The following is a 71866-nucleotide window of genomic DNA, read 5'->3' as shown; positions in this document are numbered from 1 at the left end:
ATATGATACAGTGAAACGAGTTCACAGAATCATCAAGTTTGACAGTTGGAAGGGACCTCCAAAGCCATCCAGCTCAACCTCTATACAAAAGGAATCTTCAAGACAATATACTCAAATGATCATCCAGCCTAATGAACAAGGAGTTCTGGATTTGAAGCCTACTTCCTCCATTTAGATTTGTAACCATGTGACTTCATCAAAGACTGTTCAGTTTCCCTATTTGTAAAAGGAGGATAACTATACCAAAGAAACCAGGTAGTAAAGTGTCAGGGTAAAGGACTGGGAGCAGTTAGATGGCACAGTGGAAAGGGTGCCAGGACCTGGAGTTGGGAGGATCTGGGTTCAAACATGGCCTCAGACACTTCCTAGATCTCTGGTCCTGGGCAAGCCACTTAATCCCATGTGCCTAGCCCTTGCCCTTCTGTTTTAGGGTTGTTATTGAGGCAGAAAGTAGGAGTAAAAAAACAAACAAACTGTGAGGAGTCAAGGGACTGAAGTCAGAAGAACTGAGTTCAGGTCCCAATTCCACCAGAAGCTGGCTGTCCAGCTGAGGACAAGTCATGTCACTGTTCTGCTCTTACTTCCCAGCTATAAGATAAAAGAGGTACTACTCACACACCCTACACTAAACCACAAGATCATGAGAAAAACATTTAGTCAACCTTAAATGTTAATATGGAAACTAAGTTATTCTCATTTAGTTCCCTGAAGCTCTGTACTCTATTATAATAGAAGAATGGGTCCCACAGTTACCTCGGATGCCTACTACCTGTGCGCCATTGGGCATGCCAAGTGTTCAATATTATTGTGAATTTGAGTGTTATAGCCTTGGGGCAGCTAGCCCTTACGATCTTCTGCCTTGGAACCAATACACAGAAATGATTCTAAGATGGAAGGTAAGATTTGTTGGTTTGTTTTTAAGAAAAGAAAGTAGCTTTGACCTGGAGACCCGAAGGGGTGTGCTCTCTCGACCACCCTCTGAGAACTACTAGATTGGATGATTTCTAAGATCCAGCTCTAAATCTATAACGTCAGGCAAGTCGCTTTCTCTCTGTGGCCTCAGTGTCCTCGTCTGTAGAATGGGAGGAGTTGGACAAGATGACTTATAGTGTTCCTTCCAGTTCTGAATGTCCACACCCCCACAGAGCAGGGGTTCTGCTTCACCCTCTCCCTCACCCCATCCTGCCCCGCCGAGAGTCTTGGTGGAAGGGGGGCCCGAGTGCCTGGCGCCCAAGGGAGAGAGGGAGGGAAGGACCAGCACCCGGGCCAGCTCCCCGGGGTTGGGGGTTGGGGGAGGGGGGGCACGCACAGCGCTGGGAGTCGAAGCCGTCCCCGGTGATGGTGAGCAGTTCCAGCTCCTTGATGCGGATCTCCAGCTCGCACAGCTCGTCCGGCTGTGAGGCGGCGGCGGCGGCGGCTGCAGGGAGTAGCCGAGGAGCCGGGGGCCCTGGGGCTGGGGACTGCTGCTGTGGTTGCTGCGGGGGCTGCTGCGGCTGGGGCGGGGGCTGCTGTGGCTGTGGCGGCGGCGGTGGGGGCTGCGGCGGGGGTGGTGGGGGCTGTGGCGGCGGAGCGGCGCCTTCGGGGCCCGGCGGCGGTGAGTAGAAGAAGCGCAGTGGCTCGTAGGGGATCGGGGCCAGGCCGGCCGGCCAGGGCTGGGGACACGGGCGCTCGCTCAGGGGACCCAGGCCAGGAGGAGGCGGCGGCGGCGGCGGCGGAGGGGGCGGGGGTGCGCTGGGCTGGGGCTGCTGGGCTGCCAGACTGCGGCCCCCGGCCCCGCCGCCGCCGCCGCCGCCGCCCCCCAACCCGGCCCCGGCGCCCGCCGCCCCCGCCGCCGCCGCCCCCGCCTTGAGGGGCACGAAGAGCTTCTTCCAGATGTTGAAGTCGTTGAGGGGGGAGGACGAGATGCCGCGGTCGTAGAGGGATGGGAAGTAGAGGGGCGGGGCGGGCCGCTTGCTCATCGTGGGGCTCGGGCAGCCGCGCCGCCCCTTCGGCATCGTTTGAATGGGGGTGGGGGGCTGAAGCCGTAGGGCCGCCACGTGGCCGGCCGCAGGGCCTCAGACCCTCCCTGGCTCGCTCCACGGGCCACGCCCCGGGACTCGCGGCTCGGCCCCGGCTTGGACCCCGCCATCCCCTCCCCACGCGCGGGCAGCGCTAGCACTGAATAGGGCACCGGACCACGTCCCGGACCTATCGAAATAGGCGGGCCCTTTCCAATTGGGGAGACCCTAAGAAAACGACGTCCAGAGAAGTTATTATATGTACGGTGGGCATTGAAGGACATCGCCAGTCCACTGGCTCGGGGCTAGGCTAAGGCTCGAAAGACCACAGGAAAAGGAAGCTCTCATCCTGCCTTTCCATCGCCTGAGGAGACTTCCTTCCCAGCCGCTTCGAAGAGCCCACACAGGAAGGAAACTGCCTCAAAAGTGCCTACTTGCCTTCATGATAGAGAAGCACCGTGTCCCATCTCAGCGCCCGAGCTGAGTCTCAGGCTGTACTCCATGCCTGGAGCGCACACCCTCTTCAGCTCCCCCACCCTCCCAGAATCCCCAGCTTCCACGAGAGGACTTTATACAATGACAACATTATAGAGAAAAATATCTTCCAAAGACTTTAGAATAATGATCAGCCCTGTGGCCCGAGACACTTCCTAGCTGTGTGACTTTGGGTACTTAAGACACAAGATGAGGCTTTAAAAAAAAAAAAAAAAGCTTAATCATGAGTTTATAGGACTGAAAATGAAGCAGGACTGTTATCTCCTGCCAGAGAGGTGACATGATTTTTTTTTTTTAATACAACCCTCACCTGCAGTCTTTGAATATTGTGTATTGGTTCCAAGGCAGAAAAGTGGTAAGGTTTGGCAGTGAGGGTTAAGTGACTTGCCAAGGGTCAAAAAGCTAGGAACTGTCCAAGGCCACATTTGAACCCAGGACCTCCCATCTCTAGGACAGATGATGTGAATTTAATGTGCAGACCAAGAGCTGTATTTTCAGGTATGACCAATGGGAGAATTTGTTTTTCTGAACTATACATATTTATGAAGGAGCTTTTATTTTTCCTATCTCTATAGGAGATTCAGATCATAAATGTATGTATAAATAAAAGTATCTATTTCTTGATTTGTCCCTTCCAACCCCACCGCCCACAGACCCACATTGGGCTTTTCTGAAATGGATAATCATGTCCTGACTTCTAATATCAAATGCCAGAATTTGATTTGGAAGGGGCTGAGTGCTGGGGAAGAGAGTGGCTTAAAAGCACTGGGGACATGAGAGAGAACTCTTATAGGGGAAGCTATCCCATCTATGCTGGTCAAGGAGGAGGGTTTTGCTCTGGGAAATCAGAAGGAATCGTGATTAGAGGCCATAAAGCAAATGGTTAACATTTCTCCCAAAGAATTGGAATGTTGGGAGCATCGAGGTGGCTCAGATGATTGAGAGTCAGGCTTAAAATGGGAGGTTCTAGTTTCAAAACTGGCCTCAAATTCTTCCCAGTTGTGTGACCCTGGGCAACTCACTTAACCCCTTTGCCTAACCCTTACTGCTCTTCTGCCTTGGAACCAATACACAGTACTGATTCCAAGATAGAAGGTAAAGGTTTTATTTTTTTTTTTTAATTAAACCACCAAGGCAAGTGATTACACAAGGTTTAAGAAAAGAAAGGAGGGAAAAGGGCAAAGTCTTAGGGTTGAAATGCCCAAATTAGGAGGAGAACCAGAAGAGTGGTGTCACAAATGCCAACAGGAACCATTGTATCTAGGAGAAGAGGGAGGGGGAAGTGTGAGATGCTGTAGAGAAGTCATGGGAGATGAAAACTGAAAAGGCCATTGGACTGGATAATTAATATCCAAGTAAATGAAACAAGAGAGTTAGGAGAGAAGATGAAGAAAGTTTAAAAGTAACCTAAAAAATGGCTACAATACTGTCATGGTTCAGTTGTCTCATTGGTGTGGGAGCTCCCTTCAGAGACACAGGTCTTTCCTTATCAATGCCTGACAGGTCTGAGTGGCCTTTGTCCATGTGTTCCCTTAAATCCACCAAGAGGGGCTCATCCAACATAATAGGAAATTTTCTAGTGTTCTCTTGATTCTGTGCACATCTGGAGAATATTAAAGTTGCCTGAGATGCCTGGTTTGGGAAAGATTGTGGGAGCAAAGATTAGGAAGATAGGCTAGATGTCGTTTGATCCAGCAATACCACTACTAGGTTTTTATCCCTGAGATTAAAAAAAAATGGGAAAGGATCTGTTTGTACAAAAATATTTATAGCTGTGCTTTTTGTGGTGGCAAAAAAAAATTGGAAACTGAGGGGGGTGTCCCTTAGTTGGAAAATGACTGAACAAATTATGATATGTGAATACTATTGTGTTGAAAGGAGTGGTGAATTGATGGATTTCTATAAGAGTTGGAATGACCTACATGAACTGATGCAAAGTGAAATAAACAGAACCAGGAGGACAATGTACACAGTAACTAAAACATTGTCAGATGATCAAATATAATTGACTTTACTACTAGCAGCAATGCAATGATTCAGGACAATTCTGAGGGACTTATGAGAATGAACACTATTCATAATGAGAGAAAGAACTGTAAGAATAGAAATCTAGAAGAAAACATGATTTATCACTTGTTTATATGGGTGTATGATTTGGGGGCTTGGTTTTAAAAAAGATGATTCTATTAGGAAAATGAATAATATGGAAATAGGTATTTATTGAAGGATAATCCACGCATAACCCAGTGGAATTGATTGTCCACTCTGGGAGGGAGGAGGGAAGAAGGGAGGGAGATAACAAGAATCATGACCATGGAAAAAATTAAAAAATAAAATAAAATATAAACTACCAAAAAAAAAAGGTAGGTGAGGATCATCAGACTGAAGCAATCTTCAGACACCAAGGCAAATTATTTCAAATTTAATCGCGTAGGCTTCTGAAGAGGGAGGTAATGTAAAAAAAATGATTATCGAAAATTAATCTGGCTGCTAAAGGAAGGAGGATGGGTGAGGGGAGAGGCTAGAAGACAATCAGAATAGCATCTCATATGAATATGTTTTGCATATTTGGTATGCCTATACTTTTTTATCACTATAAAGGCAGAATTTGAACCTGAGTCTCTCCTGTCTTTCTCCCCAGCTCTCTTTCCATTACTATTTGCACAATAAAAGAGTAAAAAACAAACAAAAAGCCTTATCATTTCTGATTATTTAAAGAAATGATATAGATAGGTAACCTCCATGAAATACATTTAGTTACTGGAATGTAGAGTTATCAACTTGGTAGAACTTGAGACTAGGTTAATTAAAATACACTCATTCCTTGGAAGGAAGGCTATGGCGAATCCGGCCAGCACACTAACAAACAGAGATAGCATCTTGCTAACAAAGTCCAACATAGAGTCTAAACTATAGTTTTTCCTGTAGCAATGTATGGCTTCAAGAGTCGGACTATAAGAAAAGTTGAGCACCCTGTAATTGACACTTTCGAATTGTGGTGCTAGAGAAGACTTTTAAGAGTTCCTTTGGCAGCAAGTAGATCAAATCAATCCAGAAAAGAAATTAATTCAGGCTATTCACTGGAAGGTCAGATACCCAAGCCAAAGCTCAAGGACTTTGGTTGCATAATGAGAAGATAGAACTCACTGGAAATTGGGAAAGATTGAAGGCAAAAGGAGAAGGGGGTGGCAGAGGATGAGATGGAGAAATGGTGTCATGGAAACCACAAACTAGGAGAGATAGTAGAGGAGAGAAGGACCTGGTGTGCCATGGTCCACAGAGTCACAAAGAATTGGACATGACTAAACAATGATATATTGGTCACAAGAAAGATACCAGATGGACCAGATTGGCTTCAATAGACTTTAGTGTATAGTCTCATTTATAAAATAACCACAAAAATGCCAGAATATGTGTGGGCTCAGAGCAATACCAAAGGACAGAAATAAAAACAGCCCAGTTTTCCAACTCATTCCTAATTAGTCATGGGGACGTAATGCCACTGCTAGGTCTATATCCTAAAGAGATCAAAGATAAGGTAAAAGGACCTACTTGTACAAACATATTTATAGGAGCTCTTTTTGTGATGGCCAACTGGAAACTGAAGGGATGTCCATCAGTTGGGATATGGTTGAACATATGTGATTTCTCATTGCGAGGGAATACTACTGAGCCACAAGAAATCACAAAGATGATCACGAAAACCCCCAGAAAGACTTAGAAGTAAAAAAAGAAAGTGAAGTCAGCAGACTAGGAGAATGTCATATTGTGACAGAGGCTGGCACTAGAGAAAAGTGCTAGGCTGAAGAGTATGTGAAATTGATTTTTTTTAAAGACAGTATATAGTAACACTAATAATGTACAGTAATCAACTGCGATTGACAACTATTATCAGCAATGCAAGGATCCAAGACAACCCCAAGGGACTCATGATGACAAAGGCTGATCGCTGCTATGGAAGGAACTGATGGAGTCTGAATGTAGATTGAAGCATGCCATTCTTCATTTGATTTCCTCCCTCCATGAATCTTTCTCTAGTGTACGTGATATGTGTCTTCTTATATGACATGATGAATGTGGAAATATATATTGTATAATAACACATGCACAACTCCTACCATAATACCTGACTTTTTGAGGAGGGAAAGTGGGTGCAAGAGAGGGAGAGAACACGGATCACAAAATGTCAGAAAATGATCATTATTTTTTTTTAAATCCTTATCTTCTGTCTTAGAATCAAGGTAGAAGAATTGTAAGGACTGGCAATGGGAGTTAAGTGACTTACCCAGGGTCACACAGCTGGGAAGTGTCTGAGGCCAGATTTGAACCCAGGACCTCTAGTCTCTGGGCTTGACTTTCAATCCACTGAACCACCTAACTGCCCCCTAGAAAATAATTATTGAAAAATTAATAACATATAATCTGGGAAAGAAATAAAACTTAAAATTTGAAATGAAAAAATATTAAGCAAGGGAACTATTCTTCATTTTGTACTTAATTTTATCAGTGCCAATGCTCAATTCATTCTCTAACTGCAAACAGGAAATGCTCCATTCTGTTATGCTTCTTTCTGTTCTCCTCCTCTCTCATTTAAATCCATAAATCTCCCTTTTGTTCATTTTCATTTTGATGACGTATCCAAATTACAGATAGCCTAAAAGGCCAAAGACTGTGAAAAGCCCACCCTGGCTATGGAAGGTGCTCAGAGTTATTTATCAACTACATTGGATAATCCAGTGGTGTCAAACTCCAATAGAAGGAGCCACTAATCTGTACAGAAAGATCCCCGTGGCTGCATATTAAACTCATTTTTAAGAGTAATGTTACCAATTCTTAGTTTGTTTCATATTTCCCATTTACATTTTTATACTCTTACCTTATGCCATTGAATGAGTTCTAAGACAGAAGAACAGTAAGAGATAGGCAATGGGGTTAAGTGACTTGCCCAGGGTCACACAGCTAGGAAGTGTGTCTGAGGCCACATTTGAACCCAGGATCTCCCATTTCTGAGCCTGGCTTTCAATCCACTGAGCCACCTAGCTGTACTCCACCCCCACACACCCATTACATTTTTAGGAAAAAAACCTTACCTTACATCTTAGAATTATTATAGTGTATTGTTCCAAAGCAGAAAAGCAGCAAGGGCTAGGCAATGGGGGTCAAGTGACTTGCCCAGGTTCACACAGCTAGGAAGTATCTGAAGCCAAATTTGAACCCAAGAACTCCGATTCCCAAGTCTGGCTCTCAATCCACTGAGCCACCTAGCTACTCCCTTCTCCCCCCCCTTGCAAACTCCCATTATATTTTAATCTGGTTCTACCACACTGGGGCCGCTTGTGTGACATCTACATCATTTCTTGTTTGACGTCTCTGGAACTCATCAAAGTCAGCCATAAACAATATTTCAGAACTTTAAAAAGGGGGCGCTAGAGACCATCTAGTCCAAGTGCTTAGCCCATATTATAAATGAGGAAACTAAATCATAGAGTGGCTAAGCGGTTTAGGGCAACTAAAGCAGTAGTCAGCAGAGCTGAGGTCTGAACCCAGGTTCTTGGAATCCAAATCCAGAGCACTTTCTATTGTTGCCTCATTGCTGCAACCTCTTTGTCTCTTTGGGTTTGATTTGCATGAGGTATCCCAGAGCCTCATGAAAGTAAACAAAGCTTTCCTGAGATGGGCTAGTGGCCCAGGGAAACCTTGGCATGACAAGGTATAGTGGAACATCTCACCTTCCTGCTGGGGTAGATGGAAAGGCTATGAGATTGCAGTGATAGAGTTCTTCGTGACTCTGAATGGGGTCAGAGCTTAAAAAAGGGAGGAGGGACCCTAGAGACCATCTAGTCCAAGTCTTCCACCACTTGCCACACCATTAGATCACTGCCCATCACCACCCACCACCACCCGTCCTGAAAGATAAGAGTAGACAAGGGAAGATCTGGAGAAAAGAATTCTTACCACTAGGCTCTAGCTGATAGAAATGACTCCATGTTTGACCCTTGATAGACTTATGTACTGGGGAATTCCTATGGATTAGTGGGCTGCATGGAGTGTTCTGGGAGGACTAGCACCTCTGGTGTGAGGGCTTGTCAAAGCCACCTTTGGTGTCCACCTGCCACCCAACTCTCATCTGTGGCTCCAAGAAGCTGTAGCATGGGCAGTAGCCATATCCTAGTAGATGGGCTAAACCAGGTTGTCACAAACCTATCGGTGGGTTTGGGGAGTGTCTACCTCAAGTATGGAAAGACTTCCCTCAGGGGGATGGGTAGATGTAAACAATTTGGTAAAAGAGCCATGAAGGGGGCTGAAACAAGCTCTGTCAAGCACTTAGGGTTTGGTTGGACATCCAAGACCCTGAGGTCATCCACTGCATCCCAGGCTAGCAACAGCCATCCTGGCTTGTCTTGCCACTGGACTTGGATGACTCTGGAAGAGAGAGGGGAGGCTGATGACTTTGTGCAACTCTGCCTTCCTTAAATCCAACCCACTGGCATGTCCAGACATCACCCCATGACGTCATTGGTCCTCTCAGAAAACAAAGGATGAACAACAACCTGGCCCTAGTAACTAGCTTGGTTGCCATACTTAGGCAATGTCCAAAGGTTAGCACATTTCCCAATGCAGATATTCATAGCAAACTTTCCTAATCATAGTTCTGTTGTGGGGATAAGGAGAGGGCTATAGTTTAGATTCTGTGCTGATTGACTCTCGGGTTCTCCTCCCACTCAGTCCCCGTGAATCGATGGTGATCATATATAAGGGCAGAGTTCTGAAGATCTGGCCCTGGATTAGGGTGTGCATCCCACAGTACACCCAAGGCACCACTTGTGTGTCTATGGGACATATAAGCAAGCTGTATGGATGCCTCCAGGGTGGGTCATCAACTCCCTGACTCCTCTAAGCAATTCTGTTCCTTCTCAGGGTCCCCTCACCCAGTCTTCTCACAGGAAATCATAGGAGTCTGGTTCTCAGAGTTAGAGGCGACTTCCAGATCATCTATTCCAACCCTGACTCGTCGGGGATCCCCTCTGCCATGTCAAAGGGCATATGCTAGTTGTCTTCAAGCAATGGAAGCAACCTCACACGGAGGAGAGATTGGACATGTTCTAGCTGGCCCCAAGACGCAGAACCAGGAACAATGGGGTAATGGGGCACCAAGACTCATTTAGGCTAGATGTCAGTCAGGGAGAACTTCCTAACAATCAAAGCTGTCTCCAAATGCCTCAAGAGGCGATCTTTCCCCTTCTTGGAAGTCTTCAAGCAGCAGATGGAACCACCACTTGTCATCTATGTTATAACAAGGGTTCCTATGCAGTACGGATTGGGCTATTGTTGTTGTTCAGTCATTTTAGGCATGTCTGACTCCTCATGACCTCATTTGGGGTTTTCTTCACAAAGACATTGGAGTGGTGTATCATTTCCTTCTCCAATTCATTTTCCAGCTAAGGAAACTGAGGCAAGCAGTGTTAAGTGACTTCCCCAAGGCCATACAGCTATTTGAACTCAGGTCATCCTTGCTCCAGGCCCAGCACTCTATCTGCTGTGCCACCTACCTTCTTCCTTCCCTTTATGAATTAGAGGGAATGACCGCTGGAATACCCAATAAAGCTCCAACAGCCTGGTTATCCTGACTTTTTATTGACATCCTCAAAAGAGGTGCAACCCCTTCAACTAGGTAGCCCAGATTGCTACCAAATGTTTGCCTTCTCTCTTGTCCAATCTGTTTTCCACTATCTTCTCTCCATTGCTGTTAGTTCTGCCCTCTGAGGCCAAGCAGAGCCAAGCCTACCCTTCTTCCTTGGAGCATCCCTTCAAATATTTGATGCCAGTTAACGTCTTCCCATTAGTCTTCTCTTTAGACTGCACAGCCTCTTGGGCATGGACTCTTCGCCACACTGCTCTCTTTGCTGGGGAGGGGGAGGCTTGTTTGCCTGCATTCCTCCATGGGATGCCCATGACTGACCATGGCACTCCAGCCATGTCTGCTAGCAGAGGAATGCTCAACAATGCCCATGACGAAGGCAGTCAAAGCCGGTTTCTGAGGACACCCAAATAGACCTTATTTGCCTGAGGGTAGCACGGGGGTCAAGAGCACAAAGCTATCTTGACAGAGTGTTAGGGTCAATCAAAAGCTAGGTGGCCCAGTGGATAAAATACTCACCTTGGAGTCAGGAAGACCCAAGTCCTCCCTCAGGCATTAGCTCTGTGTCTTTAGACAGGTTACTCAACATCTCTTGGCCTCAGTATCCTGCTCTGTAAAATGACAATAATAACAGCACCTACCTCCTGTTGCATTATCTGTATATCGTTACTTCATATACATCTTTGGAAGTATGTTAAGAGGGGGCAGCAAGGTGTCTCAGTGGTTAGACGTAGAGACAGGAGGTTCTGGGTTCAAATCTGGCCTCAGATATTTCCTAGCTATGTGACCCTGGGCAAGTCACTTCACTCCCATTGCCTAGCCCTTACCACTTTCTGCCTTGGAACCAATACACAGTGTTGATTCTAAGACAGAAGGCGAGAATTTAAAAACAAAATGGCACATCAAGATATGTAAAGTGCTTTGCAAGTCTTAAAGCTCTAGAAATTTTAGCCATTTTAATTAAATTGTATTAAAAAGTCACCTTAAGAGGCAGCTAGGTAGAAACTCTGAGACCATATTTATTCTTTCCAGGGCAAAGATATCTGTAGAGCCAAGTAGGTGGAATGGGGGCCTGAAGTCAGAAGATTTACTTCAAATTCAGATATTTTCTAGCCATATAACCCTGGGAGAGTCAATTAACTTGAATGTGCCTCAGTTTACCCATCAGTAAATAGAGGTAAAAACAGTACCTGCCTCAGTTATTTCTGAGAATTAAATGTGATAATAAAAACACTTTTCAGATCTTGGAGCTGCTAGATTAAGGTTAGTTATTGTTATTCTATTATTACATCGGTGTCTCATGCAGTCAGAGCGAAAGAACTCCTCCATATTTGCTTTCATCATGACTCAAGTTAAAACAAAATTAAAAGCCACCAAATCAGAGTTATGTGGGCAACAGGATTTCCCGGATTTCCTCTCGATGATCTGAACTCAACTGGGGAAAGGCAGCCCATTCCAACTCTTTGGTTACCCTCCTCCCACCCTACTTTCCCATATTTGTATGTTCCCTTGTGGAATGTTGAAAGTTGAACGTTGGCCAAAGTCAACCAAAGGGCCCCTCCCAAACTCTTAAAGGGGCTTTGCCAGTAAATAGAACCATTTGTAGTGCCAGGAACCGGGGTCGTTGCCTGGGAGCTTTAACTGACATAACTTGGATCGTCCGGGATACACGCCTTTCTGCCGTCCCCTTGTAGAATGAGTCCAGCCAAGTTGTGGGTTTCAGATCTCCCTTCGGTAAACTCCACAAGGACAAGGAACCCAATTGATCTCCACTTGTTGAACAAGTTTTCAGGCATTTCAACAAGGCTTTTCATAAGCCAGCTTCCTCCTACTTTCCCATCTTCCTACATCCCAATGCTTACACTTTGATCCAGTGACTGGCCCCCTGGCTGTTCCACAAATAAGACACTCCATTGCTTGCCTCTGGTCATTTTCTCCGACTGACCCCCATGCCTGGAACACTCCTTTACCTCTTATGATCTCTCTGGCTTCCTTTAAGCCTCAACCAAACCCCGTGTCTTCTGTAGGAAGCCTTCCCCAACCCCTCTTAATTCCAGTGCCTCTCCTCAGTTAATTATTTCTTATTCATCCTATACATGGCTTGTTTTGCATCTTTGTTTGCATGTTGTCTCCCCCGTTAGATTATAGACTCCCTGGTGGCAAGGACTTTTGCCTTTTGGTCTTCCCAGTGCTTAGAAGTGCCTGGCACACAGTAGGAGCTTCATGAATGTTGACTGATGGATTCGCCTGCATCCCCTCTAGTTTCTAATCAAACTGGCCTGAAGGGTGTTCCCTCTACAGGGTATTCCATCTCCTGGCTTCACGTCTCAGTGAAGGGACAGCCATTCACCTTCCCAACAATAATCCCCAAAGGACTCAGCCCAAGGCCCCCTCAGCTGCCCCCTTTCCAGTCAAAGGCAGTGGCAGGAGGCCAGTGTCTGGTCACAAGTTGCTTAGGCACCGTCTCAAGTGTTCAGCTATTCAGTGGACCCCCAACAGCCTTCTCTTTCTTTCTAACTGAATGAGCAATTGTTCTGGGGTGGACTGCAGGGGCAGCCGGGCTGCTTTCAACCTTTGGTTGTTCATTGGCTTCTTTGTAAGCCACTTCTGAGGCTGAGTGTCCCTCTGGCTTGCTTTTCATACAAGAAAATACGAATATCGTCCTGTTTTAGGGCAGCTCAAGGACAGGAACAACAGATCACACATCCGAGGGAAAAACCTGAATGGTGGATACCAGACTGCAGGCTCAAAATCAACCCAACCCAATCTGTCAAGCAGCTATGATTTAGGCACTGGGGATAGAGAAACAGAAACGGAATAAGTCCTGACCTCAAGGAGCTTCCAGTCTATGGGTAGATTAAGGGCTAATGATGGTGAACTCAAATAAAATTGGATCTCTCCAGATATTGACTTAGAAAACCACATATTAGCATTATCTATGTCCTGTGGTAGAATAGTTCCCAATTACATTTTAATCTGGATCTGGAGACACTGGGCAATGTTGCATATGTTTGTCTCTCTGCTTGACCTGTAATCATAATTTCTCCACCACTTTCCTATACCAGTAAAATCATAAGACCAGCATTTTCCCTATCCCTACACACAGCAAATAACAAATACAGTTGTTTAGCCCATTTTCATAAAGTGCATAAATTTCATTAATTTCTATTTTTTAACCTCTCATTTTCTGTCTTAAAATCAATACTTTGTATTGATACCAAGGCAGAAGAGTAGTAAAGGCTAGGAAATGGGGGGGTGAGGGGTGGGAAATAAGTGACTTGCCCAGGGTCACACAGCTGGGAAGTGTCTGAGGCCAGATTTGAACCCAGGAATTCCTATGTCTAGTAATAAAATAATTTCAAGAGAGGAAGACTGCTAAAGCATGAGCAAGTAAGGAAGTTCCTTGTATGAGAGTTAGTACTGTATCATACAGTTCATAAATTCTTGAGGCTAGATTTGAACTCAGGTCTTCCTGACTCCAAGCCTGGCACTCTATCTAGTGTGCCACTGAGCTGCTCTGGCTCAAGAATAGACCATGATCTTAATCTCATTTCTACTAGAGATGTGGGTAAGGAATATGAGTATGTATTTTAGCGAGGCATCAATGTACTATCTTAGGATATCTTTGTAGTCAAGGACCAAACAATCAACAAACATTTACTAGCCAGCTCCTAGGTCTCGGCACAGTGCTAGAAGTCAACAAATACCACAGTAAACTGCTAGTCCCATATTCAGGGAGCCCTGAGTTCAAATCCCACCTCAAATCCTTACCAGCAGTATAAGCCAGGGTCTTTTATGAAGATCAAATGAGATATTTGTAAAAAGTGCCAGACACAAAGTAAGTGCTCAGTAAATGTTTATTCTCTTCCTTCTTGATGCACAAGAGATACAGAGGAAGGCTATGGAACGAAGCAATAATAAAGTTCCCTAGCTTCAGAACTGGATAAATCATATTACTCAAAGCGTAGGGATTAATGGATTTATGGGAGTAGACCTGGCACCTAGGAAGGTCCCAAGATTCCCATTCTCCCAACTGCCAATAGAAAATATTCTTTTAGATCAATTAGCACATCCAGGTCAACAGCTTGATTGGATTTAATTTGCAGAAGACTCAGTTGCTTACAACTCATCCACCTGGCTGTGGAACATCTTTGCATTTTCAAGGATTAAAGCATCTTCATTAGAGTGCTGCCTTTATCTACAAAGCTAATACATACTAAGGCGTACAGAGTCAATTTTGGGAACACAAAATCCTTTTTTTGGCCCCTCTACTTATCTGTTGTCAAGGGGCTTCTGGGAGGGAAAGGGGAATGGGCACTTACCACTATAAAGGGGGAGGGACAGAGTGTGATGAATCAGAGTCTCGCAGGAAGCCAGTGCATTTGACAGTAGCATATAAATAGCCCTCGTAACAGGGGAGGGCTCCCACCCCCTGTTTTATTAATCATGAGGCTATACAAGTTTTAAATAATTTTGTCAAGTAAGTTCTTGTTTCTATTAAGGATGCAATTTAGAGCCCTAAACAATGACTTTATCAACTCTTCGACCAGATTCAGAAGCAACATCTTCAACCTCAAATCCACCAACAACCTTCCATCTTGAAAACATGCGGGCCAAGGGTTGGTTAATTTCCAATCGTTATGGAACCAAGCTGAGCTCATGTCTGCTCTTAAGAGGGATGGGTAGGATGATTAATAGAATGTAATACAAGTTAATTTTGGCTTTGTAAATGTTCCCATTGGAGCTCAAGTCCCATCTTCAACTCAAATGTCAGGGTTGAATGGGGGAAGGGACCCTAAGGATCTAATTCCCTCAACATGCTCAAGTTTCAATTAAGTGTTTCCCATCAGGGAGCCATCTTTAATTTAACTCCCAAGAAGGATTGGGTTCTAGTGCCTTTCCAACTGGAGGGCTCCCTTCTCCCTGTCATGCCAGACATTTCTCAAGTCCAAACTCATTCCAGTTAGGATGAGACAAGAGTTTTAATGACATTTGTTCCCGCAGTGGGGTATATTTTTGGACTGGGCTAGTGTATCTTTTCTCTGTGGCACAGGAGGGAGTGCTTGAATAGTTCATACAGCCAGAGAAGCATTAGTGGATTTTTTTTTAAAAGACTGTCTTAATTTGAAGGGCAAGGAATGAGAAGAGTATATGATCCAGTGGAGATCACGTACTAAATTATTTGGGAAAGTGGGAAGAGATGTCACGAGATTTCTCATGGCTAATCCTATTGCCCAAAATGTGGGCTCAGTTCTGGGGTATCGGGTTGGGGAAGGCAGGACGGCTTGAGGAAGCCTCCAGAAATGACACCTTATCAGTAGCCACAGTGCTCTTTCTTTTACTTCAGAGTTAATAATGTCTCCCCAGATAAGAAGCTTGTTTGGAGAGAAGAATGGCAGCCTTACAAACTTCACACACTTCCCTCTGTAGGACTTTGGTTACCTACTTCTCAAATGAACAGCTGTAACTAAGCATCTTTCTCCCACACAAAAAGTATTTAGTGAGAGACATATAATACATGAGATCTCATGGGGAGGGAAATGGAAAACCATCCCCCCCCAAATAAACACACACACGTACACACACACACATTCCTGCACCCCTTTTCCTTGGGGCTCTTTCCCCTTCTACTCAATTAAACATAGAAGCCCCAGAGCATCACCGCCAAGAGCCCAGAAATCATGGTTGTTTTGCTGATTGTGGCCCCCATTCCTGCATCATTGCACAGGTCTTCTTGGCAGCAGTGGTAAGTGGCCTTGGCAATGCCAAGAATTTCTCCAATCTTCTCCATATTGCAGTTAGCATATTTCCAACATAAATAACGATAATCTGTACCTTGAAAAAGAAACACACAGGAAACAAGAGTTACAAAAACAGGTAGCTAAATCATGTAGCCATTGCTTCCAGAGCTCACAGAAAGCACATGCATATGCTTGAAATATTTTAAATTTTAAATATTTATAAATACATATATATTTTAAAAATATATATTTATATACACAGTTATCCCTTCCATATCAAGGGATTTAGAGGAAGGGTAGCCCAATGATCTGGAAAACCTGTGTAAAATGTTTTAGTTCTCCCTTCATATCAGAAAAGAAAATCCCTGTTTAATTTCTTAATGCCAACCTGCATTATGGTAAAACCACAATGGGGAAAGTTGCAATGTGGAAGGGATACCTGCGTATATATTTGTTGTTTTATATATATAGGATCACAGATTTGGAGTCAGAAAGGATTTCTTTGAATCAACAAGTCCAAACCCACTTATTTTACAAATGAGAAAATAAAAAGTCCCAGAATGCTAAATATCTTGCCAAAGGTTATACAGAGAATAAGAAGCAAAATTGGGATTAAAACTCAGGTCCGCTGACTTCAAATCCAGTGTACTTTTCACTATATTGTAAAGTTTGGGGAGTGTTTTTTATCAGTTTGGGGGAGGGAGAGTGTCCTAGTATGAAAAATTCCTCCTCCAATTCAAATCAGTGACTCCTCAACTTAGAGAAGTTCTTTTGGATACTGAGAAATCAAAAACTTGTCTGTAGCTCACATGTGCCAGAGGAAGGATAGGGACCCAGTTTGTCTTGACTCCAAGGCTAGTTCCATAACCATCATGCTAAGTCTCAATCCATCCTTCTAGGCTACCCAGCTCCCAGCCCAACTCCATTCTTTTTTTAAAAACCCTCTTTTGGCTGCCTGAATCCACAGGATTGCCAGTAGGTAGTTTTTCCTGATCTCAAGACCAAATCTGCTTCCTATCCTTGACTCCTTGTTCTGCCTTCTGGAGCCAAGCAGAGCGAAACTCATCCCTCTTCTTCAGCACAATCCTTAAAATACTTGAAGGCTGGGATCATGCTGCCTGAACCTCACTCTTATCAGAAGTGGTTCAAAGGGAATAACATACACACTCGGTACAGAAATCTATCTTACCTAATAGGGAAGTAGAAGGGAAAGAAGGTAAGAGAAGGATGGGCATGGATAGGTTGATGGTCCTAGTAGAGATGGATATTTACAAAAATGCAAATTTCCCAAATGAACAGAAGAAGAAATAGAATACTTAAATAATCTATCCTGAAAAAAGAAATTAAACAAGCTAGTAATGATCTCCCTAAGAAAAAAAAATCTCCAGGACCAGATAGATTCATGAGTGAATTCTACCAAACATTGAAAGAACAATTAATTCCACTACTAAATAAACTATTTGGAAAAATAGGTAAGAAACTAATCCTACCAAATTCCTTTTATGGCACAAATATGGTTCTGCTACTTAAATTAGGAAGAGCAAAAACAGAGAAAGAAAACTATAGATCAATTTCCCTAATGAATATTGATGCAAAAAGTTTAAGTAAAATACTAGTGAAGAGATTACAGCAAAATTACATGAAGATCATATACTATGACCAGGTGGGATTAATACCAGAAATGCAAAGCTAATTCAATATTAGGAAAATTATCAATATAAATGACCACACCAAGAACAACAACAACAACAACAACAAAAAACAAACATCATATGATTATCTCAATAGATATAGAAAAAGCTTTTAACAAAATATATTTATTCCTATTTAAAATGCTAGGAAGTAAAGGAATAAATAGAGCTTTACTTAAGATGAGAAGTAGTGTTTAATATTGCCACCAAGCATTATCTGCAATAAGAATAAGCTAAAAGTGTTCCCAATAAGATCAGAAGTAAAGCAAGGATATTCATTACCACCACTATTATTCAATACTGTGTTAGAAATGCTAGCTATAACTTTAAGACAAAGAAAAGAAACTGAAGGAATTAGAATAGACAATAAGGAAATAAAACTATCATTCTTTGCAGATGATATGATGATATACTTAGAAAATCCTAGAGAATCAACTAAAGAACTAGTTGAACAATGCAAAACTTTAACGAAGTTGAAGGATACACATACATCATCAATACTAACAAAGTCTAGCAATAAGCATCAGAAAGAGAAATTCCATTCAAAATAACTGTAGACAATATAAAATACTTGGGAGTCCACCTGCCGAGACAAACCCAGGAAGTACAAGAACACAATTACAAAATACTTTTCACACAAATAATGACAGATCCAAACAATTAGAGAAATACTCATGGCTTGTGAGTAGACCCAGCCAATATAATGAAAAATACAATTCTACCTAAATTTACTTATTCAATGACATACCAACTAAACTACCAAAGAATTATTTTATAGTAAGAAAATAAGAATGAAATTCATCCAGAAGAAAAAAAGGTCAAGAATATCAAGAAAAACAATGGGAAAAATGTGAAGGAAGTAGCTTGGCAATGCCAGATCTCAAACTGTATTCCAAAGGAATAATCATGAAAAGAATCTGGTATTTGCTATGAAATAGAGCAGCAGATCAGTAGAATAGAATCAGCTCACAATAAATAGTAGAAAATAATCTACTGTTTGAGAGATCCAAATATCCCAGCTTTTAAAACAAGGACTCACTATCTGATAAAAAAAAAAACCACCAAAAAACTAGGAAAACTAGAAAAGCAAGTTGGCAGAAACTAGGTAAAGACATCGTACATGAATACCAGGATTTAATTTTAAAGGGTGATATCATAAACAAATTAGGGGAACATGAAAAACTGTATCTGTCAAATCTATGGATAAGGGACAATTTCTTATTAAAAAGAGATAGAGTGAATAATTTTGATTACATTAAATTAAGAAGTTTTGCATAAGCAAAACCAATGCAGCCAAGATAGAAGAAAGTGGGAACCTGGGGGAAAATTTTTTTACAACAAATAATATAGGCCTCATTTCTCAAACATATAGTCATATTTCTAAAAATATGAGTCACTTCCGAATTGATAAAAGGTCAAAGGATATAACCAGGAAACTTTCAAAGGAAGAAATAAAAGCTATGTATAGTCATCTAAAAAAATGCTCTAAATCACAATAGATTAGAGAAATGCAAATAAAAACTCTGAGGTACTACCTCATATCTAACTGATTAACATGGTAGGAAAAGGAAAATGTTAAATATTGGTGATGTGGAAAAGTAGGAACTCTAATGTACTTCTGGAGTTGTGGACTAATTCAACCACTCAGGAAAACTAGAATACAGTTTGTGCACCCTTGACATAGCAAAGCTAGGTCTGTGTCCCAAAGAGATGAAAAACAAAAGGGAAAAGGGCCAATTCATATGAAAATATTTATAGCACCTCTTTTTGTTGTGGCAAAAAAATTGGAATGTAAAGGGATACCCCTTAGTTGTAGAATGACTAAAAAAAAAATTGTGGCATATGATTAAGATGGATGTGCTAATCTGAGGAGAGACTCTAAACGAACACTCTAATGCAAATACCAACAATATGGAAATGGGTTCAAATCAAGAACACATGTGATACCCAGTGGAATCACACATCGGCTATGGGGGGGGGGGGAGGAAAAGAAAATGATCTTTGTCTCCAATTAATAATGTTTGGAAATGACCAAATTAAAAAAATCAAATTAAAAAATGCAAAAAAAAAAAAGATGGATGTCCTGTAAGAAATGATGAGCAGGAAGTTTTCAGAAAAAATAAGACTTATATGATCTGATGCAGAATGAGGTGAGCAGAACGAGAAAAACATTGTACATAGTGGCAGTTATTTTGTACAATGATCATCTTATGAGGGACTTGTCTACTCTGATCAATTCAATGAGCTAAGAGAACTCCAAAAATTTAGGATTAAGAATTCTATCCATGGAAGCAGCCAGGTGGTTCAGTGGATTGAGAGCCAGACCTAGAGATGGGGCTCAAATCTGGCCTCAGACACTTCCCAGTTGTGTGACCCTGGACAAGTCACTTAGTGTCCATTGCCTAGTCCTTATCGCTCTTCTGCTTTGGAATCAATACATAATATTCGTTCTAAAATAGAAGGTAAGAGTTTAAAAAAGGGGGGGATCTTGAATTCTTACATGGGAACCTAGAAAAAAATGGGCACCACTATGCTTCCAGCATTGGACAGGACAAAGGTGCCCAGGTCTGCACCTTCAGCAAGTGTAACCTTATAAATGATTCCCTGCCCAGATTGTAGAAAGTTGGCGAGCTACCTTAGATCTTTAACTCAGTTTCCCAAGTTGATCTTCCAATTAGAAAAGCAATAGGAATCTGGCCAACACAGACCCAGATGCCTTATAATTATCAGTGATTAAATGACTAATTCTTATACCAGTTATTGAATTATTTAGTTATTAAAGTTATCAATTATTAAGTTGGTTCTCTGGTCCCAAGAAGATGCTAGAATACTTGGGGCAGCCCCACAAGTTTGCAAGCTCTGTCCTGATTCCCCTAAGTGAGCTGCCATGGGGGTACCAATCCCTGGAAATCACTGATCTCAGTAAGGGGCAATTCTCGCCTCCACTTCTGACCAAGAACGGGATGCTTAAAGCCAGGGATAAGGAGAAGACCAGGGAAAGAAGCAGGGAGGTCATTACCAGTCATAACCCGAAGGCAAGCGTCATCTTCAGTTCTACAGGTGATATTCTTGGTACAGTGTTGTGTTGGAACATTACAATCGTAGCATCTCAGAGCATCACCTGTAACATAAAAGAAAAACTGATATCAAGGACCTTAAGTCTAACTGCTGGCAAGAATTTGGGATCAGAGGATCACAGATTTAGAGCTGGAAAGGGATCTCAGAGACTAAATTCCTTCATTTTATAGACTGGAAAACAGAGGTTAAATAAGGTGCCAAAGTGAGAGGTAGGATCTGAATCCTGATCTTTTTGTCCTGGCAGAGGGTCTTATCCTCGATACTGAATCCAATCCTGTCTCTTTCTATGAACCTGACCCAAATCCCATTTGTGTCCTGCAGAGGCTTTAAGCCGGCCAATATAGGAGCATCTTTGTCCAGATTGTCCAGACCTCATGCTTGGCATGCTCTCATCATGGTTTCTTAAGATTCTGGGCTGCCCTCAAGGCAGGGCTTGGGCGCTGCCTCCTGCATGAACCCTTTCCTGCCCCAATAGGTTGTCCGTTTGCTTTCCTTCCTGATATCACTTGGTATCACTTTGTATTTATCTGTGTCCGTGCTGTGTCTCCCCAGCAGAACATAAACTCCCTGAAGGCAGGGACTGTCTTTTCTTTTTACTTGTATCTGCAGTGTCTTATCCCAGGAGTTCAATAAATATGGAAACGAACAGGATTAGATGTTGAAGTCTTAATGATAAATACGTTTGAGGGGCATTCAGGTGGCCCAGTGGATTGAGAGCCAGACCTAGAGATGGGAGATCCTGGGTTCAAATCTGACCTCAGACACTTCCCAGTCGTGGGTCTAGAATATTGGTTCTAGAATGGAAGGTAAGGGTTAAAAAAAAAAGTATTTTGAATTCTTACATGGGAACCTAGAAAAAATGGGCAGTAAGGTGCCCAGGTCTGCACCTTCAGCAAGTGTAGCATTATAAATGACCCTAGCTGGCTGTGTGACCCTAAGCAAGTCACTTAACCCCCATGACCTAGCCCTCACTGATCTTCTGCCTTGGAACTGATACAAAATATTGCTCAAAGAGTGCCAGGCATTGGAGTGAAGAAGACTCATCTTCTGAGTTCAAATCTGACCTCAGACACTTACTAGCTGTGTGACCCTGGGCAAGTCACTTCACCCTCTTTGCCTAGCCCTTCTCACTCTTCTGCCTTGGAGCCAGTACATAGTATTGGATTCTAAGACTGGAGGTAAAGGGTTAACCAAAAAAATAAAATGGAGATCATAAAAGCATTCATCTCCAAAGGAGAACCTGAGACATAGGTAGGCACTTTATAAAAATTAGCTATTAGAATGATCATTGCTGTTATCTTATTCCTGCTTCTATTTGCTTCACTTTGGATCAGTCTATAAATCTTCCCATGATTCTCTGTACTCATGCTCGTTCTTCCTTACAGCCGATTTCTAGATGATTCATGACTCCCTTTTGGCCACTGATGTGTGGAACGTTCTTTTTTTGCCCAATGGCATGGAAAATGATGGATTGTCAGAATGTAGAGAGCCACCTCTCATCCAAAAGAGTCTTCCCACAAATCGTGCTTTATGTAATACATGTACTTTGCTGAAAAGCTACATGTAGTTTTAGACTCATTTTAAATGCTCTAAAGTTCAGGAAATAAGTCCATCAATCATGCTTTTAGAATGGGAAAAGATCCTTTCCTAATGTATCTCCTTGCTATTGGAGAGCTCTGCTATTTTTTTTCAAGAGAGATGCAGATGAAATCACTGGTCCCCTTTCCTGTTCCACCCCCCCAACCACAGAAGAAAATTAAAAGTTTCCTCCTGGTGAAGTTAAAAAAAAAAAGAGTCTTTCCAATTACCGAAAGGGTACAGAGAGGGCAGTACTTCTCAGGGAACCAAGATCAAGTTTCTGGCCCTGGGGATGCCAACTCTCACCACCATAATGCTGGAATACCAACACTACTCCTTTTGAGCCGTGTGACTTTGTGTGAGTCACTTCCCAAGACCTTCTATATTGGTTTCCTACTCTGAAAAAGTAATGCAGCTGGTCTCTAAGTTTCCTTTATGATTCTATGACTCCCCATGGAAAAATCAGACTTTGGAAAGATGTTTTGTTTCATATGACTCATAAGGACCCTCCCTGAGAATCATTCTGAAACAGAGAAATCATTTTAATACACTGGTAACGTTGATAAAAAAAAACAATTTCCATTCAATGACAAGTTCAGATAGTGAAGATTCTTGAGGTTGAGAAAAGAAAGTAGACGGCCTCCTTTAATGTTTTTAAACCTTCCCTTCTGTCTTAGAATCAATACTATAAACTGATTCCAAGACAGAAAAGCAATAAGGGCTAGGCAATGGGGGTTACGTGACTTGGAAGTATCTGAAGCTACATTAGAACTCTGGACCTTCCATTTCTGGGCTTGGCTATCAATCCACTGAGCCACTTACCTGCCCCCTCCAAAGGGCCTTCTTTGAGAGGTTAGCCCCAAAAAGGAGGAAAGACTTCCTAGCTGTGTGACCCTGGGCAAGTTACTTTAATCCCTATCTTACTGCTCTTCTGCCTTGGAACCAATATATAGTGTTAATCTAAGACTGAAGGTAGGAGTTTTTGAGGTGGTTTTAAGGCGGAGAATAAGACCTAGCAGGGATGGAGGGATTAATCAAGTGAGCACCTTTTTTTTTTTTGAGGATGGGGGTGATAAAGGCATATTTGGAAGTAGCTGGGAAGTAGTCAGTAGCCAAGGGATGACTGAAGACGAGAGGAGACGGTCTACTAGAGAACAGAGGATGGAATGGGACTGCTTGTGCGTGGAGGAAGAGCAGCCTTGGCAAGGAGAAGACCTCCTTCTCATCTCATGATGGAAAACATTATGGGTTGGAATCAAGAGTGGCAGAAGGCAGTTGGGCAATGTTAGATAAGGAGAAAGATGAAAGAGGAACCTTGTGATGAGTCATTTCTGGTCTTTTCTATAAAATAAGGGCAAGGTTCTCCGCTGAGAGGGTCAGGAGGACATGGAGATTTTGGGAAGGATGAAAAGATTTAGAAGGGCAACTGGGAAAAGTGGGAGAGGGAGTTAATTAGGGAGGAAAAGGACTGCCAGCAGCAGGGAGGTCCCCTTGGCGGTTATATAACATCAGCTTGTTGGTGGACCCAGTCAGCAGCTTGTCCTACTCTTTCTGGAATTTTTCCAACTCTGGCAAGCAGCACGAGCATGTGAGTGAAAGCAGTGGATGGTGGGAGTGATCTGAGGCTGAGCTGAGTATAATTTTCCAGGGGGGAAATGGACTTTTAATGGCACAGCATTTCTGATGAAAAGAACAGAGCTGAGCAGGCACTTGGAAATACAAACACAAGAGTTGAGAGAAATGGAGAAAGGTCAGGTTATTTGCACAGTTGGGGAAGTACATTCAACAGGGAAACAAAGAGTTTATCCCCACATTCTCTCTCTTAGTTAATGGGGGTAGAGGCTCTAAGGATAGCATCACAATAATAAAGAAAAGGAAAGCCAATGGAACTTAAAAAAAAAAACCCGTACCTTCCATCTAGAATCAGTAGTGTGTAACCTGTCTTCTTAATTCTCTTGATGGATGGATGCACACCCATATAATATATATTATATGTACACAGACATATAATGTTTAATATGTCCACCACGTAACATAGGCATAATATACTATAGAATCTGTATACATTATACATACTATATAATATGTATACATTATATCTATAATCTATACTCACTAGGTATACTAAAATATAGATACCTATTGTATATCTATATAATATACATCATATATGCTATATAATATATACACATTAGATATACTAAAATATATATTATATATACTATATATACATTATACACACCATATAATACGTACATATTATGTACTATATAATCTATACACATTAGATATACTAAAATATATGTACTATAGAATATCTACATTATGCACTATATAATTTATTATATACAGTATAATCTATAGATTATATATACTATACAATCTATATACATTAGATATACTAGAATATATTATATATACTATATAATATCTACATTATGCACACTATGTAACATGTACACATTATGCACTATATAATTTATATTATATATGCTATAATCTATATACATTAGATATATTATAATATATTATATATACTATATATCTAAATTATGTATACTATGTAACATGTACACATCATGCACTATATAATTTTCTATATTATATACACTATAATCTATATAGATTATATGTATTATATAATCTATACAGATTAGATATACTAAAATATATATTGCATATACCATATAATATATACATTATAGACACTATATAATTTATATACATTACATAGTATATATACACATAATCGACCCACATGATATATACTATATATGCTACAGTATACAAAAACAAATTATATAGCACACATATATAATCTAGACACATAATATATACTATATAATAGGCATACATTATATATTATATACATATATGTGCATTAGGTATACACACATAATATATACTTTATATACACTGTATAATATAATAGAGATACATTCATATATTATAAGGACCGAGTTGTGATCCTTATATATTATACTGTTAGATTTAAAATGGTTGAGGTCTTAAACTGTAGTGATTAAAATGTGGAAGATATAAATTGTGATAGATATAAGAGAGGGTGAGTAAATTTGACCGCAGAAAATGTTTCACTACAGTGTCTTGGTTTTTAAATCAAATATAAGGTGGTCGCCAAGGAAATATTCCCAATTATTCAAATACCCAAGTCAACTGGGTTTTATAGAGATTTTAATGAATACAAATGTGGAATTAAAGAAAAGAGAAAGAGAGAAAAAGGAAATAAGTATGAAGGGCCTTAAGCCAACATGGCCTAGACCTGAGTCTTAAGAGAGAGAGATCAGTCAGTCAGTCTTTTAACACTCACCACAAGGTCTGCCTAAGCAAGGATTCTAGTGACACCAGGCCAGCATCATCTCAGCTGCTTTCACCAGCTCCCTCCTCCATCTGAATGTTTCAGAATCAGTCCTTCCTCAATCTGAATGTTTCAGAATGACTTCCTCAATCTGAATGTTTCAGAATGATCCTCCTCAATCTGAATGTTTCAGAATGATCCTCCTCAATCTGAATGTTTCAGAATGATCCTCCTCAATCTGAATGTTTCAGAATGATCTCCAGCTCTTCTCTGAGCTCTTATTTTTAAGGGCAAAATCTCCTATGTCACCTCCCCTAAGTTCTTCCATCTACCAATCACTGTAGATGTTTTCCAAAAGACAGCCCATTTTGAATTCACAGCTGAGTAGATTAATCTCTTTAGTAAGTCAGAAAAAAATGCTGTGTAGACTAATTTCATTAAGAGAAAACCTCTGAGTAAGTTTTCACCTTTTAGGTCTAAGTAGTTTACAAGTTGCCCCACCTTTATAGGCACCTAGCATCCCATTGTATCAATTCATGACTCAAAGAACTCCTTTCCTTTGTAAGTATGGTTTTCAAGTACTTTCATTGTTTAGCAAGGAATTTTCTCCCCTAAAGCAGTCTTAAGTAGGGGTGGAGTAGGGATACTCCCATAGCAAGGAGTTTTCACATTCAAGTAGAGTTCTCACTATCTGGTAGGGAATTATTTCAAGTAGGGAATTGGAGGATTCCTTAATGTGGAGTAAAATTTTTAACATTCATAAGTCTGTGAAATTTTAAGGTTTACAATACCTATGGGTAATAACCTGCAAAGAAGAAAGGAGACTGAAGGAAATAGGTGAGTAATAAAGACTCAGAGACAAAATGTTAAAACACATGGGGAGAGGCGCGACCTCCGTTATATTTCCCATGGACAAGTAATTAATGGAAAATATGAGGAACAAGAAAACAGGTGGGGAGTCAGAACTCCTGAATGCCTCCTATGGACAAGAGTGTCAGAGGATTAATAGGAAGCATTGGGGGCGACAGCGTCATGAGGAAAGAGAGGTCAGGGGGAAAAAGATAGGACAGAGCAATCAGAAGATCCAGGGATGTAAGAGAGAGATTCACGCTTGTTCCCCAATATTTATTGGAGGTTTTAGGAATGTGGATTGGGAGGGGATCAATGAATACGTAACATGGCATAGGTTTTAACATTGGCTGAATTGACAATGACGAGGTCAAAGAGGTGGAGATTAACCTGACATGTGCCCCATAAAGGAATGTGGTCTGCCAAGGTGTGAGCCTGTGACCGCTCAGGAATTCTCTTGCCCTTTGGACTGTAACTTCTTTACAATGATCATTAACTGATTTGACCATGTGTCTGGTAAATGAATACATAGGATACAATATCAATACATCAACCATACTTCCCAGATGCTAACATGCCTGGTATGCTACATATATAAATATAATTTCAGTCACGTCCAACTCTTTGTAACCCCATTTGGGATTTTCTTGGCAGAGATACTAGAATGGTTTGCTATTTCCTTCTCCAAGTCATTTTGCAGATAAGGAAACTGAGGCAAACAGCATAAAGTAACTTGCCCAAGGGTCACACAGCTAATAAGTGTTTGAAACCACATTTGAACTCAGGTCTTTTTGACTCTAGATAGGATGCTCTATTATTTATATATATATATATACACATATACATATACATATATATATATACACACATATATACATAACTAGCTGCCCTATAATAAATATAATATATATTTATTATATAATATATTTATTTATTTCAAAGATGCCCCCTCGATTAGAGATTCTCAAGCTGACGGGGACTTTGGACCTCCTCTGGTCCAGCCCACTCATTGTCCATACGAGAAAAACCAAGTACCAAAGAGAAGGCAATGATTTCAGCCATCCTTCAGACTCAGACTAACTACAGATCCATGGCTCTCTTCTCCTCCTCACTCTGTCCTCTTAGAGAGCAGCCCAGACTTCCACTCCAGCTTCACTGGCGCTGTAAGGGAGGCTGAGCTACTCTAATACAGGAGGGGCCATGAATAGGGGACAAAAGAAGGGGTGTTACCCAGGACAGGGACAGAGCAGAAAGGGAACTGTAACACAGGCTGGAGGGGTAACCAAGGACAGGGCTGGCACTGTAACTAAAGACGGTGCCATGCAAGTTCTTTGCTCATTCACTGGTTGGAGAATCAGGGCTGACTTACCTGGGCTACAGAACATCACCAGGACCAAGAACCCAAGGAGAATGCAGGTCCTTCTGTACCCCATCATGTCAATCTGTTCCAGAACCTGAAGAGGGAAATATATGCATTGTAGAATGACTTCCCAGTGGTTTAAATATGCATTTGATATCTAGGATACTAATAGCATTTTAGATTAGAAAATAGAAATTACAAGGAAGGAGGCAAGGTACTGGCTCTTTCTAAACATCTCTTGTGCCCTCTGGCCCCTTCTTCTATATCACAGGATTACAAATCTAGAGATAGAAGAGATCTCAGAATCCACCTAGTCCGACCCCCTCATTTTTACACATGAGGAAACTGAGTCCCAAGGAAGTTACATGACTTGTCTAAGGTCACCCAGGTAAGGAGCAGGTGAGACTTGAACCCAGGTCTTCTGACTCTAGAGCCAGTGTTCTTTCCATAAACAATCTTGCTTTCAGCAGCATGACAAAAATAATAATGCCACTGACATTGCTAGAGTGCTTTAGGATTTGCAGAGTATTTTATCCATATAATTTCACTCAAGCCTTACAACACTGGGAATTGTTACAATTATCACCTAAATGATTTTACAGATGAGGAAACCAAGGCACGGAGATATAATGTGACTTGCCCAGCATCACAAATCTCAGCCATGTATTGGGCCAAACCTAACTCAGACCCAACTCCAGTAATTCAGCTAAGGGTTAAAGTGTAATTAGATACTTCTGCATCATAAAAGATGCAATAAAAATCAGCTTTATTTGTGATAGTATTAAAAGGAATACCATCCATAATTATATTCAGATAGAATATTACTCCTCCCTTCTCTCTTTGAGTTCACTAGGGCAATTAGCAACAATCAACCAGGAAGTCTTCCCAGTAGAGCACCAGGAATTCCAGTCAACATCAGGAGCCACAATCCCCAGTAGGCTGACCCTTTTATGTCTGGGCACAAGGAAGCCAAATCAAGCTAAATGCAGGTCTTGATCTGAGAGTCAACCAAATTCATGAACAACTCCCAGCCTCCTTAAAGGGAAACCAGCTCAGTTTACCAAAAACAGGAACCGTTCCCACCACAGACCCCCTGACTGCGTACTTCAGTCTTTTCTCGTCCCAGTTCCCTCTTGACTTGGAGACAAGTAGCCAAGCCAGAAGAGGTACAAACCCAAGTCATTCAGTTCTGACCACATCTTAACAGAGGAGAAAGCTAAACCTCAGGCTAAACAAATTGCCCAAAGAAACAGAGTTAATAGCAGCAGATCCAGAGGAACTCAGGTACTCTGAATTTAATTACAGAGCTTTTAATCACTTGCAATTAGTCTTATGACTTCCTTTATAATAATCCGATAAGTTGTTACTATGTGATATACAGTAAGAGATAGACCCAGTTGAATAACTGTTCATGAAGATATAATAATCATAGCTTTAGAAACAGTTATCTATAATGTGATATTTAATAGTAGAGATCCTCTGTATTTTATATATATGAAAATATATTCTTACTATCACTTATGACTACTAATCTTATCCCTAATTAGTAATCAGTCATTTTCAGTTGTGTCTGACTCTTCATGACCCTATTTGGGATTTTTTTGGCAAAGTTTCTTTTAGTGGTTTTGTCATTTCCTTCTCTGGTTCATTTGACAGATTAGGAAACTGAGGCAAATAGGGTTAAATAACTTGCCCAGGGTGACACAGTTAGTCAATGGGTGAGGCTAGATTTGAGCTCAGATTTGAATCTTCCTGATTCTAAGTCCAGTGCTCTGCCTACTAGGATACCTTTATGCCCCTGCTTAGTAACATCTCTTTCTAAAAGATAATGAAGTCTGACTAATTGAGACCAGCCAGTATTCATGGTGGGAAGTACACAGGTAGGGGCTTGTGAACTTTGGGCACTAGAAGCCCTCTTCCCATTTCCTCAGGGATACCCCCTAGACTCTGGTGAGATCAGCAACTAAGCTTTGGCCATTGGATCTACCAGTGTGAGTTGAGACAGGACCTCTTGAACATGGGTTAAAGAATAAGCTGTGTGGCTAAGTGGATAGAGAGCCAGGTCTGGAGACAGAAAGTTCTAGATTCAAATCTGGTCTCAGATTCTTCCTAGCTATGTGACCCTGAGCAAGTCATTTAACCCCGATTGCCTATCCCTTACTGCTCTCCCCTCTTGGAATGGACACTTAATATCAATTCTAAGAGGTAAGAGTTTTAAAAAAATGAATAAAAAATATTTATTAAGTGTCTATTATGTGTCAAGCAATGATGATACAAATGCAGAAGACCAGCCAGTGGCTTAAAGAGTTTACAAATAAAAAATCAAGCCATTCTCCAATTGATAAATGGGCAAGGGACATGGATAGGCAGTTCTCAGATAAAGAAATCAAAACTATTAACAAGCACATGAAGAAGTGTTCTACATCTCTTATAATCAGAGAGATGCAAATCAAAACAACTCTGAGGTATCACCTCACACCTAGCAGATTGGCTAACATGACAGCAAAGGAAAGTAGTGAATGCTGGAGGGGATGTGGCAAAGTAGGGACATTAATTCATTGCTGGTGGAGCTGTGAACTGATCCAACCATTCTGGAGGGCAATTTGGAACTATGCCCAAAGGGCGACAAAAGAATATCTACCCTTTGACCCAGCCATAGCACTGCCGGGTCTGTACCCCAAAGAGATAATGGAGAAAAAAGACTTGTACAAGAATATTCATAGCTGCGCTCTTTGTGGTGGCCCCAAACTGGAAAACGAGGGGATGCCCATCAATTGGGGAATGGCTGAACAAACTGTGGTATATGTTGGTGATGGAGTACTATTGTGCTCAAAGGAATAATAAAGTGGAGAAGTTCCATGGAGACTGGAACAACCTCCAGGAAGTGATGCAGAGCGAGAGGAGCAGAACCAGGAGAACATTGTACACAGAGACTAATACACTGTGGTATAATCGAACGTAATGGACTTCTCCATTAGGGGCGGTGTAATGTCCCTGAACAATCTGCAGGGATCCAGGAGAAAAAAACACCATTCATAAGCAAAGGATAAACTATGGGAGTGGAAACACCGAGAAAAAGCAACTGCCTGAATACAGAGGTTGAGGGGACATGACAGAGGACAGACTCTAAATGAACACTCTAATGCAAATATTATCGACATAGCAATGGGTTCAAATCAAGAAAACATGTAATGCCCAGTGGATTTACGCGTCGGCTATGGGGGGTGGGGGGGAGGAAAAGAAAATGAGCTATGTCTTTAATGAATAATGCTTGGAAATGATCAAATAAAATATATTTTAAAAAAAATAAAAAATAAAGAGCTCATCTATAGGAGAGTGGTGGCCAGGAAAGGGTGTTTGGTCAGGGACATCACAGAGAGGGTGAGTAGAATAGGGCAGTTAGTGACGTACCCTTTCCAGGGATAATGGTAGTGTGGAATACTCTAAGTTTTCTGAATGCATCAGAGAAGGAGTGTATAATTTATTTTTCTGAATCCCTGGGAAAGGAAAAGGTAGGATTTCTTTCCAAAACTGGCTTCCTTGTTGAATGTTCCTCTGTCAGGAAGCATCCCCTAGCAGAGACAGAACCCTAGGATGGGCGGCCCCCTGCCTCATTCAGTGTATTTCCCTTGTTTTCATTTTTTCCTCAATCTCCAACCTAATGACCTCTCTAGTTCAATTGAAGTTCAGCCCTTTATTGTTCTGGTCTGGCTGGGTCCACAGACTAACCCTTTGGAAGTGAGCTGGCAGAGGCAAAGCCCAGAACAGGTCCCAACTGTCTATAGCCCCAGCTTGGACAAAGGAGGGTAGATGCTGACCTGCCCTTCCTCTCCTCCCTATCAGAGGGCAGTGCCGGTAGGCAGCGTCTGAAGTTTCCTCAGTGGGGACAAAAATAAGAACCCTACTTGAGTCATCAAAAGCCCAGGAAAGGACTTTAAATCAGGAGACAATCAAGATTACTCATATTCTCGTTTTATTTTCAGTGCTGCTAGTACAGATTTCTGTCACTGGCTGGATGGAGCTGGGGTGAACCAGCATGCTCCTCTGTTAAGCAATCTGAGCCCTATGAGGTCAAGTCCTCTTCCTTCCCCACCAAAACTAGATCTGTCCAGTATGGGTCTTGGGGGGGAAGTAGATAAAGCAAGGGAAAAGATAAGAGTTGAAGCTCAATTTAGAATCTCTTCAGATGTGGTTTCTGCCTTTTGGGAGTTCCATATTGGGATGGCCGTGCCATACTGTGCCTACAAAATAGATTCCCTTTCTTTCCTCGAAAGGAAAAAAAAAATCACTGAATCTTTGGAGGCCTGATACCTGAACTAAAGATCAGAAGAGTTCTATTGGATCCCAGAGGACAGACTTGGGAGAAAGGGGCAGAGAAGATCTCAGAGGCCATGTGGCCCAATCTACAAAAATCCAGCCTAAAAAAATGGAAGAATTGCCAATGGATTTTACCTTACTACGGTAATACCTACTGGTTACATCAATAAAAGTGGCCACCCAATCTGGGGGCAATAACCTCAGTAATAGGAAATCCACCCTCCCACACACACACACACACACTCCCCCACCCCAGAGGCAGCTCATTCTTCTCTTGGCACTACTCTCATTGTTAAGGTTTTCCAGACATCCAGCCCAAATTGTTTTATTTGTAACTTCCCCTCATTGTTCCTAGGTCTACCCTCTGAGACCAAACAGAATGTAGAATCCTTCCTTCCCATAAGTCCTCCAAATACTTTCAGTAAGTCTTCCTAGAGCCTTTTCTTCTCCAAGGTCAACATCCCGGTCAACTTCAACCAGTCCTTATGCGGCATGGTCTGATGTCCTTCAAGCCCACACCACATGAGGATTGGTTGAAGTCTTCCTCAGGATGCCTTCCAAAATCCTTTTGAATGTTCCTAGAACTGAATATATTATTCTAAATGTGATCTGGCCAGCACAAAGGACAGCAGGATTATCACCTCCCTGTTCCTGGATACTGTCACTCTCAATGCTCTCAGGAGAGCTTTTGGCTTCCAAATCCCATTGCTGACTCATGTGGAGTTGGCCGTCCACTGACACCTCCTAATTTGTTTTTGTTGTTGTTTAAACCTTTCCCTTCTTAGTATCAATTCTAAGACAGAAGAGCAGCAGGGGCTAGGATATAAGAGTTAAGTGACTTGCCCAGCTTTACACAGCTAGGAAATGTCCAAGATCATATTTGAACCCAGGACTTCCCAACTCCAGGCCTGGCATTCTATTCGGGGGCCCCAACCCCTAGTTTTTTTCAGACAAAGTGCTGTCTAACTATGGCCTCCCCATCTTGTACTCATGGGGTTGATACTTTTAAGGACTTCTAAAGAAAGTGAGAGCAGCATCTTTTCCCCATCCAGGTCCTTCTTTCCTAGCTACATCCAGACAACAAGATGTGGCAGAGACAGGAGATTTGCTGAGATGATGGAGTGTCAGGCCAGTTCCATCTCTCATCCCATTCCCTACCTCTGTCTTTAGTGGAAAAAACCCTAAATCCAAACCACAACCTCAAATGTTGAAAGAGCCTCCAGATCCAACCTTCTATTTCTCATAAGAAGGAAAAGAAAAGGAAAAAGATTTGTTTCGATCCAGACACAGATAATTCTCACTAAACCTTGGTGTTCAGAGAATGGCTATTAAGAAAAATAAATAAAATCATAGCATTAGGCAGAGTGATTGAGGTTATCTCCTTACCCCACAGAGTAATCACCACAACTTCCCCATCAAGTCCAAAAATGTGAAGACTCTTTTAAAGGTGTCTAGACAGAATGAGGAAGTTGGTGGACACACACACATGAACATGGGCAAGAGTATAAGTGGGTTTTTACCAGGGAAGCAGGAAAGGATGCACAAAATTGTGTTACCACCACCAAGTGGAAAAGGACTTCTAAAGTCATGGTGAGACAGCATGGTGCAATGAAAGGAATGATGAAACTGGGGCACAGGAATTGGGTTCAAATCCCACCTCTGTCACTAGTAACATTTGTGTGACTTTAGGTATGTCCCTTAATTTCTCTGTGTCTCAATTTCCTCCTCTGAAAAATAAAAGGGTTGGACTAGATAACTTCAAAGGTCCCCTTTAATTCTTTAACAATGATCTCTTTATAATAATAATTATAATAATAATAGATAGCAGCTAGCATTTATATAACTGTAAGCTTTGCAAAATCATTTTACAAAATATTACTTCCTTTGATCCTCATCATAACCCTGGGAGAAAGATGCTATAATTACCCCCATTTTACAGATGAGGAAACTAAGGCAGGCAGTAGTTAAGTGACTTGCCAGGGTTGCACAGCTAGTAAGTGTGAGAGGCAAGATTTGAACTCAGTTCTTCTTGAGACCAGGATCATCTGCTCTAGCTGTACCCAGCTCACCTATTCCAACCCATAATTGAACAGGTATTCTCTCTACATATTTCCTACAAAGTAGACTTACCCTTCTCAAAATTACAGTTATCTAGAACAGAATGGTACCTCAGAGGCCACCGAGTCTACTTCCTTCATTTTAAAGATAAGGCAACTGAAGCCCAGGGAGTTTGACTTGTCACAGAAGTACAGAATCTCAAGAGCAGGAAGGAGCCTCAGAAGCCACCTAGTCTGACCCATATCCAAGTAGGAATAATTATATTAGTACAAACTTGTCAAACCAGCACCCTCCAATGAAAGAGAACATACTTCCTACCCAGAGGCCCATTCCACTTCTGGATATCTCTAATTGCCAGACAGGTTTGGTGGCTGGTTTTCTTTTCCCTGATATGAAGGCTAAATTGATCTCTCTAGAGGTTCTAGAGGTTCTCTGCCCCTTGCTCCAATGTCTGTCCTCTAGGGTCAAACAGAACACAGACCTACATATTCTTGAAGCTGGCCATTAACCAGAGGAATGACTAAGAAGTGAGCCTCCTTCCTCTCACCTCCACCTATGGGTTTGGAAAGAGGCATATACCATCAGATGTGACCTACATGCTCTGCCATATTCCGTTGTTACACAAGGGGGAAGAATCATCAGAAAGGAACTGCTGTGGTGGGTGAAAGATGAAATGACTGAGGGAAATAACGGTTTGAGTTTCTGAGCCTTTAGACTTATTAAGTAATGCATGGCAATTACCCAACAAATCGGGACGAGGACCCTGCCTCAGCATAACACTGGACCCCAAATACAGGGGGAAGACAGGCTTTCAGACATTAAAACGATTCATCCAATAAGACTAATTAGTTAAAAGAAGTCAGCTCTACCTAGAATGTTCTCCTTCATGGCTGACTTAGAATTCTTAGCTTCTTTCAAGGCTAAGCTCATGTATGACCGCCTAGCCTGATTTCCCCAGTTCTTAGGACTCCTGACTGCCCTACTACCCTAACTTTTGTTCTTCAGCCAAGTTCAGCTCTTCCTGACCCCATATTAGGTTTTCTTGGCAAAGATATTTGAATGTGGTTAGCCATCTCTTTCTCCAATGGATTAAGGCAAACAGAGGCTATGTGACTTGCCCAGGGTCACACAGGTAGTGAGTATCTGAGGTCAAATTTGAAATTCAGATCTTCCTGACCCTAGACACAGCACTCTATCCATTGGGTCACCTGGCATCCCCATTTGCTGTTTCTTTATTTCTCATATTTTCTACTTACTTCTCCGGGCACGTGCTGTAGAGTCCCTAAAGAAAAAGCTCCCAGAGATCAGGGGCTATTTGTCTGCTATGGAAGCACATTTGCTGACCTGTTAATAAATGCCATAGAATTGAAGGAAGTCAAGCTGCCTCGAAGTTTCCAAGGCTATGGGGTATCAAACAAAACCCCCAAAGCATGGCATAGACCAAAGTAGCTCTTGACAGGCTGGGGATAAATGTCGAGGGGAGAGGGAGAGCACTCCTGAGCTGCCTTGCCCACTCCCAGCCCACCCTTGGCCTGAAAACACAATGGCAGCAGAACTGGGGGATTGGGGATTGACTGTCCCAGTTCTGCTCTGCTGGGGAAGGCTGCCAAACAAACCTCCTGTGCTATACAGGAAGGACTGGCTTTAGAGTCCTGGGTCCTAAATTCAAATCCCTCCTTGACTACTGGCTACCAGTATGACCTGTTACAAGGGAATCACTTTAAAAGACTGACATATATTAATTTAAGGTCGCCAAGGAATCAGCTATGTAATTCCTGAATGAAAAACTCAAGTCAGCCGTCAGCCTTTTTTGGAGTTTAATTACAAACAGGAGGAAGAAAGGAATTAGAGATAGAGAGAGAGAAAAAGGGAGAGAAGGGAATAGGGCTTAAATATCCCTTCTGTTTAGGCTGGGCCAAAAGGCCCAAGCCCTTAGATAGCTGGGGCAAAGAAAAGAGATCAGTCCCTATTGCTCACATGACCAAAATGGAGAAACAGTCTCAGAGGCCCCCACCTTCAGCTTCCTTCAGAGCAAGCTTCCTCAGAGCCCAGGAACCACACCGACCAAAAACTCAACCCCCTCAGTCTCCAGACCCTCCTATCTTTAAGGAAACCATCCAAGTTGCCTCCCCTCAGTCCTCACATCTACCAATCACTCTTCATCAATTTCCCTGTCAATGGAGGCTCTAGCTTAACCCAGGACCGCCCAGAGGTTTCTGGCTTTTGCACATGTCTGTTGAAGGTCATATTTTCAAATGATTAAATCTTTACTCCTTTGCTACAGCCCTTTCTAAATCCTGTTAACTTGAGTATGGTAGAGATTGGAATAATTAAATTTTGATCTAGGCTGCAGCCCTTACTCAATCCTATTAGGACTGAGTAGGGTGGAGATTGATTCCAAGTATCTCCATTGTATCAATTCTAAAATCAATCATGACTCAAAGAAATTCCTGTTCTATGCTTAAGCATAGGTCAAAGTCCTTTCCATTGTTCAGCAAGGGGTTTCTGTCCTAAAGTAATCTTAAGAAGGGAAGAGAAAGAACCTCCCATGCCAATGGGGTTCCCATTCCAATAGACTATCAGTAAGAAATTTTCCAAGTATGAAATATCCCAATGGTGAAATTTCCAACATTTATAAGTCTAAGGAATTTTGAGGTTTACAGACCATGGGCCAATTTCTAGACCTTTGAAATGAAGGGATTGGACTAGATCATATCTCAGGTTCTATGACCTGAAATTCCCTCCATTAGAGGGAGTCCAGGGTCCTAAATTCAAATCCCTCCTTGACTACTGGCTACCAGTATGACCATGGGCCAATTTCTAGACCTTCAAAATGAAGGGATTGGACTAGATCATCTCTCAGGTTCTATGACCTGAAATTCCCTCCATTAGAGGGAGTCCAGGGTCCTAAATTCAAATCCCTCCTTGACTACTGGCTACCAGTATGACCATGGGCCAATTTCTAGACCTTCAAAATGAAGGGATTGGACTAGATCATCTCTCAGGTTCTATGACCTGAAATTCCCTCCATTAGAGGGAGTCCAGGGTCCTAAATTCAAATCCCTCCTTGACTACTGGCTACCAGTATGACCATGGGCCAATTTCTAGACCTTCGAAATGAAGGGATTGGACTAGATCATCTCTCAGGTTCTATGACCTGAAATTCCCTCCATTAGAGGGAGTCCAGGGTCCTAAATTCAAATCCCTCCTTGACTACTGGCTACCAGTATGACCATGGGCCAATTTCTAGACCTTCAAAATGAAGGGATTGGACTAGATCATCTCTCAGGTACTCCCACACAGTAACTCTGCCTTGAAAGAGATGGGACTAAAGTCCAGGTCCTCTGGGTCCAACCCTTCTAAGCATCTGGACTTTGTGGGCAAGTCCCTTCCCCTCCTTGAGACATTTTCTCGTCTATAAAATGGAGATAACACACTAGCTATCCCCAGAGGTCAGCTGTGAAGAAAGTGCAGATCTTTCACATGTATACTCTCACTTTGGCTCACATGGTACAAGTCCTCATTACGTCTTGCCTAGACTATCAGTTAGCCAGTAAGCATTTATTAAGCACCTTCTCCTAGGAGTCAGGTTCCACCCTTGGCACTAATGAAACAACCCTTGCCCTCAGGAAGCCTCGAATCTAAAGAAGGAGGCAAGTACACCTAACTCTAAGTTTATACAGAATAAGTACAAAGAGAGGAAATACAAATGAATATACAGTCAATAAATACAAAGATTATAAAGTAAAATACAAAGTAATTAGAAAATACAAAGTAATTAGAGAGGGAAGGCTGTTGCAGGGCATGGCAGGCAAAGATTAGAAGGGGATAAATAAGCCACCATATCTCACAGGAAATGGAGGATTTCCACAAAGGAGAAGTGAACATTTTCTAGATGTGTGTCAAGGCCACCTCAAAAGTGGAAGAGATGTGGACAGCTAGGTAGCACAGTGGATAGAGAGCCAAGCCTGGAGACAGGAAGAGCTGAGTTCAAATTTGGCTCCAGATACTTCCTAGCTGTAGGACCCTACCCAAGTCACTTAACCCCCACTGCCTAACCCTTACTGCTCTTCTGCCTTAGAACTAATTTACAATAAGGGTTTCAAATGAAAATAAATCAATAAGAAGAAAAATCAATTTGGCAACATGGGTCCTGGCCTGGGGTCCATAGACACCAAAGGGTCTAAGGATAGATTTCAGGAGGTCTCTGAACTTTTTCAAAAACATATTTTAATGCCATATTTTGGAATAACTGGTTTCTTTTGTAATTCTATATATTTAAAAACACGGGCAGCTAGGTGGATAGAGTGGATAGAGCCCCAGTCCTGAAGTCAGGAAGACATCCTCCTGAGTTCAAATTTGGCCTCAGACTCTACCTGTATAACCCTGGGCAAGCTTGAAACAAGATGGTGGCTGTATGAGTAGGGAAAGGGTGAGATTGAGCAATGGCATGTGAAATGCAAAAACAGGGGAGTTGATTGAATATATGGGCTGAGGGAGAGGCGATCTAAAGAAAATACTGATATTATGCACCTAGAAAAAATGGAAACAGAGTGATCCCTTTACCAGAAATAAGGAAATTTGCAATCTGGATGACGGCAGTCATTCTGAACTTCTGAACTGGTCTCCCCTCTCCAATCCATCCTTCATAATCTTTCTAGAGGACAGATCTGACCATGCCACTCCCCTGCTCAAGCATCCTCAATGGCTACTGATTATCTCTGGGATAAAATAGAAAATACTCAACTTGGAATTTCAAGACCTTCTTTGTCTGACCACAGCCTACCATATTTCACATTACTTCCCTTCAGAGCAACTGGCTTTCAACATTTCCTTCATCTCAACATTCTAGCTCCTTCCTCTCTTTCTGCTTTGTACAGGCTGTCACCTCAAGCTTCCTCTGGGACCTTCACTTCTTCACCTTATAAGGACACTCCCTAGTACACACTAGCGGGAGGAAACACTGGGCTCTATGCTTGAGGACCTCAGGGACCCCTTCCAAACACTAAGATCCTCAGTCTGGCCAGAGCCATATTCTTTGGAGCAGTTAGAGCATTCCTACCCTCCTCTTCGAGGATCAGCCCAATTTCCAGAGAATTAAAGGGAATTCATTCGAGGTCAAAGGAGACCTTGAAAAGATAAAAATTCTACTTGCATTTGAGGTTTAGGAGCCCCAAAGTTCAAGGCTATAAACCCACCCTAAAGGTACCAGAATGAGTCATAGTTTCTGCTAACTTAACAAAAGCAGAATGTGATCTGAGACCTAGGAAGCTCTATTTGGACATAGTACTTGAACCATGCCTTCTTCCTGGAGGATCTCAGCCCCTGGAGGGTCAATGACTCATGAGTGTCTAATCAGTATGTGGAAAGAGTAAGAAAGGATGAAAACTCTTGGAAGAAGTCCCAAAAGAGCACTGGCTTCTGTAGGTCAAAAAGTCCTGGGTTCAAATCTAAATGCTTTTTAGCTGTGTGATCCTGAACAAGTCACTCAGCTCCTTCCAGCCTCAGTTTGCTCATCCATAAAAACAAGGGGATAATGGATTTTGTTCTTGTCTTCTCAGTGGTTGGGAAGAAGGAAGGGGGAAGAAGGGAATATGGAACTGAAAATAAAATAAAACTGAATTTTAAAATAAACATGATGATAAATAAATTAGATGGCAACTGGGCTCTCTTCCAGACCTGTATCTATGAAGCCTATGAAGTCAAAAGTCCCTCCTAGATCTATGATCTCATTCCACTCCTGTACTACAAAATTAATTCATCCTCAGCCTTTCCTATATAATTGAAAGGACCATTCCACCAATGGGTGCCTGGACCCTAAGGTTTCTTGAGGACAGGGACCCTCTCCTACCTCTCACCACTTTCTCAGTTCCCTCCCTCCCAATCAGACACTAATTTATGGTTCTCAGTGAGAACAGAAGCCACTCAGCTAAAGGACTAAAAGGGAGCTGGGGAAGGGAAATTCCCTAAAACATTGGGGGTCTTTTTTTTTTTCACTTCCAGTTTAACGGTTTTGAATGTCAAAATCTTAATGTGAAAAAAATTTGGCTCAAAACTAGAATAGAAAAAGGGAGATTTTAAAGAAGTTGTTCAAATCATCAAGTTTACTCCCTTTTGGACTATCCTGTATCCTGGCTGTGGGTCTCAACTGTAAAACTGGGGGAAATGTAAAACCATAAAAACATCAAACGGTGGCTGGGAGGAACCAACTAGTAACTGTAAACCAATGAGCAGAATGCTGGGCACACACATAGCAGGTACTAATATAAATGTTTATTCCTCCTCTCTCTCATCCACACAGCATCCTAGGGCATCCCTGGCTGGGTAGATCCACCCAGAAGTCTGCATTCCTGGTGTAGCTGGTTGGAATGCAAAGTTCTATATGCTGATTTACTGAGGCTGGGCATTGGCTTTTATCTCACAAACAGAACATTTACAGGGAAACCACGTTACTGTTCCAAGACAAATATAGGAAGGCAGCTAGATAGCCGAGTAGATTGAAAGCCAGGCTAGGAGACTGGAGGTCCTGGGTTCAAATTCTTAGCTGTGTGACCCTGGACAAGTCACTTAAGCCCCATCTCCTAGCCCTTACCACTCTTCTGTGTTGGAACCAATACACATTATTGATTCTAAGATGGAAGGTGAGGGTTTAAAAAAAAAGTCAAATATGGGCATTACCTCTTCCAAATATGGGAGCCCCCTTGCCCCCCTCTATAACACGAAAATGTATACACTGAATAGCAATTCTGCTCAGCTGGGATACAAAGTGGTTTCTCATACCAGGTGAGAGACACCAGGGAGGGTCAAAGGCTCCTAATTTCTAACATGGAACCAGCAGGGAGTGTTGGAATTGTAATCAAGGGGCACCTGGGTACAAAAGCTGGCTGACTTTGCCTCTATATCCTGGAGCAAGTTGAAATCTCTCTGAATCCAAGTTTCCTTCCCTGCAAAATGAGAAGGTCTCATGATGATCTCTTAGGTGGCTTTCACCTCTGCTAGACAGCCAATGACTGTCAGGTTGGGAAACCAGAGGGAGCTTTGTCCCAGGACAGGGACAAATTCTGTACAGCATTCATAACCTGTGCCTGCAATCATTTTATTTCTTATAAAAATCTCAACTCTGGATGCTCTGCCCATAGAGGATCACAGTAGTCAAGCCAAAAGGTATTAATTTCCAATTTGCAGAAGATGCTTAGCATTTACTTAGTTCTTCCTGAAATGAGTCATCCTCACACCTCAACCAGTATCTTTCCGGCAAATCTACCTCTTCCTGCCTCACCCTTCCAGAGAAAACTTTATCTTGAGAGAAAGATCATCATATATAATTCAAAGAGCTGAAAGGGGACTTCAAAGTTTCCCAGTTCCAAGCCCATCTTTTTCTAGATGAAAAAAAAAATCGATCTAGAGGAGGAAAAGGAATTGCTTTGTCTTTAGCTGGGTTCCCCCCACCCTTTGAATCCCCAATCTGTGATTTCATTGAATGAAGGGACAGTCCTGCTGTGGAATGACTCCACAGATGCAGACGGTCCAAGATTTGTAATATACCACCCAAGAGTTGCCTCCCGCTCAGAAAAGTTATTATTCATCTTTATTATTAATTAGCTTAGAGTCTCAGAGGCAAAACTTGAACCCAAGGCTGCCTCTCACAAGTAGCAGAGCCTGCCTAACCCAGCCTCCGGATTCGCAATGCAGTTGTTTCCAGTACAGTCTTGAGAAATGCTAAGGGCATTGGCTCACCAAATCAGACAGTTTTTAGAGTTGCTGCTTGAGTTTTTTGAGGGGTGGGGTGGGGCTGGACTATAGAAAAGGGAGAACAAAGGAAGAAAAAGAGGACATTTTAAATAATTAATTTTACTTAAAGCATATGTTGTGCTCTTCTCTATCGTCTAGTTTTCGGGCTCAGGCTAATACAATTTCCTCTAAATGTTAAGTCTCAGAAGAGTCTGGCCAGACAGGGACTCAACGGCCTGCCCCCAAATAACATCCGGCATCACTGAAGACATTTAGAGGGGCTTCCTCGTGGACTCAAAGCAGCGGGGGCCGTGTACCTAACAAATCGAAGATGAATACGCACTCGGCTCACGCTTCCGCTCCCCAAGGGTGCCCAAGGTCCAGCGGCCAGACCCGCAGCAGCTGCTAGTCGTACCGGAGGGGTTCAGAGGCCCCAATCCAGTTTCCCCGGGAGATGCGCTGGCCAGGGACCTAGGACCACCCTGCGCAGCAGCCCCCAGATTCATGTCTGGGAGAACCACTCAGGGAGTCTACACGCTTCGCCAGAAGCAGGGCACGGAAAAGGGAGGCGGGCACCTGTGCCCGGTCCTGTCTGCCGCCTTCCCAGTGCTAAGCCAAGTTCCCTTGCGCTCTGGCCCAGCAGGAGCTGAGTCGGGTAAATGGGGGGGGCAGGTGCGGCGAGACCCCAGTCGCCCACTCGACTCGCCGCTAACCCACTGGTGCGCAGACTTGGTCAACACCAGCCCGGCACCCCGATCCAGGACCAGCTACCCACCCAGTCACCCGTTCCCCCGGCAGCTCCCGACCTTACGTGAGAGGGAAGAGAGGCGGCTACGTCAGGAGTCCCGGAGAACAGACCAGCGGACCAACGTGCCCCGGAACGAGTGAGCTCCGAGGGGTGGAATCTATTCCTAGGCGCCTTCGGGATGGGGGCAACCACAGCTCCAGCCCCGCCCCGCCCCGCCCCGCCCCACCAGGCTCCGCCCCGAGCCCGCACCCCTCCCTCTCCCGTCAAGCTCCTCCTGGCCCGACTCCCCAGGTTTCCCCAAGCGCTTTGGTGACAAAATTCCTCCAGCCCCCCACAACCCCGTCTGTCGGCGCCCGGTGTCAGGGCAGGGAATGCTGCGGGCACCTAGGCGTAGCCGGGCGAGCATTCGAAATCTAGCCAAGGCTGGAGCAGCTGGGCTGTGGGGGCAGGGCTGCTGCGGCAGGTTTTAGCAGGTCCGGGCGAACTTGGCCCTGCTTCGGCTGTGGGCCCCAGCGGGGCGGGGGCGGGGGCGGAGGGCGAGCTCCAGGGGCTGGGCCTTCCCCCCCCCATCCCACCCGAAGGCGGGCTGGCCTGGGGAATACCAACGCCGATATTTCGGGGCTCTCATTTCATGTGTAGGCCCCTGCCCGGACAGACCAAGGGATTTAGTAGCTCCGTAATCCACGGCGATCCCAATCTCCCTACACGCCGTGGTCAGCCCTCGGGGCACCAGAAAACAGAGCTGGCGGCTGGCGCGCCCCGCCCCCCCTCCCCATTCCATGCTTCAGCCGGCTCTCCCGAGCTTCTACAAACAGACCTGGAGACGCCTCCGCAGTCCTGGGGCTTTCGAGGCGGACTCGGGGAGATCGTTTGGTCTGTCTCCTCCCAACGAGGACACCCCTTTCCCGATCCGCATGGAGCACCAGTTTGGCCATTTATAGTCCTCCATGGGAGCGGGGGAGCTGCGTGTGGCCCCTGGCCAACTCTGGGCGAGTTTCAAACCAGCTGACTAGAGTATCATCTCCGAACCTCCTCGCCGCGTCCCCTGCTTCGGCTCGGCCGAGCCCTACCGCAGCTTCCGGCAGGCTACAGGGGTTCAAGGCTGGGGGGGGGGGGGGGGCTGTTTACTAAGGAGCCACGCGTGGCTGTCCTAGTGTCCGATGGGGTGAGTTTAGGTTCCCCAGTTTCTGGGGGTCAGACGGGGAAAGGCGGTGGGGAAGGGGGAGTGTGGTGAGGCTCGGCCGGAAGAGGAGGGTTTTTGCTTTAGCACTAGAGACGGCCCCCTCTTTCAGGAAAGAAACTTTTTCCGCTCATAATTTCGGACTCCGAATTTCCATTGTGAGGGGATCTCCGCGAGGAAGGCCGGAGTCTCCCGGCCCCCCCCCCCCCACCGGAGACTGGGGGCGCTGCGGGGCTTGCCTCAGATTGAAGGCCCTCCACTGAACGGCCTATAGAAGCGGAACCCCCAGACTCAGTAATCTCCACCAGGCAGGCATCAATCGCATCGCTCCACATGGTCACGAGAGAAGTCTTGCCCTTTTCCGGGCGGTATTTAGATTCGTTAGACCTGTCTAATCGGTCCGCGGGGTCCCCTTCCTGCGATTCACACCCAGAAGCACCCAGGGGAGGACTAGTCAATATGCAAACCCTGATCCACTCCTGGGGCTACTCTATCAGCCCTGGGGCTATTTCTTGGCCCTAAACCTCTCTTCTTCACTTTCATACCTCTGGTCCAGGGAGTTTTGAGGGGGCAGCTGGGTGGCTCAGTGGATTGAGTCAAGTCCAGAGATGGGAGGTCCTGGGTTCACAACAGGCCCCAGACACTTCCCAGCTGTGTGACCCTGGGCAAGTCACTTCACACTCTTCTGCCTCAACATATATACATAGTAGTGATTCTAAGAGGAAGGTTAAGGGAGTTCTGAGCCTTCCATTCTCTGGGTGAGACTGCCACAAACTTTTTCCCCACAGCCTATCATGGCTGCCCTTTTATCACTCATTATATACGCTGGGCCTCTCTATTCCTTGCTTTCATTGCTCTGGGTATCCCCAGTATCCCCTCCAGAGGCCCAGATCCCATAACCTAATTTTCATTAAAATCTTCCTATGAATTGCTGTAGCCAAACAGCAATCTAAATCACTAGCCTCTAGAGCTGGACTGGAGGACTGCAGTGGGGCACATACAGCCACTTGGCCACCGGCTAGCCAGGCTGAGGGTTAGCCAACAGGCTCGCCAGCCACGGGGGAGTCTGCCTCACTTGGTCCCTGCATGCTCAGGAAAGCCGGCCCCACGGATGGCATTTGGGCCCTTTGAAGTGCCAAGGGCAGCCCCTCATGGGCCACCCAGTGAGATGGGCCCAGAGCCCTGGCTCCCTACACGAAGGGGGCAGGGGCGAGGCTGGATCCTCCTGGGAAGACGCCGCCCAGGCCTCCATGGAGGCCCTTTTGTGCAGCCTTAACCAAGTGTGTGTGTGTGAGCACTATAACACATACCAGCAAATGGTCCTGACCCCAAATAATGCAGAATAGGGTCTGCTGGACTCATCGGCAATGTTGACCAACCTCTGCTTTAAAAAAGCAAGGCTAATGCTCATCAGCATCCATTTAGAGAGCAAGAAAAAAGTTTTGGATGTGGCATAAAAAGATGAGATAAAAACAGAGTTACTTTTAAATATGTGATTTTAAACATCTGGAAGATTTCATTCCAAATTCAGAATCTGATCATTACAAAAACCTATCAGGAAAACAAATTTTAGTCTTAACATAAAATTCATGTCACTTATCACAAAGTTAAGACAAAGTGTATAAAGCAGGAAAATCAGAAATCGTATTTACAAAGGCATATGCCGTGCAAGTCATTGCCAAGACTACTCCTGTTAGTAGGAACACGGCAGGTGCTTTAATATACCACATTTCAAAATGACTGCTATGTTAAAAGATTTTTTTAATCTAAAATAAATTCAAGGATGGATTGTCTGTCTTCAAGGAGAAAAAGACCATTTTTAGTTGCCGGTCACTGACATCAACCACGACAGGTCTTGGGTGTCTCCAGTAGGTATAAAATGGATGGACAGGGTGCTCTCGGATGGATTCCCTGGCTACCAAGGCTACTTGCAAGTAGTTCAGTTCCTCCAAAGACGACTTACAATGGCAGGAAAGGATAACCCAAGGACCAAAGGAAGCTGGTAGGCTGCTCAAGCCTAGCATCTCCCCTATCCTGACTGCTGCTGCTCCATGGGCAGGGACGGTGGTGGAAAGCCACCCTCCCTGCCATCCGCTGCCCCCACACAGTCAGCTTCTGTAACTATTACAAGGACAAAATGCTTTCAACAAGGCAGAACTATCGGCCCCTCAGCTGGAGAACAATTTCCCATCTGACATGAGGAAGAGGAAAGGAAAGAGGCCTGGCCTTCCCTTCCTCCCTCCCTTCCCCTCCTCTGTCATACAGAGAACACAAACAACCCAAACCAACTGCTAAGATAAAGTGTCTGGTGGACCCCAGAGCTGGGCCGCTCTGTCCGCTGCCCGGAGACGTGCCGGAACAGCCCGTATTTACACTCTCCAGAAGAGCCTGGGCGCTCAGGTGTGCCGAGGACAGTGGCCCGTGGGGGGAGAGAAGTCCAGGAGCCGGGGCTGGTCCTCAAAGTTCTCAGAATCCGTGGACTCCTCGTCTTCCTCGATCACGGCACACTCATTGTGTGTTTCCTTGGAACAGAACGACACCATTGAGTAGGACGCCTTCCCGATTCATGGCAGCAGACTTTTATTTATCCAACATAAGACCCTACTGGGCGGCCCTAACAATCCCGACATGGCCCCATGGGCAGTGCCTTCTGATCCTCACAGGCTCTGGGAGAAAGGGAACAATTTGGTCCTAAGAGAGCGTGTCAGAGAGCAGGGAGAGCAAGCCATCATCACTCCAAGGCTTCCCCAACCATGGGGCCAGCACAGGCTTTCCAGGACGGCAGATGATCTGGACCGCGGGCAGGGGGGTGCCAGCTCTAGCGGGAGAACTTCAGAGGGTAAGAGAGCTAAGTCACTCCATTAGCTTTGGTCTCTTCACCTTTAAAAGGAGGGTTTGGATTAGATTGGTCTCCATTTAGTATCCCTTGGTTTGGAGGTGGTAGAAAGTAAAGCTTTCGGCAGGGCGGCCTCTGCTGGTAACTTTGGGAACGACACTCAGGCCTATCACATAATAAAGATGGCGGCCGGGCCCTGCCTCCCTCCCAGCCTCCTAAGGGTTCCCAAAGATGGGGTGGAGGAGAAAGCCATGAACTTCTGGGCCTCACAGGACTTCCAGGGACTACCCTGGCCTGAGGAGCAGGGGATGAAGAGGCCCAGAGCCACCCTTCCCAATGGTCGGTTGCCAGCATCAGATTGTTTTTGTTTTGTTTCTAACCAGGGGAATATGGCTGAGAAAGACAAATGGCTCAAGTGCTTGGCGTGCTTACCCTTGGGGTGGTGGAGACCTTGAATGTGGGACACACCATATGAAACCTGGGAATGGCCACGTTGAATATTCTGTCCTTGTAGTAAAGGAGGTGGAAGGTATAATGTCCTTCCATGTACCCTGACGTGGTAGAGAATGTGGTACAGCTGGTATACTCATATACCCGGCCTGGGCTGAGGATGGGAAATTCTCCTGCCAAGAAACAGAGGGTCCATGAATAAAACCAGAAACACTTTTCATCCTTTTGGACAGAAGGCAAAGGAGAGGGCCCAGACCTGTAATTTCACTGGTCAATCCAGGGAGCTCCTGGGAGAGAAACTCCACAGACCCCCTCCAAAGTAGGCTGGCCTCTGTCCTGTGGCAGCCTTAGAGCTAAGTGCCAGAGGCCCAGAACTAGAACCCGGGTTGTCTTGCTGGCTCCTAGGCCACCTCCCTATCCCTTATTCCAGGCAGCCATTATGAAAAAGATGAAAAAATTTTAAGTCACTAGTAATTTACACAGAGCTCCAGCTTTGACAAAGGGAGTTAACAATACAGCCCAAGGTACAAAGGTGATTAGGGATGAGATTCCCTTCAATGTTCCACAGGTGTGAATGTCCTTGAAGTCTAAGGAAAAAATAGCAGACCTTAACTATTCCAGTCCTGTTAATTAATGAGAGCCCTAGCTTTATCCTACTTTGTGCAATACACTAAAATAGGTAAGTATATTGCTTTAACAGGTGATTCAGAACCCTTGGCAATAAAAGGATACCAGTATAATGAAGTAAATCCTCATCCTGAAAACTAAACCCATAAAAAAAAAGCAACTGATGGTAAGTAAGCCGGGCTGGAGAGACTTGAAGGTGGCAAATAAAATCCAGCTACTGGTTCATTTGGATTCTTCACCAAAGTTATCAGAACAGATTCACAGAAAATGAATTTTTTACCTGTTCCCCCGCCCCATGCTGTATGTCACAGCCCAAAGAAGCCAAGAGAAACAGGAATCACAGATAAGCCACAACTAAGTCACTCCACCTGGAAAAGGGGATGATTCTCAGGACTGAAATTATTAGGAAACTCATCCATTACCTTTCCGAGGATCACAACTGTGCCAAAAAAACCCCAAAAAAACCCTAGCAGGGGCCCCTGAACCCCAGCTCTGTACGTACCCACAACACCAGGCCCCTGGACTTCTTCGATTTCACCCTTGGCATTGGTGATTCTCCAGTATCTGCTGTCTAACTGACAAGTCTTCTCTGGGAGGGCATCCTTAGACATCTCAATCCTAGAAAAAGTGGGGGAAGTGGGCATTTAATTTTTCTTTAAAAGGAACTGGATTCAGACCTGTAATAGTCAGGGTATTTGGAGAATATTCTTAACCCAACTCATCTGCTCCTGCCACTTCTGACAAGATGAAGGGGATCTCTCTGAGGCCCGTATGGAGGACATGTCAGAGTCACCAGATTGGCAGTAGGGATGGGTCTGACATGGCTATTAGAAACAACTCTTTATTTTTTACTTCTTTAAAACCCTTCCTTGTACCTGAGAACCGATCCTGCAGATTAGTTCCAAGGCAGAGGAGCAATAAGGGCTCGGCAACTGAGATGAAGTGACTTACCCCATAGTCACATAGCCAGGAAGTGTGTCAGGTCACATTTGAACCAGAGACCTTACTTCTCTAGGCCTGGCTCTCTATCAGTGCCTGAAACAGCGCCTTTTAAAAAGGAAGCATTTCCAACTGGCCTACACGGGTAGTGAGCGCACCAGACTCTTCCCAGTTGGGACTGACTTGCCTGTCATGCCCCACTACAATGGAGTTGCTCGGGCCCTGAGAGAAGGGATACATACCCAGGGTCTTGGGGGTGGGACTCATTCTAAGGCCTGACACCCCTCACTGCCCCTTAGGCTCTTCGTTTAGTTACCACAACAACAATGATGATAATTAGATAAGAGCAGCACACAGGGCAGAGGAGGAGCCCTGGGTTTTGGGGATCCCACCATTCATGCTGGCTGTGTGACCCCAGGAAAATCACTCAGCCTCAGTGGGCTCCAAGGCCCATCAGCCAGAGCTAAGCTGAGCTGGAAGAGGAAGGGCCTCACCTAGAACTGCCTCCCAATCCCCCCACAACCCCCCTTGAAAAATGGTCACCAAAAGTCATTGCACAAAAACAGATCTAGAATGTAAACTTTGAACTGGAACCAAGACATGGGCAATCAGAGATAGGTGAAGGTAAAGCCCTTTGCAGACACCCTACAACAGATTTTTTTGGGTACCTTCCTGACCATAGATAGAAAATTTCACTCAACCAACATTTTTTAAACTGCTGCTACATAAAATGCAGTATTAGTATCCATCTCCTAAGGGGCATATCCAATCATCTATAAGAGTGTGCATGTCCAGAGATCTCTTTTATACAATATACTTAAGCCTCTACCACTATCTAACACACTCAGGAAAAGTACATCTGACACCTCTGAAAAGATTCATGGACTGATTGTGTGATTCTAAAACATTCTTTAAAAAAATTAAGAATCCCAAACGAGCACAAAACAGAAAAATCTTAACCGATAAATGGGAACCCGCTAACTAATACGGATTAGAAGAGCTGTGTGAGAGCTGGAGGCACTACAAACACCATTTCCAGGAACAGGTCCCTGAAAATGCTAAGAGAGATGGCATGACAGCACCATCTCGGGACAGAAGAGAGAATCTGGATCACAAAATGTCAGATAATGATTAAAAAGTGTTTCTACATGTTATTACCCCCCCCCCCAAGAGTTCATTATACAATGTTTAAAAGTGGTCATATAAAGTGAACCCACTTGAACTGGCCCTCGTGCTCACCTGATTCGGTAAGTAAAGAAGTAGTGAGGTGGATGGACAGAACTGAGCTCTGGCAGGAAGGATGTAGACACGGACACTGTGATGTCTCCAGTGGTCGCCACACACCCCTTATCGTGAACATATCTGCAACCAAGAAAGGAAAGGCTTCTTTTTGAACAAATGATGAGTCCTCAGAGATTAAAAAACCACAAAGAAAGGTAGTGTGCAGAAGGAAGTATCGCGTGCAGGATCAAGTTAAAAATCAATCGAATCACAGGGAGATTTTTTCCCCCCAGAGTTACTTCTAAACAACCCATTTATTCCATCTTTGTCTGGCAGATCTGGAATTCAGACAGGCTTACCTTCTACTAATATTTATAAAAGATGGTAGTTAATGGGATTCCAGAATTTAGTATTAGGCTGGCGTTAAGAGAAGCTAAACTACTAAAATCATACGGAACACACACACAGACAGACACACACACACACAGAGACAGACACAGACAGACTCTCTCTCTCTCTCTCTCTCTCTCTCTCTGATTTCCACAAGATTCGGGTACAAATACAGCCTTCACTTGGGTGGCTTTGCTGGGCCAGCCCGCTGGGGATACCTGAAGATCTGGTCTCGGATGATGGGGTAGCCCCCTGTGACAACGTTGTGCACGTAAGAGGTAAACCATTCGGAGTAGGAAGCACCTAGGAGAAGAGCAAAGACAAAGGCTTCACCAAAGCAGCTCGGCCTGCTGCCGATTGCTGCGCCTGGCTCCAGTCTATGGCACAGGGGAAGCGCTCTGCCATTCCGGAAGAGGCGATACCCAGGGAGCCAATCACAGCATTGTGCACGCGCCCCTCCCCTCCCCTCCCCTCCCCTCCCCTCCCCTCCCCTCCCCTCCCCTCCCCTCCCCTCCCCTCCCCTCCCCTCCAGTGCATGGTCTATGCCTGCTGTATAGACTCTCTAGATAGCCTTGTTGGGATCCTTCAGAGCACGGGACTGGGGCAAGAGGCCCAAGGCCTGGTGTGGCTCCTCATCACATAAAGGGGAAGTCTGGGGGACTTGGGGGAAGCCCCACTGTGGGGAGGGAGCAAGGCTGGCGCACACTCTCCTGCTTGGGAGCTCTGATGGCGCTCCTTGTGAGAGCCCAGCCCGGGCCATCCTCCCTGAGGCCCCCTGCCAGCTCTCTCTGAATCCATGAGAGGCCTAGGAGAGCCGCCGCACTAGCCTTTCTTTTTTAATGTTCCCTTCTGGGCCTCCCATCCCCCCGAGAAGGCAGGCTGCAGGAAATCACTGAGGAGCCAAAGGAAGCCGGCCCATTCCATGGGGAACGCCGGGCCCTGCGGGCCTTCATTTGGCTTCTCAGAGTTCTGCCACGGTTCTTTCTTCGAGGGATCGTGAGCACCCGCTGCCTGGCCCAGGCTGGCGCTGCCCTCTTCTCTGGCCATGGAAAAGCATCCTTCTCAGAGAGCAGCGGGGCGCCAACCTCAGAGGATCAGGAGGGCAAACCTGCCATCCCACCTCCTCAGCTGGAGATGCTGACAAGCTGTGGCAGACGCTGTCAGAAAAGACAGGCAGGGCGACCACCGAAGGGAGCAGCCCCGGGAGCCCGCTGTGTGCGTGGCTATATGTGCGTGTGTGTAGGATGGCCAGTGGTGACACTAAGCCATTATCAACCAAACAAGGTTGCGAGATAGACAGGAGGGACTAGAGTTTTCTTGGATGGGGGATGGGTGTCTTCTTTGGAGCCATGAGGAAGATGGCAATCTATTGCCTGACAACCCTGGTTTAACCCAAGTCAGATTATTTATCACCTCAGGGAAGGAGAGAATCTGAATCACAAAATGGCAGACAAGGCTTGTCAAGAATGCATCCCTGAAACCTGTGCTCCCAGTAGCTGCCATTCCATAGGTCCACAAGGAACATATGGAAGAACATGTAGTAAACAGAAGAAATACAATGGCCATAATTCTACCTCTGCTGTCATTCAGACCAGGTACTTTCCTGAAAGAGCTCTCTACCATCAGTCAAGTGACATTTCACTAGGAACTAGGCACAAACAGCTCTTTCCTAATGCCTTTTTGGGTGTGAAATGAGGAATTAAAAAGGTTCTTCCTACCTGTAATAAACATATCAATTGCTGATGGATTCCGAGCCATCTGGTCCTAGATTAGAAAAGGTACATTATTTTTTAAGAAATCACTTGTTTCTAAAAGCCTTTTCACCCAGACACATTCTTTCCTGGAGCCAAGTGATGCCCACCCACTCTTGTCCCACTCCTAAAACCCTCCTTCAAAAACTAGCAAGCTGGAGGCATGGCTGTCATTGCCCCAGCGTTGGGGTCCTCTCCTGCGTGCCTCCTTGGGCCAAAGACCCTGGTTGACTTAGATACAGGCTCATGTACTTATTTTTTTTTTCCACAAAAGCCAGCCAACCAGGAAGTTAGAAGAGAAGAACCCTAGGTGAAGACTAAGGAGACCTGAGGGTCAAGGCCTAGCTAGGCCACTAATCCCATGGGATGCTGGACAAATCACTTCTCTTTGGGTCTGTTTCCTCAACTGTCCCACAAGATGTCTCATTTTCCTATTTCAAGGGGGTGCCATAGGGCAAAAAAGAAATAAACAAGGGCTCGCTCGTAGTCAGAGAATTTTAGGGGTTACAAAATGTGCTCTGAACACTGGTTTGACCACAGGAAACCAAGGCCCTCCTAAATATTCTCAAGTTTAATGGAGCCACATGTTCCAGAAGGCCAGGACATTTTCTCTTTTGAATGGTCTCTGGCAAGCAATTCCTGGTAAGGAAATTCTCTCTTCCCATACAGATTAATACCTGCTCTGCTGGAACAGTGAGGGGTTGTTACTGGTTCAGTCCTTCCACCCATATGGAGCAGGCACAAGACTCAAACCCACATCTCTCGGATGCCAACGCCATACAAGCAACTATGCCATCCTGTCTCTCATTTTTCATTTTCATTTTTTACATAATAAACAGGGTTTTAGAGTAAAAATCACATGTGTAACTATTAATGAAGGATTCCACTAAGGTCTAAAGGGGGCCCTTGAAGGGGACAAAGGGAAACACTACGGATCACATAATTACAAATGTGAAACACTAGGAGCAGAAACCAAAGTATAGGGAAGTATGTGGCAAGAGATTCGAATTGTCACCCCAAGTGAGGATTATAGTTATGAAACAGACAAAAATACAACCTTCCTCAAAGAAATATTCAACTTTAAAACACCTTAATTACCTGCAGATCAGGAACCTGAAAGGAAAAAAAAAAGTCAACAGCAGTACCTTTAAGACAGTTAATGATCTTTACCTAAAATTATTTCAACCAAAACCCTTCTCCATCAAGCTTCTCCAAGATATGAAGGTCAGATCCCTAAAAATCCTCAATTTCCCTTCTTGTGATCTTAAGAGCTTTTCTCCAGCTTGCCCTCGGCACTTAATACAAACCAGGTTATGGCCTAGAAAAGCCTCTAGATGGAGCCCGCCGAGTGTTCTATCTAGTGCATTTGTTTAAGGCATAATAAAGTCCAAGGACTCTGCCAGATTAATCTGTCCATCGTCATAACTAAATTTTAAAAGGCACAGGAAGTCCTACTTACCGGACACTGATAGAAGATCTCGTATTTATTGCGGCCTTCGACACTCTCCAGGGCCATATATTGACTCAAACCAGTGTGTATGCAGAAAGTGAGGGGGAGACACTGCCTCAGGCCCTGCCTCTGCAGGAATCCTCCGGCGGCCGTGTCGATGTCCAGCAGGTCCTCTGAGCGGTAGTGGTTGGAGAGGGCCATGCTGCCCATCAGCCTGCAGTGGAAGAAGAAAGCCCGGACGGCCCGTGACGGAGCGGCACGGCCCGAGACCGAGAGCTCCTAGCATCAAGTGCGCACTCTGCTGCGGCAGGAAGCCAGGGGGACCCCAGGCGCTGGCTCCGGGGGCTCCAGAAGCTGCCTGAAACCGCGGCTTTGGAGTGCAGCCCGAGAAAGCTCCCCCAGAGGCCCGCGGCCTGGAAGCCTGGGGCTGGTCCTGCCTCTGTTGGGAGCGCCCTGTCTCTGCAGCACGAGGGCCTGGGACCCCTGCACGGCACTGCGGCCCCCCGAAAGGGAGACTCCAGATGCCTGATCAGACCCCAGCAGAAACTATGCCCAAAGGGAGAAACTGAGCCGGGAAGATGTAGGCCTCACGGGCCCGCTTCCTCATCCAAGAATTCAAAGCGAGGCGGGACGGGCACCAGAAGATTGGCTCAGTTTCCCTCTACGTTGAGACAAGGTCATCCCCCTCCCTGGGGCCTCCCTGTGCCTGGGTCTGGGCTTCCCAGCCAGCCGCTCAGTCAGGGAGGCATCAGGGAGGAGAGAGCCCTGGAGGAGGGGCCCTGCCGACCACCCAACAGGGGCTCCGAGGGCTTCCTGGGCCTGCTGGGAAGGCGCAGGAAGCCTGGACTCCCCGCTCAATGCGGCCCAGGCCTCGCCGACTTTGGCCCACGAGGCTCCTCCCAGGCTGGGGCTGAGGGTGAAGGACGGACACCTGAGGTTTCCCTCCCCATCCCGCTGGGGCAGCCGGCTGCTACCCCTGGCTTCACAGATTCTCTGGCAGGGAGGGAGACCCAAAAGGGCCCCCAGCAGGCTCCAGCCTAATGGGAAGGTCACAGCTCTCCAGCACCCTGGGGAGGAGCGCTGCCCTGTCCCCGCGCCCGGGTCTGCCTCTCTGAGCCCATCCAGGCCTCAGCCTGGGGCAGCTTTTTGGTTTGGGGGCATCCCAAGCAAAGTCTTTTTAATAGAAGTTGGTGAGTAAAGGAAGGGGAGGGGCGGGCAGCCTCTTAATTAGCTTTCATCAATTAATCAAAGCTATGAAGCTGCCTGACCCACCTCCCTTTCTCAGCTCTGCTGCTAGCCTGATCTAATAGATAAACGGATACTCTTACCCCAAATTTAATCTGGATCCTTTGAATCACAAGCATCTCCCTCACCAATGCAATCATTAAGAGATGGGAGGCAGCTAGATAGCACAGGATGGAGCACCAGGCCTGCAGTCTCGAGGTCCTGGGTTCCAATCTGGCCTCCCTTCCTAGCCGTGAGACCCTGGGCAAGTCCCTTCCTTCCCATTGCCTAGCCCTTACCACTCTCATCTTCAGAATGATACTAAGATGGATACTAATGATACTAAGAAAAGAACCTCATTCCCAAGTGAGGCCCAAGGCCTGCCTCACACTCCTCTCCCAGGCCTCGCCAGGCTTCCTTGGGACAAGAGGGCCTTACCCAGGAACCACCAGCTTCTGTCCGTTGTGGATCCGGAAGGAGCAGCGGTAGTCATTGGGCAGCTTGCAGCCAATCTGGGCTTCCACGGCATCCAGCTCCCGCTCCTCCACGCTGTCTGCAAGGGGACACACCCAGAGACACCCAGTGAGTCCCAGACGCTGCACCCAGTGGACAAGACTCATGATGCCATGATAATGCACTGTGCCCCCCGCAGCCTTCCCTGCCCCCCCAATGCGAATCCTTCCTCAGACACTTACCTGCCTCAAGTTCCTTCATATAAAAAAATAGAGGCTGCAGTTAGGGCTAAATGGGGGTTGTGCAAGGCACTTTATAAGTCCTGACATTCTTATAAACACTAGTTTGTTCTCAGGGAGCTGCACTTACCCCAAACCCACTATCTATATAACCCTTTAGGTAGGCATGGGGGGCAACGAAGGTGGCTCAGTAGATTGAAAGCCAGGTCCAGAGATGGGAGGTCCTGGGTTCAAATCCGGTATCAGATGCTTCCTAGCTGTGTGACCCTGGGCAAGTCACAATCCCCATCACCCAGCCCTTACTGCTCTCCTGTCTTAGAACCAATATACAATATTGCTTCTTAGAAGGTAAGGATTTAAACAGGGGGGAAAAGGGAGGGATGTGTCCTGGAGGGGATGGAGGGGATGGAGGGACTGCAAATTAAATGAACTCGGATTCAGAAGATCTCGATGTATCACTTGCCAGTTTGGGGGTGACAAACTTTTCCTTATCTGTATACTAGAACAGGTAATTTCCTTTTATTTTTCTGCCTTTTGGACATCATTATTATCCTAACAAGCACTTCCACTTTCTAGTCTCCTGGTCCAGGGACTATTACTGTTTATTCTACCTGAAAAAATGCCTTAGCATGCCTCAAGGACAGCACTAGAGTGTGGGGTGCCTCCTTTTCACAGAAATATCAGCTTCCTGCTATTTACTTAACAGGCATTTACAGACTGGGGATCCAACTGTTCTTCAAATGAACCTCCCCTGGATCCCACAACTGGGCACCTATGACGGCAAAGAGGCCAAATCCAGGAAGGGTCCACACACCCCAAACTATTTATAGCAGCAGCGCTTGGGGAGAGAAGGTAGAGCAAAGAGCCAGAAACAAGCAGGAAGAGAATGGAATACTGCTGTGCTCCAAGAATTGATGAATGAGGAATTTAGAAACAGACGTATGTGGACTGTAGCTCCAATTCAGCTAAGCAGAACCAGGAAAATAAGTGATATGGTGGCAATGCAATCAATGAGAGGGAACACTGACAGGAAACAGAACTCTCTAAATGAAACCAGTAATGATCTCTCTACCATCACTGCTCCATGGCAAACTATGGGGATGGCACATTCCATAGGAATCAGGAAAGAAGGGGATGTAAAAGGCTATAAATAAAAATAAAACTTTTAGAAAGTTTAGCCTCTAAATTTAGCAGTTCAAAAAACCAACAAACACACACATTCCTAATACCTTTCAGAGATCCGATCATCCTTGGACACCTCTGCCCCAAGTATCTCTCCAGATCATCCCAGGCTTTCTTAAGAGTAGCATAATGCTGAATATATCTTCCTAGATCAATATAAGTCTCTTTGAAGAGAGATCTCCAACTCTTGTTCTTCTGTGTTTTTTCTGTCCTAAACAGACAAGAATAAACATTTGAGAATTTTATGAAATAGCAGGGGCATATTCTTATGGGGTCACTTTTACTTCTATAAAGTGTTTTGTTCACTAGAATGTGATCAATTTAATGACATGACTAATAATATTAAATTAAATGAATATTAGGTTAAATAATGATAGATTAAAAATAAAGGATTCCAAATGCTTTCACATTTTTAAACAACAAAGAATGGGAAAGAATGTAGGAGAAAAGGTTCTAGGAATATGCAAAACAGTATTTTGTCATCAATGACAGATAAGGAGGCAAAAAGTATTTGGGTCAAGCTATGGATTGATGGTGAATAAGCTCCTCACTAAGGAAATTATTCTTATTTACCAATTACATGTAATAACAAATTTCCATATAAGTTTTCCTAAGTTATGATCAAACTTATCTCCCTCCTTCCCTTCCATTCCTATCCCCAGTGCCAGCAGGCTATTCAATCTGGGTTATATATGAATTATTATGCAAAAAATATTTTCATAACCCCCAAACACAAATCCAAATAAACACTCACTAAAGGAAATTATATGTGAAGTTAGTCCAAGAATCCAAAATTATTGAAATCTACAAATACCTTATGTCAATTGTTTCCTAAGGATAAACTTTATTTTATTAAATCTAACATATGCCATTGTAGCCAGGTAGTAGAGAAATCAGAAAGGGGCCTGGGTTCAAATCCTGATTCAAAAATACTGAATAGCTGCTATGTAACCCAATTTACCCTCCCCTTCCAGTTCTAAATCTAGGATTCTTGGCTGCCATTAGGCAAAGAGTCAGGAACACATATTTGCCTCCAAACCACTTATAAATTGGTTGAGGTTCTTTTAGCTTTCGATGCCTTTTTATTATGTGATTCACCATTTATCTTCCCGATGTACTTACTCTGATAAAAGCCAATATTTTTTGCAATGTCTTCTCCATAAAGGATCATGGTTGGAGAGTTGGTTTAATCTTCGGCTAACACAACTGCAACTGCAATATGGATCAGTATTGTGATTAGTTGTGTTAAACTACCCACAGGAAAACAAAGAATTAACAACAAGCTGTATGTGTTTGCTAGTCTAATTACCTGGAGAGTGATGGATGGAAAGAACCCCACATATTAATAAACTGTATTATATAAACCCACAAATGTAATTTAAACCAAGGGAGTCTACAAAACACACACCTTTGTACTTGCCTTGGCAGCAAGAAACTTTCCTACCTTCAGTTTTATGTAAAAGAATACAGTTAGAGCAAAGTTTGGACAAAATATTGTTATGCAGTTCTCTGCTAGGATTCTCAGCCACACACAAAAACATACTGACTACTAGTACTACTACCACTACTACTATAGTTAAATAGTTGGGACCCCATTTATGGGTTGCTGTTTTTTTTTTTAATGTAAGGAACACATCAGGAAGATATATTATATCCATGGCATAATTTTTTCTTAAATTAAAAACAAATTTATATACACATACACATGTGTATTATATAGAAACATTTACATACATATATTTACACACATAGATATGAGACCAGTATATCCTGGTCTAATGCTGCCTTAAATAAAAACAAATGGGGTAGCCCTGAACTATTTAACTGTAGTAATTAATTACTCTGATAAGAGTTCAGCTCTCAATGGGGTCAAATTCAAGAAAGTCTTCTTAGGTATCTATAAGTTTCATATTAGTGTTGCTTTAACGCAGTAAGATTTTTAATATTCCTTATATTCACCACAGATTTCTAAACATAAAACTCAAAAGTTCTCCACAGCTAATACGGCCACCTCCCCCAACCCAGGAGTTTGGGATTTAAAAGAGTGGTAAGGAAAAGAGATGATTCCACAGCCCTTTGGAACAATACTTCTAACCTAAAGAAGGCTGTAAGAAATGAGGCTTGTGGTCTCAGGTTGGGGGGGTGGGGAGCAAGCTGAGTCCTTCATTTCATTTTCCTTGTATTGATTCACTGTCATATCCAGGGCACTTTGTCAGGGAAAGAACACACAGACGCTAGCCTCTAGCTTAGGATAGAGATAAATCTAGGCTCCAGTTTAGTGCTCCCAGGAAGAACACAGTCCAAGATTAATTAGAAGACTGGAAGCCCCCTCAAGCTATTTGCAATTCATGGCCTGGCATCAGAGACCAGGCCAGGGGGCATTGCCATCCCTGGCCTGACCTCCTTCCACATGGTCACTGCTTCCCTCAGAACAGGCAAAGCCAAGCTTCACCCTCCTCCTGGCCTCCCCCACCCTCATCCACTTTGGGCAATAGGTCTAAATCTCTTTAGCAAGGATCCTGGATGTAGAAGGTGTCCTCATCTCATCTCACCCAGGGTGGCTGGCACTTAAGGCCGGTAAAGCCATTGACATGTGCTGACCCATTTGATTGTGATGATTTTCATTATGTTGTAAGCTTTGTCTTGGCATCTGGCCCGCAGAGTGCTTGCTGAGGGACCCCAAACCCCAGGGAAGTAGGGGTCATCCTGGGTGCAAATAGGACCATTATACAGAGAGGAAACTCTGGCTCCCCGGGTAAAGGGCCTGGAGGCTGAGCCAGGGCTGCTGCCCGTCTTCAGAGTTGTAGATTACAGGTTTGGTAAGAAGGCTCTGGGCCAGGTACCTCAGCTGGTAAGTTTCAGGAGGTCCTGGTGGGTTTCCAAGCCCACGAGGAGCTCTCCAGGGTATGCACCCTCTCTAGAGGGCTCTTAGGACCAAGGTGTCCCGGTCTAACTGGGAGGCGGAGGGCAGGTCGCTGTGGCCGGAGATCAAGGCCAAGGTCAGCAAGGCGGGACTGGCACGGGGTCCTCTGCGGGGGCGCCGGTGGGGAGGGCACGGTTGGAGGACGTGGCTCTCCCCCCAGGAGAACGGGGTCGGTCCGTGACCTCCCCAGGGCTGGCTTCCGGGGTCCTAAGTGGGGGACTTCTGCTGACTTGGGTATGAGTGGGGCTGCTACTGTTCAGAAAGTTGGAGGGGCACTGCCAAGGCCAAGCGGTGCCCAGTTCTGCGGGAGCGCTCCCGCCCACACTGACCCGCGGCTGGGGGCCAGTGAGGGAGCTGGGGTGGGCTGGCCTCAGTGACCTTGAGCCTCAGTGTCCTCATCTGCAGAATGGGGGCGTCAGGCTAGTGCCCCCTAGGTCTGGCAGTGTCTGCGGTGTCCCGACGGCCGAGGGGTCCCCGCCTGTAGCCACAGCCGGGCCCGGCCCGCGGGGGAGCTGCGCTATGCCTCGGCCCCCACACCCGTGGGGCCCCGCGGTCACTGAGGCGGGGGGCTCCGCGGGAGGCCTGGGCCGCGGCGGCTCCGGGGAGGGGGGGAGGGGAGGAAGCGCCCTGACCCGCCCCACCCGCCTCCGCCCAGCTCACCTGACTAGGTCCCGGTAGTCCAAGAAGGAGAAGATGAGCAGCAGGGGGTCGGTGGGCAGCAGCTCCAAGCTCAGCTCAGGCTCCTCCGCCCCTAGCGCCGCCGCCGCCGCAGCCGCCATCTTGTCAGGCCCCGGCTCCGGCCACACGCCACGCCCCGGCCACGCCCTCACGCCCGGGGTGGGGGGTGGTGGCGGAGGAGGAGGGGAAGCGCTCCTGGCTTGGGGCCCGGGGCAGCCGACAGCGCAGCTCGCCCGGGATGTGGGAGGGGCGAGGGGAAACGAGAGAGAAGAGGCCGGGGTACCCGGGAGAAGAGGAAGGACGAAGGGGACGGAGAGAAATCAGACGGGGCAGCCCCGGGCAGACCAGGAAGAAGAGGAGAAAGGAGAGAAGACAGTCGAGGCGGTCTCAGGCTGACCACCGTAGGAACACAAAGGAGATGTGGGGAAGAGAGAGGGCCGAGCCTGGGCAGACGACCGGGGTAGGGCGGAAGAAAGAGAAGTCAACCAGGGCAACCCTGGATGCATTTAGAAGCCAGGAGCCTCGGCAGCTCTCTTATAAGGAGACCCCTGCCCGGAAGTAGGAGGGGCGCACTCAGCGCCCAGCCAACCCACCGAAGCTGAGCTGGATCCCTTAGTGGAGGAGTAGCACTCCGATCTCAGCGGGGGTCCCTGAGGGGCGGGGGCCCAGTGCTGCTGCTCCCAGCCCCGCCCTGCCTCTGCTGCAATCCAGGAGATTTACACCTCCCCACCTGCTGGACCACCCTGCCATCTCCCGCTGGCGGGGAGGGGTTGTTGGACCCTTCTCTATAGCCTGGCTGCTTCGACGCCCACCCGCCCTTCTTAACTAATCTGCCTCCACCCGAGGCCGGGATCCCCTCTCCCCAAATCTTTTCTCAGGCATTTCCCTTGGTATCTTCGTCGGGGTCTAACCCCTTACCCGTGTCCCAGCTATTCCTAGATCCTGTCTTTTTCCCCCTTCGTCTTTAAATGGGTGCTAAGTATCAGTTCCAAGTCAGAAGAGCTCGAAGTGCCCAGCAATTGAGGTTAAGTGACTTGCCCAGGGTCATACAGCTGGGAAGTATCTGATTTTGTCATCTCAAAGCAATTCAACTCCACTGAACAATTTGCTACACTCTGATGTTACTAAAAGGAAACAGTCTCTGCCCTCGAGGAACCTACAGTCAACTGGGGGAAGTCTGCAAATATTTTCCAGCTTGGCTTCCTTTCAGCCACAATTATTATTTTATTATATATTGTACCTCGGTGACTCGTTGTTTCTTATATCCCGGAGCCCATCTCCTTTAGTTCTTTCTATATGTGGCTTTTCTAGTTGGAAGGGGCTGTTTTATTTTTTCATCTTTAGCACAGTGCCTGGCACATAGAGGGTGTGTAATAAATTGCTTGGAGATCCCATTGTCTTAAAAATGTTCTCGAAACACATCTCTTCTGAGGTGCTGTTTCCTCTCAGTCCCGTCCCCAAATTTCTCCAGCATCCCTGAATAGGTCCCCTTTTCTCTCTAGTTCTGTGTTCAAATATCTCCTCCCTGCTTCTATTTGCGGTCCTGCCTCGAAATACCCTCCTGTCCCATTTCTTGACCCTTGCCTACAACCACGTTGCCCCAATCTCCTCTCAGCCTGTGTCCCCGGAATTCCCAGCTTCTGATAATGGCTGCACAGTCCCCGGCCAGAATTGCATTTCTTTCAACTCCTGCACCAAAACTGCTTTCACTTTTCTCAATTTATGTCACCCGTGAAACCAAAAAGAAAAGAAAAACTGGGCCAGTGTGAGAGTCACTTTAAATCTGAGCCCTACACAGCCCCAAACCAGTTTGTGAGTCGCCCAGCCCTTGGAGAGGGGTGGGAAGACTCAGCAAAAAAGGGAAAGTGATTTTCCTACTACAAACAATCCCAGAATGTCCAACGCCTTAGAGACTTGCCCTTTGACCTAGACTCAAGAATATAAAAGCCATTTTTTTTAGAATTTTAACTGGGCACTCTAGAGACCCTGGGAACCACCTTGTAGAAATCTTTTAACCTTGTTTCTAGTGGCATTTGTCTTTTGATCTTAAACTTTTTTAAATCTCCTGGACCCCTGTCAAAGGATTTTTTGCTTGAACCTTTGGGCTCTTGCACCACAGGCACATACTGGGACAGAAACTCCTACAGTTTCTCTTGGTGGTTTGATGATCTCAAATACCTTTGACCATCGCTGAGTCTAGAGCATCCTCAATCGATGGCTGGAGCCATTGAGGTGGAGGTGGTTTCAGGGGAAGAACAGTAAACATCAGAACGTTTACACTAAAGTATATAATACATAAATATGCATGTACATGTGTGTGTGGAGGGTTGTATGTTGACAATGAATGGGGAAACTAGGTGATGCAGTGGATAGTCAGGGAGACCTTGGGTTCAAATTTGACTTCAGATACTACCTGTGTGACCCTGGGCAAGTCACTTAATCCTGTTTGCTTCAGTTTCCTCATATGTAAAATGAGCTAGAGAAGGGAATAGCAAACCATTTCACTATCTTTTGCCAAGAAAACTCCAAATGAAATGGTTTGCTATTCCCTTCTCTAGCTCATTTTACATATGAGGAAACTGAACTACAAAAACATATATGTTAGATGGGATACATATGTGTATTTTATATGCCATATAACATATTTTATATATGTGATATATTATGTGTGATGAAAATTTATCTTTACCCCCTTTGGTGTCACAAATGTGATATCATCCTCTGGCAAGAAGGGTCTGGAATGATTTGCTATTTGCCTTTCTAGCTCATTTTACAGATGAGGAAACTGAACCCCAGAGTAATTAAGGAACTTGCCCAAAAAGCTAGTGAATGTCTGAGTGCATCTGAATCCTGGTCTTCCTTGTTCCAAGACCAACACTCTCTCCACTATACCAAACTGCCTCTGAATAACTTGTGTTACTTAAATTTTATTTCTGCAAGCAAGTAGGCATTTCAGAGCATTTTCTCAAGCAACCCTATGGCATCATTCCTCTGTAACCTAATGCAGGTTGTCAGAAAGGACAGCTAGCCAAACTATTTCAAAATACTATAATTCATTTTCTCTCGAGGTCTGTTTGGCTGAGAAAACCTTGTATATACCAGACAGTACTACTTCAGATTAGTCTTATCAGCATCCAAATGGGGCAAATGTAAGGGCTGGATAAGGCTTTTGCTAATCCAAAAGGGATGGAAAAAAACAACCACATTCTACTAAATTACAGCTTAGAGGGTGATGCTTCAGACAGTTGTAAAAAAATAGGACCATGCAAAATAACAGAGAAAGCACTGGACAGAAAGAATGGATTTACATTTTGCCAGTTGCCAGCCAGACCATATTTTGATCACTTTATGGAGGGGATAAAATGCAACCCAAATAATTTAATAGATCATTTAAAGTTTACTTCTATGACCTCATCTCCAGGGAAGAAGACTCACTTTTAGCTTGAGAAAGTCTTCACCCTTGCTGGAATGTCTCATCTGCTACTCTGCTAATGAATTTGGTATTAAACCCTTGCCTTCTGTCTTAGAATCAATACTAAGTATTGGTTCCAAAGCAATAGAGGAATTAGGGCTAGGCAATTGGGGTTAAGTGACTTGCCCAAGGTCACAAGGCTAGGAAATGTGTGAGGCCAGAACCTCCCATTTTTAGTTCAACTCTCAATGTACTGACCCACCTAGCTTCCTTGAGTCTAATGATTTTTTAAAAATTATTTCGTTTTAATTTTTTTAAATTTCAGTTTCAGATAATGATTCTTAAACGATCTAACTTCATCCTCTTCTAGGTCTGTTGTTTTTGATAATACAGACCGTGTTTTTTTATTTTTTAGTCTTTTTACTTTATTTTGATATTCCTTATTTTCTCACTGAATTATTGAATTCTGTTTGCTACATTCTTCTTTTGGAGCACATAATACTTGAGTTCAGTTTTCTTCTTTCTAGGCCAAACTATTTATTTTTCTCCTTCCAATTTCTAGCTCAAGGGTTTGATTTCATTTGATTTTTCTTCTATCATACTTCTAACCACTCTCAGAGTCCTTGTAGATGAGCCATTTTCCCCCCAGAGGCTCTACTTAAGACACATTTAGAATTGTGAAGATTGGAGTTAGCTATTTCCTGATTTTAACAATGAAGATACTTAGACTAACAAAATCAGGGAGGTAGGGGTTGTGAACTTAAATTACTCCACCCTACTTAGACCCTACTTTAGGGGAAGATAAAGTTGTAATCTCTTGATTGAACAATGAAGGTACTTAACTCTTACCTTATAGTGAAGCTAGAACTTTAGGTTAGGTCTATTTTAAGATCTTAATACAAAAAGGTGTTAAGTAGCTATAAAGGTTAAATTAATCACAAAAAGGTTAAGTAACTCAAAAAGGCAAACTTAACAAAGAAGTGTTAATTAACTCTAAAGAAATAATCTAATCAAAGAAGATGAGAACTCTAAAAGATATGGGCTTTTAGAGGAGTAGACACAAGAGTGAAAGGTCTTTATATTTGGCTCACTTTCTCTCTCAGGCACCTTTCTGGTAGGGGGGCAGAGTGCTGGGCCTTTTAGCATCTTAGTGTGGCTACAAGCTATTGTCTGATTTGGTGGTGAGTTTCTGGCTGAGCTTCCGCCTTTACTTTCCAACTTTATCCTCTTAGAAGCCTCTAATCTTCTTCAGAGACCTAGAGGTGGGGATTTTAAACTCCCCTGGCACAGGCCAGGCAAGAGAAATCCTATATCCTCTTCCCTCCTTCTCCTTAAATTCCTGCCATCAATATTAATTAAATTACCATAAGTTTCCAGACTGACTTGGATATTTTATTTGAGATTTCCCTTGGCAACCAATGTAGATTTTTAAGTCACAAGCCTAAAATTATCTTTACAGAACGTAATCTCTTTTTCCAGATTTACCTTTTTGGGCATCTCTAAATCCATAGCATTTCTTTATGGCATTCAGAATTTTCTTTGGTTTATTCATATATCCAACTTCAAAACATTAATGATGAGCATGATGGAGACCATGGCCAGAAGATGGTAACATTGGAAAATGATTGATGGTTGATTGTAAAGTCAAGGGAAGAGATCAAGTAAAACAAAGCAAGAGAGACAGGACAATGATCAGAGGGGAAATTTGTAATTCAAGATCTTGGCTGTTCAACAGATTGGAGTAATGGTAAAATCAAGTGTGAACTCAGGTAGCTGAATGGGGCAAAGATAGCAGTAACCCCCAAGCAATTTGCAAAAGTGGATATTATGGTCCCCAAATTATAAAGGCAGGTGATAGTGAAGCTAAGAAGTCAGTGGATAGAAGGCTGGTTATCAGGAATCAAATTCAGCCTCATATACTTACTAGCTGTGTGATCCCCCTCAAGTCACTTAATCTCTGCCTGTATCAGTTTCCTCAACTATAAAATGGGGATAGTAATAGCACCTACTTTCCGGGGTTGTGAGGATAAAATGAGATAATTATCATAGGAATACCTGGCACATAGAGGGTGCTATATAAATCTTTGCTCCCTGTGTCAAGGAAGCTCATCCCCTCCCCCTCCTCAGTAACTTTACATATCTATAAAATAAAAGTTAAGGTTTGGGGCAGGTGAGAAGCAGGAGGAGAAGAGACAGTGCAGGAGGTGTGAGGGGAAATAAGAAAGGAACTGGCAGGCTAGGCTCCATGCAGCCAGGTTACTTAGGAATGACTGTCTACCCTTCCTAATAAACTTTATAAAATATATATCTCTGGGTAGCAAGAAATATTATTAATTTTAATTGTAACAGTTGTCGACCCAGAAAGGACTTCTTAGAACCTTAATTTTCTTCTGAGAGAAGTTTTGAGTCTTAGGTAAAGTTTAAGTAAGATAGAAGCTGCTTCAGTTAGCTAGCCTGCCTTCAGATTGGAGCAGCAACCTTGGCAGACAGAGGAAGCGGGCTGCTGTTTTTCCTGGACCAGATCACATTGGATTGGTGAGGAAAAACTCCTTTCCTGGTGGCAATCTCCCCCCCACCCCCAACACACCCAATTTTTTTTTTCTTCCAGCTTGAATAGGGGTGAAGGGGCCTTTTTGTCTAAAAGGAATCAGTGGATTTTGGGGCCCAACAGGAACTCCTGCTCTTTTATTTTCCACAGCAGGAAAGGTCCTAGAGTTCCTCCTTTCAGCCTAGTGAAGTACAGAGCAGGGGGACCCCTTGAACAGATCCTCTGGGTGCTTCCAGGCTGTGGAGTAGAGTTAGGGGCTCTCTGGGGCAGTCCCCCCATGTCTGCCTGATTTATCCCACACTGCTGCTGCTGCTGGGACGTTAAATTAATCCTGGGCTTCCAGGCTGTGCATTAGGGCCCAACGGAACTCCCTGCTCCCCCCCCCCCCCCCAACTGTTCTAGGGGAAGGGATTTAACTCCATTTTTCTTTCCCTTCTTTCCCCCCCCCCCCCCCAAATGATCCTTAAACCTGGGCTAGGAGGAAGTTTTCTTTTGAAATTTGTTCTCTCTCCCTCCCTTCCCCCCCCTCCAACTTTGCTTGTAACTCATTACTTGGGAGTGCCTGTCTTCATTAACATTTTAAAAGAAGCTTTCCAGGAAGACTGCTTGTTTTTCTTTAGCATTTAAAAGACAATTTTTTTTTGCCTTCTCCTTATCTGCTTGCTTAGATAGATCTACCCACAGGAGCCTTCCACTCTACAGTCATTTATAGCGTCACCCACTGTCGAGAATTAAAACTGCAGTAAACTTTAAAAAATTCCTTTGCTACTGCTACTAGTGATCTAAAATAATGCAATGAAATTGAATACATTTAAATAAAAGGATTATTAATGGGAAATATTAATAATATTGAATTTAAATTAAAACCAAATGTCTAAATTTGAACAAATTCAAAGTTAAATCAAATTAATAACATGTAATATTAAGGAATAATTTTAGAATTCAATAGTATTAATAATACTATTAATTACTAATGGTTATTATTGATACTTTTTTATGACTTATGGTTGTTAATTATTAATAACAACAATTCTAATAAATGCATACTGTTATTAATTACTAATAGCAACAATTATTAAACTCAATACACACTCATTATTGATACTATTGCTGTGCTATAATTATGGTTTCCTTACATTAGCCTTTTGTTTTAAACCTTCTCTTATTGCCTTCCACAATAACATGGAAGAACTTTGTGTCTCCATTTTTTTTGTGTTTTAGAGGCTTTTCATTGTTTAAGCTGCTAATTTAGCAATACTCAAACTAGCTTAAATAGGAAATACAGACTAGACAATATGGGAAATACTGCAACACATCAAAGGAAATCAGGAAATATTCCTCCTGATTCAGCCCTGTATAAACTTTTAAATAACTGGAGTGATCCAAATTTGCCTTAGGAGAACTGCATGACAAAGAAAGAAGCTAGAAAGCTTTGTAAGGCATGGATGGACATTTCTTTTACCTGGCCAAAATATAGCTCTTTTGACTTCAAGATCTTGAAAGATTTGAAGTTAGCCATTAAAAACAAAGAGTCCAAAGATTATAAATACTGGTACTTATGGGCCTACTTTGTAGATGAATCCACTATTCCCTCCAGTAAGAAAACCTTTCTTTCTTTGGAAGCAAACCATTCTAGCTTAACTCCTTCGGTGAAATCGAGCAAGTGTCATCCCACTTGACCTGTGAGGAGGTTTCTCCTCATACTGACCCAAACCAGGACTTGAACCCTTCAGCTCCTCTCCCTGTCACTCCTCCCATCCCCTTTCCTCCCAATCCAACTCTCTACCCTCCTATGCCCACCCATCTCCCCTATCCCTACCTATATCATCCCTACTTCAATCCTTTTCTGTACCCTCCTTCCTACCCACCTTACTGTGACCCCTCTAGACCTCACCCATCCTACTCCTCTCCACCCTGTTTCCTTATAGAGAGGGAGAGAATCAAGGAAGACTGACTGACCCAAGAACTGAAATTCATTGATAAAGGAGGGAAGAGACCACAAGGGAGGTAAGTAAACTGATTGGTATGATCTGGTGACTTGGACTTCAAAGGAGAATTTGAGATCCAGGGTGGAGGAGAGTTTGCTACTAAAAATAATTTTAAAAAATACTACTAAAGTGCATCGAGAGAGAGAGAGAGAGAGAGAGAGAGAGAGAGAGAGAGAGAGAGAGAGAGAGAGAGAGAGAGAGAGAGGGGAGAATAATTATCCCTTTTTGGCAGACACAAGAACATTGTGTGGAACATTACTTATTCTGTCAGTTTAGTTAATGTTAGTGTTAATGTTTTAATTACTCTTTCTGAGCAGCTAGATGGCTTAGTAGGCAGAGCACTGAGCTTGAAGACAGGAAGACCTGAGTTCATACCTAGCCTCAGTTATGAACTATGTGACCCTGGGCAAGTCATTTAACTTATAATTGCCTTAATCCACTGAAGAAGGAAATGGCAAGCCTCTCACCTTTGCTAAGAAAATCCCAAGGACATCTGGTTCACAGGGTCAGAAAGAGTTGGGCATGACTGAACAATGCCATTTTCTAAATTGCTTTTTGTCTCTCTCTTTCCCTCCTTCCCTCTTTCCCCTCCCCCTTTTTTTAGCCTTTGCTATAAGCAAAGTCTCCAGGATTAAGGAGGAAGAGGTGTATTGGGGAATAAATGAATTTTTAAAAACACACAAAAGATGTCAATGAAAATTAAAATTTGAAAAAGAAAGAGAGACTGAAGAAAATCAGTACTGATCAAAATGGACTGGAAATTTGGGAAAAGATAGAGCAGAAGAAAAAAGATCCTGAATCAGGGGGTAGGAGATAAAAATGTTCTAGTCTTGGAGTAAGGGGAGTATCAAATGGGAAGAATCTTATAGATCAGTGGTGTCTGATCTGAACTGAATAAGAAAAAGATCTCTGCAGGGTACATATTGACTTAGATAACTGTATATTAAATGTTTATTTAATGTTGTATGTATAATACTATGTTGTATTATATTTTTATTTATCATTAGAAATTTGCTAATTACATTTTAATCTGGTTCTAGTCTCACTTGGAATTTTGCTCAAGAATTTGCATCTTTATAGACCAAAGAACCCATACCATTCTAATTTGATCAAATCTTCGCAGTATGAAATCAACTCTCCAATGGGAGATTCCTGGATAGAATGTGTTAATCTATTCCACTTAGCTCAAAGTACCTCCCCTAGTTAACCTTCTGAAATGAATTGTTTCCCTCTTTAAAACGTTAGCTCTGGAAGGCCAAGAGACTAGTAAACCCTAAATAAATGCTTTGTCATTCATTCATCCAAATAACCCTCAGGAATATTCATGTCACTTTTATTTTCATTTGAATTAGATTTGCTTTCTTTTATTAGTAAAAATAGTAAATGACTAAGCACTCATTAAAATTTAGTAAAATTGATCAACAATAGCAGTAAAAATCCAGATCTTTTGCTACACAATCCGAATTTCATTCTCTGTTCCCAGAGCTGGAGACAGTATAACTGTGATTTTAAAAAATACATTTCAATAAATAGTTGCTTACATTTCAAAGATCTTGGGAATTTAGACAAAACTTAAACCAAAGAACAAAGTGAAACTAATCCCATCTGTAAACAAATAAACAGGGAAATCTAGAAATCCCCAGTTTATTTAGTTTGAGGGGAGAAATCCCAGGTTTCGACCTCATCACAGGATAGGTTCCTACTTCAGGTGGGAGGCAGATCCCATCAGAAGTTAAGTAGCTCTTTTGTCTCCAGAAGCCTTTCCCAGTATTTCACACCCTCCTTACTGAGGATCGAACTTGGGACCTTCAGCTTGACGTGCTACCTACTGTGTCCAAGCTGAAGTGGATGTCTATTGTCTGGTGAAGTGGGACCTTCCCTCAGGGGGAAACCTATCCTGTGATAAGGTCAAAACCTGGGGTTTCTCCCCTCAAACTAAATAAACGGGATTTCTAGATTTCCATGTTGACAGATCTAATCAACAAACTTTTGTTTAGCTTGTAGTAAACTAAATAAGCATTAGTAATGTATTGTTTATCTATTTACCAATTACCAAAAAACAACAACACACCACCACTTTTACCTTCCATCTTAGAATTAATTGCTCTGTATTGGTTCCAGGACAGAAGGGTGATAAGGGCTAGGCAATGGGGAAGTGTGGGGGGGGGGGCAAATGACTTGCCCAGGGTCACACAGCTAGACACTATATGAAATTTGAACCCAAGACCACACATCTCCAGGCCACCTAACTGTACCCCCTACCAATACATTTTAATCTGGTTCTAGCCTCACTGGAGTTTTGCTCATTAATTTGGTGTCTCTGTTTATCAGCCACAATGTCTATAGAATTCTAGTTAGATCAAACCTAGCCAGGATCAAATCAACTCTTCCATTTTCCCTGGGTGGGGTGTGTAAAATACCTCTATTGTGGGGGGGGGGGGGGACTGCTTTCTCCTTTTGATGTCCACCCACCTCTCACCTCTGGCTCCTAGAAGTTGTAGCATGCACAAGCGGCCCCACCTGGGTAAATCAGCAATAAACTGGGTTGAGTGTAAAGCTCGATCTCAAAGCCACCGGTGAGTGAGGGGGGCATCTACCCAGGCACGTAAAGACTGCCCCTGGAGGAAGCGGCCGATGAGAGATGAGAATAATTCCTTTCGGTGGCCATGAAGGCGGGAATAGGGGGCTGTGGAGCACTCAGAGCTTGCTTAGACGTCCATGGAGCCGAGGTCATGCACTACATCCCAGACCATCGCTAGTCATCTTGACTGGAAAAGCAGGCAGGCGAGAAGGACGACTGGGCGGCCGGCCGGCCGGCTCTGCCTCACTTCTATCCAATTCATAAGCCAGTCAAAAGCCGGTAGCCAGTGAGGTCATTTTGGTCCTTGGTGAGTAACCATTTAGTCAAACATTCGGCAGTTACATTTTAATCTGAATGAGGAATTTTGTGGCCCCTTGCCAGTGAATTTGACACTTCTGCTCCATACAGCTCCTTCCGCCCAACCTTTTTTTTTGTCCTTCCACTTAATTTTCAGTCAGAAGTGAGGCAACAAAGTAACCAGGAACTTCATTTCTAAGTTACAAAGGAAGTTTTCTACCCAGGTCTCAGGCATTTGGTCAGAGGCAATAGGTACTGGGTTTGGTTTATGAGGACCCGAGATCAAAGAGTAGGTCTGCTACCAATATGACCTTAGACCAAGGCACCCCCTCTTCGGGCCTCAGTTTCCCCATCTGTAAAATGAGCAAGTTGAACTAGATGACCTCCAAAGACCCTTCCAACTATACATTTATTATCTCACTGTAGGAATTAATTTTTTATGTTGCCAATTACATCTATATAAATTATACAATATAATAAATATTCTAGGCTATATATAGTGAAGTTTTTAGACTTGCCACTGAATTTTCATTTCTCTTAGCTTCCCCATTTTAACAACAACAATAAAAATGACTTCATCCATTCACTTTTCCCTTCTCCAACCCCTCCAAAAGATGCCCAGGCAAGAACCTGGGGCAAAAAAATAGAGTCTGAAAGAAAGTAGGCTATGCCTCAGAGGCTAAGCAGGGAATTGGGATGGAAAAGGAGATGCAGAAATGGAAAGGAGTGGTGGTGAGGACTTGAGGTAAAACCAGGCTATGCAATTAATGCACAAATTAGCTTGGTCCTTTAAGGTATTCTTAAAGTCAGTTCCTTAAGAGAAAGTACTCAGGAGTATTGAAGAAGGAGATGGTTGAGGTCAAGGACAAGAAAGGAGAGGGGAAATGGTTGTTTACTAA

General features: G+C 44.2%; 2 protein-coding genes and 1 long non-coding RNA gene across 6 annotated transcripts in view; 1 reads left to right on the top strand and 2 right to left on the bottom strand.

Moving 5' to 3' along the window:
- C6H11orf91 (chromosome 6 C11orf91 homolog) overlaps positions 1 to 2072 on the bottom strand; it is an 11731-nt gene extending 9659 nt beyond the window's left edge. The window contains exon 1 of the mRNA XM_056801968.1: positions 1310 to 2072. Within this exon, the coding sequence (XP_056657946.1) occupies positions 1310 to 1994 (685 nt within the window). The 5' untranslated portion in view covers positions 1995 to 2072. The remainder of the gene's footprint in view (positions 1 to 1309) is intronic.
- An 11898-nt stretch (positions 2073 to 13970) lies between these two features.
- On the bottom strand, positions 13971 to 61891 carry FBXO3 (F-box protein 3). Of its 4 annotated transcripts, none has more exons than XM_007497252.3 (15): positions 60124 to 61891; positions 57663 to 57752; positions 56588 to 56751; positions 55105 to 55219; positions 53452 to 53656; positions 53091 to 53105; positions 51960 to 52005; positions 50460 to 50544; positions 49870 to 49992; positions 48194 to 48309; positions 47047 to 47237; positions 43416 to 46658; positions 27754 to 27838; positions 20583 to 20684; positions 13971 to 15966 (listed from the first exon to the last, which is right to left on the bottom strand). In XM_007497252.3, the coding sequence occupies exons 1-12, from the start codon at positions 60240 to 60242 to the stop codon at positions 46632 to 46634; spliced, it is 1296 nt and encodes a 431-aa protein (XP_007497314.2). In that variant the 5' UTR covers positions 60243 to 61891; the 3' UTR covers positions 13971 to 15966; positions 20583 to 20684; positions 27754 to 27838; positions 43416 to 46631. The 4 variants fall into 4 exon arrangements, with proteins under 4 accessions (XP_007497314.2, XP_007497312.2, XP_056657945.1 ...); XM_007497250.3 differs by having other exon boundaries at positions 43416 to 46300; XM_056801967.1 differs by lacking the exon at positions 53091 to 53105.
- Positions 59199 to 70201, top strand: LOC103099156 (uncharacterized). Its single transcript, XR_469458.3, has 3 exons — positions 59199 to 59391; positions 68030 to 68108; positions 69130 to 70201. It is a non-coding gene; the product is annotated as an uncharacterized LOC103099156 (long non-coding RNA).
- Positions 70202 to 71866: the final 1665 nt, after the last annotated feature.

This window comes from Monodelphis domestica, chromosome 6, assembly GCF_027887165.1.
Source record: "Monodelphis domestica isolate mMonDom1 chromosome 6, mMonDom1.pri, whole genome shotgun sequence".
NCBI classification, from domain to species: Eukaryota; Metazoa; Chordata; class Mammalia; order Didelphimorphia; family Didelphidae; genus Monodelphis; species Monodelphis domestica.
The sequence above is the reverse complement of the archived record's forward strand: the minus strand, read 5'-3'. Positions and strand labels throughout refer to the sequence as shown.

What these genes read in the sequence shown, in the direction of transcription:
- FBXO3 (XM_007497250.3), bottom strand. Translation starts at nt 60,242, where the DNA reads ATGGCGGCTGCGGCGGCGGCGGCGCTAGGGGCGGAGGAGCCTGAGCTG. An exon ending in GATGATCGGATCTCTGAAAG is followed by an intron (nt 55,220 to 56,587) that starts GTATTAGGAATG and finishes GTCCCCTTGCAG; the next exon opens with ACAGCGTGGAGGAGCGGGAG. An exon ending in AGGTCTCCACCACCCCAAGG is followed by an intron (nt 46,301 to 47,046) that starts GTAAGCACGCCA and finishes TTCTGTTCCAAG; the next exon opens with GAAACACACAATGAGTGTGC.